At 41.6% G+C, this 70695-nt stretch overlaps 1 protein-coding gene across 1 annotated transcript; it reads left to right on the forward strand.

Annotated features, from left to right (window-relative positions):
* Positions 1-32187: 32187 nt before the first annotated feature.
* Positions 32188-48690, forward strand: c1ql1l2 (complement component 1, q subcomponent-like 1-like 2). Its single transcript, XM_030736619.1, has 2 exons — positions 32188-33285; positions 46846-48690. Exons 1-2 carry the CDS (start codon positions 32668-32670, stop codon positions 47023-47025), a joined length of 798 nt encoding a protein of 265 aa, XP_030592479.1. The 5' UTR covers positions 32188-32667; the 3' UTR covers positions 47026-48690.
* Positions 48691-70695: the final 22005 nt, after the last annotated feature.

The raw sequence follows: 70695 nt of genomic DNA on the forward strand, positions 1-70695 counted from the left end.
GGCTAGGACAGGATGATAGACTTACAAAAAAAAAAAGATGGACTTCATTTTGTAAAATTGGGCATAAACATCTTTAGAGCAGGGGCTTTACATCTGTTATTCACTGTAATTTTGGTGAGAAAAAGAAAATAAAAAAGGGTCACAACAAAATGTGCTAATGGGAAAACTGAACTGATGCTTTTGTCCTTTAGAATCACTGAAAGGTGAGCAAAGCAAAACTCCACCCACCTAAAGTGGCCATGCCCTTACACATGCATAACATCAAGCCTGAAAGGAATTTAAGTAGGTGAATGATATAAAATGTTTCCCCAGTTGTTCTTTTAAGACATATCAAATACTGAGTAAAAGAGTTGGGCATTTTAACTTTAGCATCTACTCTGTTAATTTAGCCCCTGAGGGCAACTGCCAACTGCAGCTGCCAGATATCCAGGTTAAGACTTCCTGCTCTGCCCACTGGCTAAATTTAAAGTGGTTAATCCTCACCATCAATGGACAAAAGTATCACCAGTATAAACACTTGAATTCCAAAATTAAGAGGTGTGGCCCAATGTTTTTGTCCATATAGTGTATTTTATACAAAGGATTAGGTCAAATTAAAAGCCATATATTATGCATTAAACTCAGTACTGGTAATGCATTAGTGCTAAATAATACCATGCAGGGACTGAGAAAGGAGGGTAGCACAGTAGTGTGGTGGTTAGCACTGTTGCCTTACAGCAAGAAGGTCCTAGGTTTGAAACCGCCGAGGCCTTTCTGTGTCAAGTTTGCATGTTCACCCTGTGTCTGTGTGGGTTTACTTCATTTTCCTCCCACAGTCCAAAGACATGCACTTAGTGGGGTTAGGTTAATTGGTGATAAGTAATTCGTGTTAGCCCTGCGACAGGCTGGCGACCTGTACAGGGTGTACACTGCCTCTTACTCCATGACTGCTGGGATAGGCTCCAGCCCCTCACGACTCTGAATGTCATGTCCTGGGCCGTTGGCCCAGCGTTTTGTGTTAGTTTATTTCCTGAGTGTGTCCTCCCAGTAGGTTGATGTCTTGTGTTTCCTAGTGTTGTGATATGTCTGCGTCTCTGTCCTGAGTCTGTGCCTGTTCCCCGTGTTTAGTCAGTATGTTCCTTGGTTTGTCACTTCCTGTTTATTTTGACAGTCTGGTTTTCCTGTGCTTTGTGTTCAGCTTTGCTTCCCCTGTGTAATTAGTTTCATTTGCCTCACCTGTTGTTCCCTGCTGTTTCCTTTTGCCCTGATTACCCAGTGTGTATTTAAGCCCTCAGTTTCCATGTGTTCCTTGTCGCGTCGTTGATGTTTTGTGCCCGCATGTTCCTGTGTTCCCTGTGCCTCCCTTCCAAGGTTTTTTGTATTTGTTTCCCCGTTGAAATAAATCCCCTTTTAAGTTATGTTTGCTTCTGGAGTCCTTCATGTTGGTCCTTCCTCGTCCGTTTCCTCCCCGGCCATGACAGAACGACGCGACCATACTAAAGACCTGGCTAGCTCCGGCTACTTCAACGGCACTCGTCTGGCGCTGGGGGGCCCAGCGTTTCAGAACAGTGCCCGTCAGCGTCCTTCATCTGCGGCTCCGCTCACTGGCTTCCCCCTTCCACTGCAGTCGCGGCGGCCACGGAGGAGGGGGAGTTCCCGGCAGCATCGGCGGGGGGCCCCCCCAGACCCGAGCGGTATAACGCCGCGGATATTGTCACCGCGTCATGCGCAAACTACCGTCTCTGTGAGTAAGACTGACTCCAGTATCACAACCGTTTGGGATAAGGGGCTTTCTCACACCACCAGCTGCCAGCCAGATCTCTCTTGGCTACCCGCCGATGTAGAGATAATCGATTCTCCCCTGATGGTGGACATTTTGGAGGCAGAAACTCATGCATCTCGGCCCAACAGAACAAAACAACCCACTAACAAGGACAAATGTTCACAGGACCCCGCTGCTTTTCCCCTCCCTGAGGTGGCAAAGCAGACCATCATTCGGTGGGTGGACTCGTTGGTCTTTGAGCTGCTGTCTGACCCATGCGAGATTGAGCAAAAAGCTATCACAGCCAAACTGCAAGGGCTAGTGTGTGACCATCCTTGGCTGCTGGACTCTCTGCATGGGCTCGTGAAAGACTTTGTAATCACCACCCTTCACCTACAGCCAGCACCACAGACCACTGCTGCAGCCTCTCAGCCACTTCTGTCAGTTCCCTTAGCTTCTTCCCAGTGTTCCCAGTCAGCTGTAGCTCCAGCTCCCCCTCAGTCGCAGTCTTCCCAGTCAGCTGTAGCTCCAGCTCCCCCTCAGTCGCAGTCTTCCCAGTCAGCTGTAGCTCCAGCTCCCCCTCAGTCGCAGTCCCAGACCCCTCAGTTAGCTCCAGCTCCCTCTGCTCACCCTGCTCCAGCTCCCTTAGCTCCAGCTTCCCGTGCACCCGTACCTGTTCCGCGGGTGGGGGCAGCCACGGACGGGCTGACCTCTGCACCCGCTCCTGTTCCGCGGGTGGGGGCAGCCACGGACGGGCTGACCTCTGCACCCGCTCCTGTTCCGCGGGTGGGGGCAGCCAGGTCCAAGCCTTCACAGCAGTTTTCAGTGTCGTCTACAGTGCCTCTTCAGCCTGTCTTTCAGTCAGCTGTAGCTCCAGCCACCTCCCAGTCTCAGTCAGTTCTTGTAGTTCCGGCCTCCGCTCAGTCTCAGTCAGCCTCTGTAGCTCTCCCCGCTTCAACTTCCCCAGCCTTAGCTCTCCCTCGCCCTCGGTCTGCTCCCACGCAGCCAGCAGCTCTCCCTCGCCCTCGGTCTGCTCCCACGCAGCCAGCAGCTCTCCCTCGCCCTCGGTCTGCTCCCACGCAGCCAGCAGCTCTCCCTCGCCCTCGGTCTGCTCCCACGCAGCCAGCAGCTCTCCCTCGCCCTCGGTCTGCTCCCACGCAGCCAGCAGCTCTCCCTCGCCCTCGGTCTGCTCTAGCTCCAGTCGCTCTCCCTCGCCCTCGGTCTGCTCTAGCTCCAGTCGCTCTCCCTCGCCCTCGGTCAGCTCTAGCTCCAGTCGCTCTTCCTTGGTCCCCAGTGTCAGCAGTTTCAGTGCCCTCTCAGTCAGTTCCCTCAGCTCCTGCCCTCTCTAGCTCGCAGCCTGCTCCCACGCAGTCTGCCCTCTCTAGCTCGCAGTCTGCTCTTTCTGTCTCCCGGCCTGCTTCCACGCAGCCGGTCGTCTCCCGGCCTGCTTCCACGCAGCCGGTCGTCTCCCGGCCTGCTTCCACGCAGCCGGTCGTCTCCCGGCCTGCTTCCACGCACTCAGCTTCCCCGATTCCAGTTCCTTCCCAGTCAGGTTCCCTGTCAGTCTCAGCAGCTTCTTTGTCTCAGCCCCGGTCTCTCCCGTCGACTGCTGTTGAGTCTCTGGTCTCTGAGTCAGAGTCCCAGTTAGCTCCCATGTCGCCATCATCCTCACCATCAGACTCACCCGCACTATGCCTTGCAAAACAGCCCCAGCCTGCGCATCCAGTGTTCGAGCATCCGGAGAGTCCTGCTCAGTCCGAGCCGCCAGAGTCCTCAGAGTGTCCCGCTCAGTCCGAGCCGCCAGGGGGTCCCGCTCAGTCCGAGCCGCCAGAGTCCTCAGTGTTCCGCTCAGTCCGAGCCGCCAGGGGGTCCTGCTCAGTCCGAGCCGCCAGAGTCCTCAGAGTGTTCCGCTCAGTCCGAGCCGCCAGGGGGTCCTGCTCAGTCCGAGCCGCCAGAGTCCTCAGAGAGTTCCGCTCAGTCCGAGCCGCCAGGGGGTCCCGCTCGGTTCGGACCTTCCGAGTTTCCTGTGTCCTTGACCGCCCTGGGCTCAGGGGAGTCCGGGCATGTTGCGGCTCTGGTGAGTCGTCGTCACCGCCGCCACCGCCGCCACCGCCGCCACCGGGAGCGCGGTCGGCCTCCAGTGTCTTCTCCTCGTCTCCGCCGCCGCCGCTGGGAGCGCGGTCGGCCTCCAGTGTCTTCTCCTCGTCTCCGCCGCCGCCGCTGGGAGCGCGGTCGGCCTCCAGTGTCTTCTCCTCGTCTCCGCCGCCGCCGCTGGGAGCGCGGTCGGCCTCCAGTGTCTTCTCCTCGTCTCCGCCGCCGCCGCTGGGAGCGCGGTCGGCCTCCAGTGACTCCTCCTCGTCGCCGCCGCCGCATGCCCCGCGGCCGGCCTCCAGTGACTCCTCCTCGCCGCCGCCGCTGGGAGCGCGGTCGGCCTCCAGTGGCCCCTCGCCGCCGCCGCCGCTGGGAGCGCGGTCGGCCCACAGTCCTGTCTCCTCGTCGCCGCCGCTGGGAGCGCGGTCGGCCTCCCTCGTTGGGACTCTTCTTTGTGGCCCTTGGCCTCTGCAGCCTCCTGAACTGTGTTTTTTGTTTTGGGCCTTCCCATACGCTCCCCTGACCTATGGACTGTTTTCTCCCCTTGCCGGCTGCTGTTTTTGTTTTGTCATAGCTCCTGAACTGTTCCTTGTTTTGACCCCCTGTTTTGGACATTGGAGCTCTCCGGCCTTGTGCCGTCGCTTTTTATTTCGTCCGGTTGTTTTTTGTTTTCTCATCCCCATGTTTTGCTCTGGTTTTTGGACTGTTATTCAGCTTGTGCCATTGCTTTTCTTTGTTCTGTTCCTTTTGCTTATTGTTTTTTGCCCTCGTGCTCTACCCTTGCTCCAGTGCTTCCTTGTGTTTTTGGGTTTGTTCCTGACTTTGTTTGCTCCCTGTCTGTTTTTGTTTCGGGCCCTCCTTCCTGGTCCCCCGCCTCCCGCCCTGGTCTGGTTTTGTTTCTTGTTTTGGCCGTCGGGAGCCGGCCTTTGAGGGGGGGGTACTGTCATGTCCTGGGCCGTTGGCCCCGCGTTTTGTGTTAGTTTATTTCCTGAGTGTGTCCTCCCAGTAGGTTGATGTCTTGTGTTTCCTAGTGTTGTGATATGTCTGCGTCTCTGTCCTGAGTCTGTGCCTGTTCCCCGTGTTTAGTCAGTATGTTCCTTGGTTTGTCACTTCCTGTTTATTTTGACAGTCTGGTTTTCCTGTGCTTTGTGTTCAGCTTTGCTTCCCCTGTGTAATTAGTTTCATTTGCCTCACCTGTTGTTCCCTGCTGTTTCCTTTTGCCCTGATTACCCAGTGTGTATTTAAGCCCTCAGTTTCCATGTGTTCCTTGTCGCGTCGTTGATGTTTTGTGCCCGCATGTTCCTGTGTTCCCTGTGCCTGCCCTTCGTCTCCCTGTGCCTCCCTTCCAAGGTTTTTTGTATTTGTTTCCCCGTTGAAATAAATCCCCTTTTAAGTTATGTTTGCTTCTGGAGTCCTTCATGTTGGTCCTTCCTCGTCCGTTTCCTCCCCGGCCATGACACTGAAAAGGATAAGGGGAAGAAGATGGATGGACGGAGAAAGGTTTGTGGCTAAAAAGATGGCAGTTGCTATCAGTATATTTTCCTGCCTAGTTTTTCAGTTATTTTAAACACTCTTTCTTTTTCTTTTGCACAACGTTTAATACTCATCCTCTCTGCTATTTTTTTTAGCTCAAAGTTGAGAAAAAAAAATTTCTTTTTTTTTCTCCTATAAATGTGTCAGCTACTGTTCAAATCTGGCTCAAGTTTAAAGTGTCTATTAAGGCTTTCATGGTCACCACAGCTTGTTGAGACCTCTTTAGAGCTGAACTGTTACATTGTTTGACAAGAAGGATTTCTGCCTGAGATGTTTATTTCTTCAGAATGAAACCCTAAATATAATGTTCAAAAACCACCTTAAGCAAGGGAAAAAACTACTTCTAAAAGTGAAAAATAATTATAATTATTAGTAATATAAATTTGTTTCACAAGCGTAAAATCCTTTTCTAACTCATTATATTTATTATTAGGCCATGATGCACAAACTAAAGAGCTTCCTTGGACTTTGTTCTGCAGAAATACTATGCAAAATATGGCATATTCCTGAAATTATTCTTTAATGACTATGATGAAGACAGACCTATTGGATGAAGGAGGAAGTGACTGCTTTATTAAATTAGGATTTTGCTGAGTTGAGAGTCAGTAACTTCACTCTCAAGGAAAGAAAGGTCCGTTATCTAAAAAATCATTTAATTTTTTTTATTGTATGTTGTCTTTTCTGCCAAATTAAACAAGCAAAAACAAAATACAAGTGAATTGAGATGGAGAGTCTGTAACCATAGCTACATAAAACCATTAAGGAGTCCTTAATGGTTTTGTGTAGCTATGGTTACACAAACAGTTTTCACAGGACTCTATGCAGTCTGACTGTGCATTGCTCGGAGAAATTGCAAAAATCCCAAGAACCACATCTCAGACCCTTCTTGCCTCCATGTGGAAGGGTTACCAGGAGAAGGCCTCTTCTCTCTAAATATAACATGGCAGCACAGTTTGCCAAGTTGTATCTGAACATACCACAATACTTATGGCAGAATGTCTTTTGGACACATGAGACCAAATTGGAGATGTTTGGACATAATGCACAGCACCATGTCTGGCAAAAACCAAACACACCATACCAGCACAAACACCTCACACCAACTGTCAAGCATGGTTGCAGAGGGATGATGGGCTTATTTTGCAGCCAACAGGACCTGGGCACCTTCAAGTCACCGAGTCAACCATGAAGTCCTGTATACCAAAGTATTCTAGAATCAAATGTGAGGACATCTGTCTGAAAGTTAAAATTTGGCTGAAATTGGGTCATGCTGCAGGACAATGATCCCAAGTATCTACAACAGAATGGCTAAAAAAGAACACAATCAAGGTAAAACTCCAGGCCTGAACCTGACTGAAATGCTGCCGCGGGACCTTAAGAAAGTTGTGCATAAATGGAGTCCCACAACCCTCAATGAACTGAAGCAAATTTGTAAAGAGGAGTGGGACACATACTGAATCATAAGGTGTACTTAGTTTTTAACTGGACTGACTCTATTGTATCTCAGAAGAGAATAAACTATGGGCACAAACTGTATATTAGAACAGATTTAGCTTCTGTGACATCACCCTACTGATTAATGAAGTCCCATCCTGAAGTCTTGAACTAAGCAATTTCACCGTGGGATGTGGGAGTGAGGCTCAGATCTGACTGAGAAACTGAGGAATATTCCACATTCATACAGTAGCAGCTTCGCAAGTTGTTGATGTTGTTCCACAATCACAAACCTCAAAATGTAAAAAAAAATTATATAAATATATATATAATTTTTTTAATTTAATAAATATGTATATCATTTGTAGTATATTGTAAGCGGGTGTGAATTTTTTCCCTTTTAAACCTCCATGGACCACTGTGGGAAAAAGTGCACATTATTGTTTGCGACACTGGGGATTACAAGTAAGTCTTGTCTGTGGCAGAGCTTGCTGCTACAAAGTCACGCCAGCTCCAGATTTAAAAGTCTTCATGCGGGGATGCTGAATTAAACATTGCTTGCATGCCATCCTCAGTCTGTATCACTTCAAACATTCCAAGAGTGTGTAATTAGTCACATGATGCTAAAGATGGCATTACTGCATAGACAAAATTTCCCACAAAGAGGAAGGACAATAACAACAACTTAAATCCCACAGAATGTTCCTACAATTTTCTCATTTATTTTTATGTTGCTGTTTGACAATCAAGTCACCTGTCACTTACTGTAAAGCATTTGTAGGGAGATGAGTATCCAATGGAAATACTGCAAAAAGTTATACTGTTTCAACCAGGATGCATGACAGTGTGCATTCATGGGAAGCCTCTGAAGAAGAGAGATCAAGATCTGTAGTTCTGGTGCCACAGAGTCAGAAGAGTCAAGTAGCCCCCTGTAGACAAGCCATATGGCCCAGGAAGACTTTCATGGGTGTATATGTGTGGCAGCAAGCACCATGCCAGTCCCTCTGCTGATTTCTCATTATCGAGGAATAAATAGAACAAGACAACAAAACACTGGCCCTGTTGTGTCATACCCATTCTGACTTCGGTGTGAGACAGATGGTGCAAACTAAATGGCAAGATTTGAATAGTTGGGAAACTGGGCAGCAGCACTAAGCACAACAAACAACAAACTGTGATGAAGAGAGCATTCTATTCTGCCCCTTTTCTCCTTGTTTTGTGAATAGCACCATCATTTTTTTTTTCTTTGTCACCTGCTCCATGCTTCATAACCCAGTGTCACTTTTAACAACAATCACAATGACTGCACTCGCACTGGTTCTTGCATTATTGCCTCTACAAGCAGAGTGTGTTTGTGGCAGTGGCGTGGGAGGCTGTAGGGAGCAAGGAACAGCAGGTACCAGGTCTCCTCCAAGGTAGCTGACGGGTGGGCAGGCAAGGCAGACAAGCGCAGGATGCAAAAAAACTGAGGCAGAAAGGCTACCTGTAAATATAGCACAGCAGCTCAGAAGCTTCGGTTTCTATTAAATAGCCATGTATTTCCCAGCTTCTGGCTTTATTGCTCCGTTGCTTCGGGAGTGAGAGCCCAGGAGGCTCTTCAACATTATTAGCAGCTTGCAGTACATAATCCCACAGCAGATTCTCGTCTATCTTCAGACCAGACTGAGATATATAGAGGGAGATGAGGAGCAAGAGCAAGAGGGGAGGGGTATTGGGAAACTAGGAAAGGAAGGAGGGGGTGGTGGTTGCCAATCTTTGTCTAAGCCATTGATGCAGAGAGACTGACAGAGATGCAGACATACATTGTAAATCCTCCATGTTTCTCATCACGGTGTCAATCTAATTCAATGACAGACACCAGATGGTGGTCGGACTCCAGTGGTCCCATGTGCCTCACTAAGTCATGAGGCCAGACACTGTGCCAGTGCCCTCCTCTGCCATTCCTTCAGAAGAGGATGAAGCCACCTCATTCGCCTTCCCCGATGTCTCGGCCTGGTTCCACTTCTGTGATGCTGGCAACTCTCAGGTGCTGTTTGCCACCAGAGAAACTAAAGGGGCTGAAAATATCCAAAGCAAAACATCAGACCCTGTTCTTTAAAAGAATTGGGAAAAAAATAAAATAAAAAATACCGGGCTTAACTCTCCGGGATTCTCAACCTTCATGTTCAGAATCAGAAAAAAAAGAAACACAAGGGCTTTAATTAATCATTTTCGAGTGTTGTGAACCGTACACTGGCTCATCCTGAATCACACAATTTCAGAAAAAGACACTGCCTACATCTGAAAGACAAAACATTCGCACCAATCATCACTCATTGTGTCGCCTGTACATATTTACATCTTTCATTTGATTACTAAAAAATATAGCATACTTGCTAATTATTGAGTAAATGATAATTATATGAATAAGGTGCTGTCTGAAACCACAAAAAGACACCTCAAAAATGTAATATAGTCAACAAAAACACAGTAAACAAACTGTCTTATCAGCATTAGTGAATAGCAATTAAAGCTAAAGAATCTAAAGAAAACCAGTTTATTTTTTTTCACATTTTTATTTATATAGGGATCAGACAGATCAAAAATGAATACGCTTTGTGCAGTTTGTCACTTCAGTTCTTGTGACCATTTAGAGCTGACAAAGTAGGGCTTTCTATTGCTGAATTAATGCCCCTAAAAACTGTCTGATTGCCTTTTCCAGTAGCTGCAGCATGAGCTGTTTTATGTGGATATAAAAAAAAGGACAACAATAAGAGAAGATAAAAGTGCCCAGAGTGGAATTCAGTTACAGCTGTCACATGAGTATGTGATATGTCCTCTAAACAAGACATCAGGAGGCTGGCAAACCGCAGTTAGGCACTGTGCACACCAGCATATCACACACTGTGCTGTTGACATCCTGTGTCAAAAGGTGAAGATAAAATCTTAATATCCTTCAGTGAAATGTCTCATTAACATCGTTAAAGGCACAATCCTATTAGATGATCACTAGATTAGAAGGGAGAGAAAGGAACAAGCATAACATCACAACAGCCCTTGTACCACATGTATTTGTGATGTGTCAGAGGCAGAGAAAATTGCTGCTGTGGCACCAAAGGAAAAAAAAAAAACAACAACTCATCATTCTCTGAGGAGCTCAGAGGACTTTCTGTGTGCTCTGTGATTACAGGCCATTGATGGCACAAATAAACTGTGTCAAACCATCAAAACACCCCACTAATCTGACTATTTGACTATTTGTTCTCCCATTTTAGCTTGTCACATAGAAACTTCCAACATGAGATTGGATTACTCCTTATCTTTTGAAAATGAAATGAGTCTGAATTTAAAATTGCAGCCAGACATTTGCACTGAAGTACTGCACGAGCAAAGAAGTGGTGCTATTTAGCCACCACTTTTGTTCTAAATGGTTATGTGTAATTTTAGTCCTTGCTTTGTGATATAATCTGTGTGACAACAATGGGGGAAAGTAGACAACCTGTTAACTGGCAGCACCAAAATCACCTGAAAAAAACTACATAATGGAAAACCCATTTCGTAGCCTATTAACTGGCCACGTCCTGTCCGCCGGACTTAGAAGTGTCTTATATATAGCAGGCTAGACCCTCCCATTTTGATTGACACCTATTCGGCCAATCATGTCAAGAAATGGGTTTCACAGAGCCAATAATAACCAGAGGGCATCACGTAGCTTTGTCAGGCGATTTGGTGCGGCCAGTTACATGATTGGCCGAATGAGGTGTCAATCAAAATGGGAGGGTCTAGCCTGCCATATAAAATGAACTACAAATGTCTCGCGGAAGGGACGTGGCCAGTTAAGAGGTTAAAAGAAATATGCACTGGCTTTCATCCAGGTGTGCTATATCACCCACTTATTCACCCACTCCTAGCAGATTATTTCAAATTCTGCGTGACACTTGTTTTCAGAATCTGCTGATGTTTTGTGTAATCTTCTGTGCTACTAAAAGCCACACAACCCCAAAATTTTGACTGAGACCAGAACAGAGTTCTCTAGTGAGTTCAAATTTAAATTCAATTCTCTAATTTGTTTTTTTCTTAAAAAATCCCCAGATGTTGCATTGCAGTGGTTTTTGTCACGAGGTCAGGTAAGGATTCTTCGTGTGGACCATGTTTGTGCATCAATGCTGCAGTTTGGAATAGGGCTCCAACACTTGGGGGCCCTGATGATTTTGGATATGCATGTATACATGCATATACACGACTTTACAAGTAGAACGTCTCCCTAATTATTTACGCCATAATTACTGTTTACTTTTTTTTTTTTCAAAATATATATATTTTTGAACAACTCTATATCATGAAAGTTGCATGCGAGATAAATGACACCAGTGGTCTTCCCCAAGAAAAGAGCATTAAAGCTGCTGTGAATGCATGCCATTGCTTCACATGAAATTTGCCTCCCAACTCCCCTGAGGTAAAACCCCAGGCTGCCCTCTGGCTGCGCTGCAATTCTGTCTGGCACGATCACTATCCCCACTCACCACTTAGCATCTCACCAGCAGCATCTCAGCAGAATTTCCTCTTGTCTCTGCTCTTCTCCACTTACTTCTTTTTCCTCTCCCCACCATAACGATATTCTCTGTACTCACTTTACCAGCTCACCGATCGCTCTCTGCAGCCTGCCTGCTACGGTGTGACATTTGCCTTTTAGACAGGGGGGAGAGGGACACTCATCCAAACTCTGACCTTTTCCCCTGCCCCATCTCTGCTGTCACTAACAGGTTTTCTGCCAATTTAAATGACAATGCGTTTCAGACGCTAGAAATAAAATGGCATATCTTGTGTTTAAGTTAGGTTAATTATTTAATTATCTTTATTTATCTTAACATTATACCTTACTACCTTACTTAATTCAGGTAACTGCTGCAGCTGCAGCTGCACTAAAGGTTAATGAATGCTCACTGAATGCCACATGCCACATTCAGTTGTTGGCCTAGTGACGATCTACTGTACATTTTCTGTCCAGAGTTATTAGAATTACCCTCTTGAGACAGTATAAATGTCTCGTTATATCCAGCCTCTATGTGAAGGACACGTACTTAAACTTTAAGCCCTCAGTGTTATTTTTATGCTATATCATGAAGATAACTTTACTACCAGAGCAGTTAAGCAACAGTTAAAATCAGGCTGACTGCTGTGACACAACAGGTATCTACTAATTTATGTCATAGAAGGGCTCAAAAGTAAATGTTTGTTAAGGTAAGGCTTACCTGACACGTCAAAGCAAGAGCCATCAACAATCACCTTGTCAAAGCTGTGATCTCCTTTTCTTTCCTTCTAGAAGCAGCAGTGGCAGCAGCAGCAGGGTGCTAGTGACACATATGGCCAATTATAGGTGGAAGTGGAGAAGATGATGTGAGCTGAAAGCTTGTTCACACGTGGCGGGTGTCCATACGGCCAGTGGGCTGCATGGTAGAGGACCGTGGGAGAGGAAAAACTCATCAATAGCTCTCCTCTCCTCTCCTCTCCTCTCCTCTCCTCTCCTCTCCTCTCCTCTCCTCTCCTCTCCTCTCCTCTCCTCTCCTCTCCTCTCCTCTCCTCTCCATTTGCAGATCTGTGGCAAATCAAAGACTACTTTTTACCTGATCAATACTGCCCCTTAACTTCCCTTTATTACTCCGCAGCTAGAATAAGGGTTAGAGAAATGCAATATTCAGTTCATAAATCATGCAGTAAAAAATGTCAGGGGGGTAATTGTGGTTTTCTAACACCTTTTAAAGGAAGGCAGATTTTATTAGTGGGTTAACACTGCCGCACGACCCTCATTCCTTATCATTATGGGCTCATAGAGGCATCAACAAATCTTAAACGTTACAATAGCTCTTAGCAGACCCTGGCCTCATTTCTCAAATACATCTGCTGAACATGCAGATACACAAGCAAAGTGAGTGGCACTAAACATGATTTACACCTACACGAAAACCCTGTCTATTTGTAATACATGACAGGACTTTCATGGTCAAACTTGTGGTCTGGGCTTTTTTTTTTTTTTTTAAATTCATTAATTTGTTTTGGCATTACTTTCCTGAAAAATAAAATGTTTCCTTTGTTTGTAGGAATACAAAGCACAAATGAATGGAATGATTGCCTCATTAAGGTGCAACACAGTATTGTTTTCTATAAGGCTTTCTCTCCTCTGTCCCCAATGAATTTCAACCGGCCAATAATTTCCCACCATATACACGAGTTACAGTGTTTTTGTCACATCTTTTAGTGATTAAATGGATCGATTTCTGTTCTCTGTGGGTGATTAATCCCACGGGGTTGGAGAGATTACAGAGAAGGAGTAAAGGAGAAGCCTTCTTAATGGATTCACGCAGAGAGCCTTCCATTCGTAGAGCTAATGATATTGGATTACAGGACCAAGGCTTCAGAGAGCAGAGGGAATACTTACAAGAGTTCAAACGTTAGAAAAAACAAAAGAGATTTTACAATAAGAAAAATCAAGGGGGAAAGAGTCACATGTAAAGAATGACCTTAAACCATGTGCTGCCTGACTGACCTTCACTGCTGGGACAGAAAAACTCATCACCTGCATGGGTGGTAGGGATTTACGTATCGGCTCTTATTTCATGTGATCTCGCAGTCTTGCAGTGAAGTCTCACATATGATTGATCATAGTCATTACTAATCAGTGGGATGGATAAGCAGCGCAAGGGCTCTTTGCAATGAGCCACCACTACAGTCATTAGGGTGTCCCACATAGCCCAGCTGTTTTAAGCTAAATGGTGCTAGTGTGTACCAGGTCATACTCAGGCAGTAAGGGCCCTTAACTGTAGATGAAAGTGGGTGGAGCTTAAGGACAGAGACTCATATCTCTCTTCCACAGCTTGACACAGCTTGAGCTATACTCTTGCAGTCCAGAATACTGGAAATTTTGGCCTAGCAGTGTCATCCCCCACAGCTCTAAAGCTCTGTCAGATTCCACCTGTAAACAGTGCCTGTCTAAGCAGCAGTCCAGGAAAGAGGGTTAAAGCAGGAAGCAGTAGGTGAATGGACTAAAGGGGAAGGTGGGGATAAGAAAGTGTATTTTTTAAGTTTTAAAGACCATTTATTAGCCACAAGGGTAATCAGAGGTCCCAATCACAGCTGGAGGTCACCCATGTTACTGGGATGGAATAAGAGTCAAAGCAGGCTGCAGCTGGTTACTCCAGGTCACTGCACAAGCAATCGTCCAATTTCATCTGGAGTGTATAGACTAAATGCCTACAGAGTGTAACAAATTAGAACACACTCTTTAATTGTCCTCTGGCCTCTCAATGGATATCCAAGTCTGATGAAATGGCTTATGTGTGTGTGTCTGTCAGTGGTATTTAGCCAATTTTCATAAAAATTTTCCACTTGCTTTTGACCACATTACATCACTGAACAAAAGCTATTTAGACACCTGGGTAGGTGCCAATCCAAACTGAAGAATAAATGGAAGAGAGTTGTTGTTGTCTTTTTTTTTTTTGATAGCAATAAATCACAACTCCAATCCATTAAATATCTAGACATATCATAAAACAAATACATTACTGATACTGATACTGGTGCATGTTTTGAATTAGTCATACCACTGAACACTCAAATGAGTAGTGACAGGTCATGAAGGAACAACAAAGAAGCAAGCGTGACCCCAAGGTACTGTGTCTCATCCAAGAGCAAAGGGCAGTAGCCGTCAGGAAATTGTGAACCAACTAAAAAAAAAAAACAAGCAAGTGACCAGGTGCCCCAAGCAAGAAGTTACATACTGTCCCCAAACCCATCCTGTCTGCTCCAGTCTGGCCAGGATATCCCCAGTGAGGGACATCACTGTCTCCAGACACACATACAGCATACAATTGTCTACTAAACTGAAGTAATGCCAACGTGTGAATTTTTATTTTCTAATGGCTTGGTTGTGTGTGTTACTTAAATCCCCAAATTATTCCCCTTTTTTAAAATTAAAAAAAAAAAAAAAAAAAAGACTATAACTTGCACATGATATCGCTCTGGGGACATCAGCCATTACTAATAAAAAATAAACACAAACAGAATCTGCTGGAAATTGACATGGATTGACTGTAGGAGACAAGCATCGGGGTATTATTGTAGTTGAATCATTTGCACATGTGTCTGTATAACTGTGTGTCGATATCAGTTAGCAGCGAGTTGAAACTCTGTCAGCCGATCTTGCAAATTTACACAATGTGATGAAAATCACTGCCAGGAAAGACACTTCCCCAAACACTGAGGATGCCACCACCGATCATTAAACACAACAAATATGTGCGAGTTCTGTTCTGACCCCACCACCCCCACAAACAACAGGCAAATATGAAACTACAAAATCTCTCTAATCTTTTTCAGAAAACAGTGAAACCAGTTACTCGTAATAAGAAGCCGTTTGATAAAATAGGTTTTTAGGGTTTGAAAAAGTACTTTATGATTATTGTTTTGCTCACGTTGGTGTCGTGACTCTGTTAACTTTGGCTCGAATATAGTCTCACAATCTAATGTAATTCTGCTGGACCTTATGATTAAACAGGTTTTCTTTCCGTGAAAAAGAATTTCCAATATTATGACTGCAAATGCACACAAACACACACCAAAGGGACCATTTAGATAATCAGAAAAAAAACTGTTCAAATTCTCTGAACTACCATCACTTAGAACATAAAAAGCACGTTTATAGAAGCTTTTATGACTCACATGACTCACAAATCTGGGTGAGCTGTGCTTGTGTGCTAACCCAGGGTGATTTTTTTGGAATCCAGTCCAAGGTTAGTTTTATGTCACACACTTCTGACGTCAGGCAGTTATGGGGGCTAATTATGGACCAGCACAGGGGGATTTCTGCCTCCAGTGATAGCTGCTCACGTGGTGGGGTTAGTCGTGCTGCTGACTCTTTCAAAAACTGTCTGTCAGAGTGACGCACTCATATACAGTATATATTTATATACACACTTCACACACACACGCACAAAATGAATGTAGCCTATATTTTTTGCAGCGCAGAAAGTCTCCAGGTAGAGAGGCAAGTTTTCCCTCAGTGCAGAAGCCATTAGTCAGAATGGAGGTGATTTATGGGTTGTCTCCTTGCAGAATTTAAATTAACTGCCGTGCTGTACAGAGGTAGGATCGAGGTTACTACTGCTTTTTGGGTTGCTCCCCTTTGCACTCCACCTCTCAATCTCTCCCTTTCTCTCTGTCTTTTCTCTCACACTCCATCTTGCTTCCCTCTTTCTCATGAGAGAAATTTGTTATGCTTTTTTTGGATTAAGGTGTGTAGTCAGGTGGTCAGCTCAGTCATGGACTATGAAAGATTTCACAGGAAAAGATGCTCAGTCTGATGAAAACTGAAAAAGTTTTTTTTTTTTTTTTTCCTTCCAGTAAGCAGATTCATAAAAAGGAAATCTACAAGGTCAAGGTCAGCACTTACTGCTGAGAAGGTGCTGGATCTGAGTACTCCTTTAATCTATCCAGAGTAATAGTTATTAAAAACACAATATATGTAAATACCCTCTATATGTGTTTCCCACACTAATTTATGAATAATTAATAACACATTTGGATGAAATGTGGAGCTACAGCATTACTAATCATGGATGTCTAATTATTTTAAGATGTATTGGTCTCACATCCTCATTAATGATTTTCTTATTAATGATATTTTGTAGTACCCGCTCCTCCCTCATGGCTATAAAATATATAACTGAGCTGGCTGACATAAAAGCTTAAGGGAGAGAATCCTCATCAGAGCTCATCAAAAACTTCCTCCATGATACACATGATTCATTTAGACTTCATGTACATAAATACATACTTACTGCATAACACTTAATGCTGTGTGGCTAGTCTGTGCCACAAGACAGAGGCTTCAGGGTAGCTCAAGTACATTTGAGGTCAGGGGTCACAAGTGAGGACAGAGGAGAGAAGGTATATACTGGGGAAGAGGATAAGGAGTGAGGATGACTCTATATGACATCCCACTGAAATAAAATCATTCAGTTTTATATAAATGCTATTCATATGAAGTCACAAATGTTACTTTTAGCTTATGTTCTACATAAATAAATAAGTAGATGGAGTTTTCATATGCTTTCCTGTACAGTATTAGTCCTTTTTTGCTGATGAAGAGATGCTTTACCAGCAGCTTTATTGCTTCTACCATCAAAGCACACACATACTGCACCTACACACACCCACATCTCCCGATTTTCTCCTGCAGGCTCAATGGGTATGCAGTGAAATATGGGGTGATTTCATTATGCATCTGTTTTCCATATAGAGCCTTGACCTTTAGTGTACTTGTGCAAAATTGTTGGAGCTGAGCTAAAAGAGGGATGCAGTTATTAGGTTATAATTCTGTTGCTTTAATAATGATGTTACTACAAGGTAATACATTTATCATTTTGCTTAATTTACAGTTGTTTCAGATTCGCACTGTTTTCCTTTAACTTAATTAGGGACAGAGGCACGACAGAATATAAAAATTGCGAGCATGAAAATACAGCACTACGTGGAAACGTTCGAAAACTGGCTTCCATAGAGCTGTATATTTATGAAGTTACCATAAATACTGGAGGAAGTGAGGAATAGCTTCCAATGCCAAACACAAAACCCATCTGCCAGTTCCTCAAACCTCTCTAATTAAGATGTTGTGCCTTCTGCTTAATCTAGGGTTTTATGTGCAAAACTGCATGATTTTTCATCAGAGCAGCAACTTCCTGGGGACTTTTGATCAAGAAGTTGTTCAGCAGATAGCCCCGTGTTAAACTGTGTATACTGTTTTTGTAGTAAATAAACAAATCAGGCACAGTGTACCAGAAGCTTCACATTACACTGCTTGATGCGGTGGAGACTCATTCAAAAGTGTAGAAACGTGACCTTGTGGTCTCTGGTTTCAGAAAGGCTACAAACAAAGGATTTAGCAAACCACTGGGTGACAGCTTGACGGCAACATCCATCTTTTATATACAGTCTGTGTTTGCAGTCATGGCAGAGTGAGGGGTACTGCTAAACTTCCTCTGGAGAGCTGTGTGCAGTCACTGAGGCTAAGATGCTTAATGGCCAGTAAATTCATCTGTGTTGTAGAGGTTTCTGCTTCTTAGATGACCTATACTATCTCTGCACAGTAAATACTAAAGATGTGAAATAGGGCCTTTGATGGCTAGAAAGACAAATGTAAAGTAACTGTGACACATCCTTTACCTGCTGAGTAAAGTAATGTAATTACCTTTTCAGTAGGTAATGTATAATGAGTACATGATTACAGTTAATTAGTGAGATTTAGAGGTGAAGGGGGATAGATATTGTTACCTTTGGACAGCATGAGATAAGCTTTTTCCACTTGTTTGCGGTAATAAAGCTTTGTAGATATTCCACAGACACTAAACGTGCTATTATCATCTCACCTAATTATTAAAAACAAAAGTGCAAAAATCTGTTTTTCTCAAAATGTCTCAGTATTCCTTTAACCTTTTAACAATTTTATTATTGCAATCATAGTTTCAGAAACAACAGTTTTGGTAGCGCATTAAGCAACTGTAAGCTATCGTTGTTTCAGTGTTCCTTTCTTGCATACACCTGATAAATCACAAGATTAAAAACTGCATAAAACACAGGAAATTTGCTCCTTTAACACTTCTAACACTCTTGTTAACTCACCCGTGGGGAAAATGTCTTTTTCACACGAAGCGTCATACTCTTCCCTCACAACAGAATATTCCTCTGTGAGTTTCTGCCCAAGCCTCGTCATGCTGGGAGCAAAACAAGACCACAGAGAGCCTTTGCTGGACTCTAGCTGAGGTTTCGACATACTCTTGTCTTCAATACCTGGATGAAGGAAACCACCCTGGGACATCCCCTGGGTTGGGCAAGAAGAAGGAAAACAAACAGAGAGAGGGAGAGAAAGTAGCACAAAACAATCATCATTTGTACATCATATCAATATCACTCAAACAACACAGTACTCTCTTTCTACTGCCTACATCCTCCAACCAAAGGAAGAACGCAGCTGGCAAATGATGCAGCTCAGGTTACAGTGCACACCATTAATAATTACATGCTGTCATGCTGTCAGTAGTATTAACCCAGATGGATGCTTCTTTGCTTCCGAGTAATGCAGGGGGTACTTCACTAAAAGGAAAAAGTTTGTACATTACTGCTGCTCATAAGGTCTGTTTGAGTAATTAGATCATGATCTCTGTTGATCATTATTTATTTATTTATGTTTTTATATTTGAGCTTGGAAAGTGACTATCATAGTAGTTATTACCATTAATTTAACAACTAATTGCTGCTACTCTAGTATATAGTAGTAATGTAAAGTATACCATAAGAGTAACTTTTTCCAAGAATATAGAATTCTGACCTCTCTTCAAGCAGGATTCAAATCAGATGCAAGTGGAGGAGGAATGCAGAGAGGAGAGTCATACGAGGTGTTTAGCGAGGGGATGAGTTTTCAGTTCATGCTGTGAGTGACACTGCAGTCCTGGATGAGGTGGAAAGGTCACCTCATCATTTGGGAGCCTTGGGGGAGAGGAGTCAAGATTGAGTGAAACCACTAACTTGCTGCATACAAGTCAGGCTGAGAGAATGCATATACAAATCTCTCTCACATACACAAATACTGAATGACCAAATTCATTATATTTTCATGTAATATCTAGCCTGTCAACAGTCTCAGTGCAGAAAAAGCTTATAGTTAGGGCTGGATCAGGGGACCCTAAACCATCCCTTACTGTAGTTATGCTGCAATAGGCTTAGGCTGCTTGGGAGCTTCCAATGATACGCTGAATGTTTCTTCTTCATTCATCTCTTTTCACTCTCTGTGTGTTTAATCATTATTAATCATTATGAAATAATTAATTATACATTACAATTATTAAACTCTGGCTCTCTCTTCAGTTCACTTTAATTCAGTTCAATTCAATTCAATATTATTTATATAGTGCCAAATCACAACCAAGCTCAGGGAGGGGCAATCACCTGCTGTGACCGGATGGGGGTGAGGGGAGGGAGACAGGACAAAAGAGATGCTGTGGAAGCAAGCCATAGATTAATAATAATTAATGATTACATGCAGAGTGGTGTATAAACAGAGTGAAAAGAGGTGAGTGAAGAATAGTCAGCGCATCACGGGAACCCCCAGCAGCCTAGGCCTATTGCAGGGTAACTAAGGGATGGTTCAATGTCACCTGATCCAGCCCTAACTATAAGCTTGATCAAAAAGGAACATTTTAAGCCTAATCTCTCAAATCCAAACTGGGAGCTGGTTCCACAGAAGAGGCGCCTGAAAGCTGAAGGCTCTGCCTCCCATTCTACTCTTAAGTATCCTAGGAACCACAAGTAAGCCAGCAGTCTGAGAGCGAAGTGCTCTATTAGGGTGAAACAGTACTAGGAGGTCTTTAAGATAAGGTGGCGTAACAGTTCATAAGTGTGACTAAGGCCGCAAGTAAATTTAAGTTCTGTGTAATTTCTGGTTAATTTTCCGAGTAATTTAGTCAAAGAACCAACAGTGTTGATCCTACATTATAAGTACACTGCAAGCACCCTAGGGAACTTATGGCCTTAGTCCCGGAAATTACGCAGAACGTAAATTTACTTACAGGGTACATCCCTGTAAAATACCTACAAGTTAGGTTAAGCTGTTACATAATATGAGCCGCAGCCCAAAAAGTATAGCGTACCTAACAATATGGGATAGAGGAAATATTGTTGATTTTTTTGCTAAATTACCCAGAAATTATGCAGAACTTAAATTTACTTACAGGGTTAATCCCTGTAAGTAAATTTAAGTAAGTAAATACAATAACTTCAATTTTATCTGAATTTAGAAGCAGGAAATTAGAGGTCATCTAAGCCTTTATGACTTTGAGACATTCCTGCAGTTTAACTAACTGATGTGTGTCATCTGGCTTCACGGATAGATAAAGATGGGTATCATCTGCATAACAGTGAAAATGTATGCAATGCTTTCTAATAATATTGCCTAAGGGAAGCATGTATAGTGTAAAACGAACTGGTCCCAGCACAGAACCCTGTGGAACTCCATAATTAACCTTTGTCAAGAAGACTCTCCATTTACATGAGCAAACTGGAGTCTATTCACTGCAGCACAGTACCCTTAATATCTATAGCATGCACTAAATAAATCTCTGTAATAAAATATTATGATCAACAGTATCAAATGCTGTCTGATGTCTAGCAGGACAAGCATAGATATAAACACACTGTCAGAGGCCATAAGAAGATTATTTGTAACCTTCACTAATGCTGTTTCTCTACTGTGATGAATTCTGAAACCTGACTGTAACTCTTCAAATAAACCGTTCCCCTGCAGTTGATCAGTTAGCTGTTTCACAACTAACTTTCAAGAATTTTTGAGAGAAAAGGAAGGTTGGAGATTGGCCTATAATTAGCTATGGCAGCTGGGTCAAGTGGCTTTTTAAGTAATGGTTTAATTACTGAAAGAATCTGAAGAGTCTAAATAAATCTCAGCAGTACTGAAAGTAGCTGTATCCAAACATACATCTGTGAGGTTGTTATGAATAATTTTATCTCTAATGGCTGAAATTTAATTTTTGAAGAAAATAATGAAGTCATTACTGGTTGATGTCAAAGGAATACTCGGCTCAACAGAGCTCTTACTCTTTGTCAGCCTGGCTACAGTGCTGAAAAGAAACCCGGGCTTGTTCTTATATTCTTCAATCAGTGATGAATAGTAAGATGTCCTAGCTTTATGGAGGGCTTTTTTTTAAATAGAGTAACAAACTCTTTTTCCAGGCTAAATGACGATCTTCTATATTAGAGAGATGCCATTTCTTCTCCAGCTCTTCCATAGTTTCTATGTTCTATTGTCCCCCCCTCTCCCATGGTTGATGACTTAGCCTGATTTTACTGGAGGTTTCTTCCTGTTAAAAGGGAGTTTTTTCTTCCCACTGTCATAGGGGGTCATGTGATTGTTGGGGTTTATTTCTAATATTGTATGTCTTTATCTTACAATAAAAAGCACCTTGAAATGACTATTGTTGTGAACTGACACTATATAAATAAAACTGAATTGAAAAAAAATTGAATAAATATCTTACTTCCATTTCCACAGACTGGGAATAAAAGTGTTAAACAACAGTTTCCCTGTAGCTTTGCTGCTCAGTCAAGGAGAAAAAGGCAATGTGTAAACAGACTAAAGATCAAGCCATGGTAATGGATAACAAAATTCAGCCTGAATGTCTAAATTGTCTGTACAATATCCTACTCTTGGGTGATAATGTGTGTCTGTGTAATCAGCTAGTAAATATTTCATAATCTTGCATTCAGAGTATGCAACAATAATGAGCCCATTGCATTGAAAAGTGCATAAAAAAAAGGCTGATTTGACTACACGTGTGACATAACATGCAAAGTGGTTACAACATGTCATAATCACTTTGGTGTCACAATTTATCGTGCAAACGAGAGCCCCCAACATGAAGGAACACCATACTGACTCACCAATTAGTGGATGAGCTCTAGTCTGCAAAGTCAGTTATTATTTCTTATAAAAATGCAATGCTGTCACATGGTTTAGTAAACAGGGTAGACATCAGGCTTGATAGGACTATAGCTGCTGTAGTGAGGAGGAACACATGACCTGAGGGTATTTTGTGTGTGTTGCTCTTTTCCTCTGCAGTCATGTCCTTCACTGTTTCTGCATTCACCTGGATATTCTGTGCATTCTAGTATGTGTCAGCAAGAAATCACAGAAGCAGAGAAGGCTTAAAGCAAATACATATTAATTTTGTCAGCAGATATATAAAATAACTCCTCCCTGACTGAAAGATTGCCCTCTTTCTCCCTTCTCTCTCTGTCATAAACAAAACTGTACTCACACACACACACACACACACATGCACACTTATTCCAGACACTTTACAGAAGCTATGTTCCCACCCCAAAATCAGCCTTTTTCCTTTCCCATTTTCCTTTAAATGCACAAATGCACCATTTCCCCCTCACTTACCGTCTTCAATTTTGACTTCCTCTGCCTTGCCTATGTTTTGAAGCTCACACCCCCTCCCCATCTCCAAACCACCTCAGTGGGTGCCAAGCAGTCACAGCAGTGGCTTGATCCTGGCACTTATGAAAGGAGCTCTTTGATAAGCCTCGGCCAGGAGCAACACAAGGGAAGCAATCAGAGACACAAACTCAACTAGAGATGAGACATCTACTGTGTTTGCTTGTGTGTTTGTGATGTTGTTTTGTTTCTTTGACCTGTTAAACTTCACTTTTAAAAAAATCCATGAAAGTCTTTTTTTTTTTTTATTCTTCCATGTTTTGTGTTTTTCCCTTGTGCACTTCTGAAACTCTTGGAAACACATTTGTTCTTCCTCCCCATCCCTTTGTAACCAGGGAGAACAACAAAGTGATTAAAAGCTTTTGAGGTGTGTTTGGATGTGGCTGATGTCTGGACACAGTGCTACTGAGGTTGTGGTTTCCTGTTCTTGCCATGTCCTCGCATCTGCTCACGTTTCACATTTCAAAAAGCTTTTGCTTTCATCACAGTTCGATCATCAAGTACTGTACAGCAAATGTTTGCGCTTCCTTTTAACAAGACTTAACTGTCCCCCAAAAAAACATGGAGTACATTTGAAGGAAAACCCCAATGTTTTAGATCCTCGATCTTTCAGAGTTTTGTGTACCACAACATAGCAGGTTTAAACAAAAATGCTTTGGTATTTTTCTGCATTTTTTTTTATTGGATTAATTATTGTTTCTAGTACTGGCATATTTGTTATACTTAAAGATGTCTTCACCATTCCTTGATATATTTTGCAGTCTGGCATTTACACCAATAAGACATCCATCCATTTTCTTCCATTTATCCAATTTTGGATTGTACAGGGGGCTGGAGCTCATCCCAGCTGTCATGGGGCAAAGGGTGGGGTACACCATGGGCAGGTTGCCAGGGCTAACACAGAAAGACAGAAAACCAGTCATGCTACCATTCACATTCCTACCGCCAATTTAGAATCACCAATTATCCTAACAATAACAGTAACAGTAGATTGCAGTATATTTCAAAGTGGATCAAATCCAATTCATTAGACAACCCATGGCTGGATCTAGAACAGGCGTTTTGTGGAAAAATAAAAATCTCAGATTTACCTTTCATTAGTTCCAGTATTAAACATCATAACTGCTATAAAGTCCTTAGTATAAATACCTCTCTGACAGCCTGGTGGGAATTTTTAAAAATAACTAAGTCTTCACTCATCCCCTGTAAACTAACACCCATTTGGAACAATCCAGATATTTGTCAGAAAAAGAAAATGCTGAATTTTCCGTTATGGCGTGATAAGGGTATAAATAACTTAGAACATATTATGCAAGATGGAAATTTTATCACGTTCCAAGAACTTATATCAAAATATAGAATTGGCAACGGTAGATTTCTGGAATATCAACAAGTTAAGTCCGTCCTACAGGGAAGATTTAACCTTAATCAATTGAATCTAGAAATGCCTACTTGGGTAACAGAATTTCTTAACCTCTGTACCCCAAAATTGTTATCAAAATTATATAAATTATTAATAAAAACTGATGATTCAGTTTCCACGCCGGGTGGGGTGGGTTGGCCTGTCGGGATGTCCGGTCTACGCTTTTGGGGCCCTGGGGTGCCTGCATTGCAGGGGGGTGGGGTGGGGGATGGGGCCGCGGTGGGGTGGTTGGGGGGGACTGGGCACTGCATTTCCATGCCCAGGCCAGTATGTCCTGTCGCCTGTTTGTGTCTATTGTTGAGTGAATGGGCATCTAGGGGGAGCGGGCCGCCCTCTGCAGTGGGGGCGAGGGCGCCAACCTCGGGTGCTGCAGTGCTCCGGGATGCTGTCACCGCGGCCCCGGGCTCACCTCCCCCTGCCCTGTGCTGGGGTGTGGGAGGTCGGGGTGCCTATTGGGTCGGGGTGCCTATTGAGCCAGCGGACAGCTGGCTCTCTTCTTCCAGGATTTATCCTGGTCATATGCCCCCCCCCCCCCCCCCCCCCTCCCCATACACAAACACACACACACACACAGAATACACATCACTCACAGATGTAGGATGGAGAGGCCACGTGGAGAGCTGCACCACCACTTGCATCTCCGTTTTAATTGCACTTTAGTCATTATAACTCACAACACATACACACTTACAACCTGATACACATAGGACCTTTGGGGCAGGCATGTTACTCAGAGGTTGATGAGGTGGGCCGCTGAGGTGGCCCCACTCGGATCCTCGTCACTGTCTGTCCCCAAATTTTATTTGCACTTTAGACATGGAGGGTTTTGGGGGGGCAGTGTGGGCAAGCACTGACGACCAACAGTTGGCGCTTGTGGCATAACTGTCCCCTCAATTTTAACTGCACCCTATACACCTCATTCACTCACAAACATTAACACATAGACCTACAAGTTGGGGATGAGGAGGGGTGGATGGGTCATCTTACACCCTGATTTCTTGCGTCTCGCCCGGGGTGGGGGTCGGGTGGTTCCTTGGGGACCGGGCTGGTAGCGTCCTGGGGTCGCTGTTGGCCCTGGGGTGGTTTCCACTTGCCCCGCCTTCAGAGGGTGGGTAGCTATGGATGAATGTGTGTCTTTGTGTATTTGTCACCGTCTCCGTGAGTATGGGTGGGTGAGTGAATGTGTATGTATGGCATATCTGTGTGTGGGTAAGTATGTATGGGCATGTATGAGTATCTGTGTATAAATGTGTACACGGGTGTCTGGGTGTGTTTGTATGTATGGCTGGACCTGGGTCTGGGCCTTGTGCCTTGCCTCCTGGCCGCTCCTTGCTGGTTGCCTCCTCCCCCCTACCCCCCTGGGATGGGGGTGCCTCGGGGTTCCTGGGTGGGGCTGGATGTTCTGGCGTGGGTGCTGGCCTGCCCCTCTTGGGGGTGCGGTGCGGGGCTGCGTTGGCTTCTTCGGCGTGGGGGGGGGGCTCTGTGGAGGGTCGGGCGGTCCTTGGGTGCCGTGGGCCCGGGGGCCCTGCCGCCGGCCAGTGCAGGGGGCTGGCCGCTGGGGGGGGGGCTGGCTTCTCATCGCCTTGGGTTCCCTGGAGCCCTCGCTCCTCGACGGGGGGGGCTCCGTCTGAGACCACCCTCTCCCGTCTGCTGGGGTAGGTGTGCGGTTGTCTTTGGACTGAGTGGCCGGGGGTCTTCCTGGCTCTTGGTGGGCTGCTGGTGGCCTGGGTTTCCGGGGGCTTTCCATACCTGCCTCTAGCTTCTGATGGGTGGAGCTGCAGCGTTTTGCCCTCATTGGTAAGTACGTTCCATGACACAGACACAAACATGACACAGACACAAACGCCCACTCAATCACAACTCAACAAAATTGTTGGTGTGCGTAACATGCTTTGTTAGTTTTGTTTTTCACACACAAATTTATTTTTGCAAGTATTGATAGTATTTTTTTTATATGTTAAAGTGATGAAGTATCTGATTAATAGACTTGTGCTCTTTCCCCTTTTTTTTTTTGCTCCCTTTCTCTCTCCCTTTTTCTTCTCTTTATTTTCCTCTTCTTCAGCCTGTCAGCTCTGGCTGTTACATAGTATGTGGAAAAAGAACTCAGATAAATAAAATAAAGGGTTAAAACATCAACAAGAAGAGCCTATTGAGAACCTATAGAGCTCATCTTGAAATAGCAAATATGTTTGGCACAACAACGCATTCAGATCACAGTTCTGCTTGCAAGATCTACCAGACATGACAGGCTAAAAAAAAAAAAAAAAAAAAAAAAAAAGATGTCTTCACCATTCCTTGATATATTTTGCAGTCTGGCATTTACACCAATAAGACATCCATCCATTTTCTTCCATTTATCCAATTTTGGATTGTACAGGGGGCTGGAGCTCATCCCAGCTGTCATGGGGCAAAGGGTGGGGCACACCATGGGCAGGTTGCCAGGGCTAACACAGAAAGACAGAAAACCAGTCATGCTACCATTCACATTCCTACCGCCAATTTAGAATCACCAATTATCCTAACAAATAAGTCCTTGGATTGTGGGAAAAACCAGAAATACTCAGAGAGAACAAGCAAACTCCATACAGGGGAGTCCCAGCCAACTGGTGGATTCAAACTCCTCTGATGTTGTGACGTGACGGTGCTAACCATTCCCTCCAATAAGACATTCAGGTCAACTGCTGAGTTTGAGCAAGGAATTACTCGGATTATATTGTGAACAAGTAAAAATGAAGACAAAAAAAAAATCTAGTTATTGGAAAACTTAAATATGACTAACGTTACTATTTTGGTTCATTTTCATTAAATTTTCGTGTCTAAGCTCTACAAACTGACTTTGCCTACCAAGTTGAAAATGGCACCAATGAAAGTCAGTGACATAAGCAGATGATTTTTTCATATTTTCATCAAGAGTTCATCTAAAAACAGAGCTAAAAACTAAACTGGTAACTGCTTTGTAACATACCACAAGTGCACCACATCAACTTAAAAACCTACAATACTCATCACATTCCTGTATGCCTCAGAGTAGCTTACTGTATAATAAGAGCATTCAAGGTTCATAGGAACAAGTACTAAATATCTAGCACAATGAGAAGGTATCCCTTTAAACACCATTATATTGCATTTTTTTGTTTTTATTTAAAGTAGCTTTAATATTAGTCTACATTGTCAGATATACCAACATATTTCTGTATCATTTATTTCTTGCTTCAAACTTAAAGCTCCTTCAGTGACAGACTGCTGCATCCTAAATGCACAAAGGAGCGTTACCGCAGATCCTTCCTCCCAGCAGCTGTAAGACTTTATAACCATCACTGCTCCCAACAAAAACCACAATAGCCTACACAATGTAGGATAATATATAATATACTGTAAATAGTCCGGCCTGTTAAGGTTCAACACACAGGCACATCATGTACATTGTATATAGTGTTATTATTAGTAGTATTAAGGTTAATCTTGTTTGTTGATTTTATATATATTCTTTTCTTAATAGTGTAAATTATTATATCTTTATTTATATTTATAATAACTGCGGCTGCTGTTACACCCAAATTTCCCCTCTGTGGGACAATAAAGGCTGTTTCTTCTTCTTCTTCTTCTTAATTTGAAGTATTTTTATATTAAGTGGGTCTTTCTGTCTACCATTTTGTCTTTAGTACCTAAAAGCATGCTCTCTTGGGTTGAAATAAGGTGATTGGCCACTGAAGAAACCTTGAGAAACTCTTGGGTTTCCAGTACGCTTTGGGTTGGTATCCACTTGAACAGTGAAGTGGTATCCAACCAGTTTTGCAGTATATGGCTGAAACTGAGCAGAGAGTATAGCTATATACACTTCAGAATTCAACATACTATTTCTATTAAGAGTCACATCATCAATAAACTCAAGTGACCTAAGTCCACTGGCAGTCATACATGCTTATGTACTAACTTTTCCTCCACCATATTTGATTTTGATCATGAGCTGTTTGCCTCCTCCATGCTTTAATCTTCCCATCATTCTGGCACAAGTTAATTTTACATCCTTGAGAGTGTTTTAGACTCGGTTAGATGCTGTGAAGGGGTTTTTCTTAACCAAGAAAAGGATTCTGTTAACATTCACTTCCGTTGTGTTCTATGGTCTTTTGTGTTGCTGAGCTGGCCAGTGCATTCCTGTTTTAAAATGATTATCATTAAAAAAAATGAGAGAACAGTCTGTGCTTCAATCACATCTTGAGAGTTTGATTTAAAATCTACTGTGGTGGTGTACAGTGGCAAAATTACAAAAATTGTGTCTTCGTCTAAATACTTATGGAACTAACTGTACGTCACACCCGCCTTTGAACCATTCAGTATAAACACTATCAGGCTAAGGCTGTCATGATATGAGAATTTCACTTCACAATTACATGGTAAAAAGAATTCATTAAAACAATATTGCATCATCTACAAAAACTGAAAAAAAAACCCAAAACAAAACAAAAAAACCCCCACACATTTATAAAACTATCAATTCAATTCATCTGTTCTTTTATTTAAATTAATTTTAATTTTTTTTTCAAATCGGTGAATCTGCTGGCTGAGGCCTTTTGGTGTGTTATTTGCATGTTCTCCCTTTGTCTGTGTGGCTTTCTCCCAGAGTCTAAAGATTGTTAGGTTAATTGGTGAATAATCTAAGTGTTAACTGCCTGTTTGGACACACTTTTGACTGGACACACTTTTGACTGGTACTATGTATATATATATATATATATATATATATATTCCTGATTTATTTATATTATTATTCCTGATTTATTGCTAAGTGTAGATATTATTCCATCCATCCATTTTCTTCCACTTATCCAATTCAGGGATGCAGGAGGGCTGAAGCCGATCACAGCTGCCATAGGGCGAGACGCAGGTTGGCAGCCTGTCACAGGGCTAACACAGAGAGACAGACAACCATTCACATTCACGCCTATGGGCAATTTAGACTCACCAACTAATCTAACCCCGCTAACTGTATGTCTTTGGATGTGGGAGGAAGCTGGAGTACCCAGAGAGAACCCACACAGACACTGGGAGAACATGCAAACGCCACACAGAAAGGCTTCGGCCAGATAGTGGAATTGAACTCAGGACCTTCTTGCAGTGGTAACCTTCGTGCTACCAAATGTGTTATACTGTGTACATTTCTTTTTTACACAAAAAGAAACATGCCAGCCAGCTGTGGCTGTTATTGGGTAGAGTCTAAATGTAATGTTTTTGATCTTTCAGGGCCGAGTAAAACACATTTATCCTGCAGCAGCCACCGTAGCTAGGATTATGCACTAGAAGTCCATCGACTGCAATCTGCAATCTACTGACATCTAGTGGTGAGATTTTACACACTGTCACTTTAAGTAGTTTTGATGTGCTCCAGTTAGTATGATTGCTTTCTTTGACCACTGACTGCCAAGACTTTGGAGAACAAATTAGAAAAAAACAAAAACAACAACAACAAAATTACATATTGTGATACCATAGGATTAGGGTCATCACCGGTGATGACCTCGACATCAAATGGTTAAAAAACTATAAAATTAAAAAAAAGAAAAAAAATGTAGTTGATTTGTTTCTCTACCTTACAGCCGTTCCGGTCTCGAGGCACGATGCCAGCAACATCAAATTAAATTTCACCACAAATGACACTCACAGATTCCCTCTAAACAATCATGCAAAACAAACCAGCTTCACTGATAGAAATCTCAGCTCTTACAGCAGGTAATGCCCTCACCCATGTTGTACCTCTTGCTCCCATCTCCACTGGTTGGTTCTCTGTCTTTCTCATCTGTCTTCCATCACTATAGCATTCTGTTTGTCCTCTCTAGTGTGCATTGATCTCTGTGGTACAGAGCTTTAGAGATTTGGGGCAGAGTGATCTGACTGCCACTTACAGGCAGCAGGTGTGAAGAACAAACAGTGACCCCTTAAGCAAACCCCAAAACCAATTTAGGGTCTGTGTACTTCCTCATATAGGCAAACTGCATGTCTGTTATGAGGAATAGAACAAAACAGCCAAATATGCAATGCAGGTGCACCTGGTGTGCCAGTTATTTGAGTATGTCTCGCACTCTCTGCTCAGTGATAAATTAGACAACCAACTGGTGATGCCATAAGTTTGCGCCTGAAGTTTAATGATGATGAAGAGTCAGAAATACAGCAGAATAACTGGTGATATGTCAAGTGTAGTGGTGACAAATAGTCAGGCATGCTGCTCATTGATCCATCTCAATCCGTCACAAGAGCTCAGTCCAGCTCAGGAACAAACCCTCCTATCAAAGCCAAAAATAGGCAACTCTGAGAAAGCCAAGAGTCTGTAAATATTTTCCAACCAATGACCACACAGGCTGATTTCAGTAATTAAGACAAGTTTAAACAGATTAGTGGAATCTATCTGTGAAAAAACAAAAAAAAAAACTGGTGTGCTAAAAGCCTGAACTTAACAAAATATGTCTGCATGTGACATGCCAGAAAAACGTAATCTAAAAAAAAGCAACACTGGATTACCGCACCTTCAAAGCATTTAATGAGGCGCTGTAACAGTGAAACCTACAATAGTGAACATATTTTCAAATTAATTTCTAAACTACTTTGAGCATATATTACTAGATACAGACTTTTTAGTCATGATAGTAATAGACTGATTATAGGGATGATTTTGAACTGCATTATGTGATTCAATACATAAAAGCTACATGTATCAATACAAAGAAATAAGCCCACCTCTGCCACTTTTATTCTTGCCTCCGTAAAGATGAAAAGAATACTATTTTTCATAAGGTTTATATTTACATGAACAAATTCTCTCCATCCATCACGTATTAGTTCTTTTCTGCGTTCTGAACTGAATTAGACCAAAAATGCAGAACAAAATCCCTGCGACCAAAACACACATTTCATGATGACTGTGTTTGCCATCTACAGACTTTGTCATTTGCTTTCTTACTTTACCATTCATCACTCCAGTGGATGAAAATGTCAAACAAATGACATCACTGCTGCATATGGATTTTTTTTTTCCTCCCAACCAGGACCCTTAATTTGATAAAAACCGTGAAATCAATACCTAAAAAAAGATACCAATAAGAAGTGGTGTCAGCACATTCAGGTGGAGAAACACTCTCATTGACACAGGGGGAAGGGGAATAGGAGAAAAAATAACAGCAGAGGAGCGTTGATGTCGGCTGCCCCAAAGAGTGGGGTAGACGTGTGATGTTCCACCAAAATCATTAAGAAAAAAAAAAAACACCCAAACCTTTTAGAATAGGTTACATATGTGGCTGTATGGTCAGTCTATTGGCTCGTGAGTCTGTTCTTGGCATTAACTTTTGTAATTAGCACCTTTTTTTTTCCTGGGAAGCTGCTAGCATTTTCTGGCATGGAAGGCTTAAATGTTGTCTTGTATCTGTACATATATGCATGAATCTTTAGAACCCACCTCCAGGAAATGGAAAAAAAAAAAAAAGAAAAAGAAAAAAAAGATTGGCTTTCCACAGCTCCATCTTTATTTTTAGAGGCTGGATGCTGATGAGAGAGAGGAGAAAGCAAGGGAGTGAGAAACAACATCCCAAGTGGGGAAAGGAGGGAAAGGAAGGAGAGGAGGAATGAGAAGGTTGAAAGAGGGAGAGCAAGGTGGTCAGGGGGTTGTTGCGGTTCCTCTGTGGTTTCGGAGAGTAGCTGAAAGAAATGCAATGTGATGAGAGTCCTTCTACTGAGTGAGCCAGTGAGAGAGAGAAGGGGACGTAGCCACACCAACCCATCACTCGATGGGGGAGCAGAGGGGAAGGGGGAAGGCTCCGCTGCTACTGCCATATAAAAAGCCAAGCCTGAGAATCCGGCTCCACTAACTCACTACACGTACACACACACGCACACACAGATCCAGTGACTGCTCTGTTTCTCTCACACTCACCCACTCTCATCATCCTCTCTCTCTCTCTCTCCCTCTCTCTCTCCCTCTCTCTCTCTCACACACACTCTCTCTCTCTCTCCCTGTCTCGCTCCCTCTGTCTCTCACTCCATTCCTTTGGGCTCTGCATCCTTCTTGCTTCTTCTCACAAGTCAGATTGTGTTTGTAAGTACGTGCTGAATGCCTCCGTGTGTATGCTTGGGTTTCCTTAAGTCTTTTTGTATGTGTGAGTGACTGCTTGCTTACTTTAGAGTGACTTAGTGGAGCAGTGAGGTGTATCAAGTGTATGTGGGTCTTTGTCTCACCCTCACACACTCGCCGCTCCTCTTGCAACTCTTCTTGGGATCCGTGGATCCCTTTCCTCGGTGACAGGCTCCCCACACCAAGCAGTCACCATTTCCGCCCCCGGGAGACCCACGCTGGCAGCGCAGCCTCTTCCCCGACTCAGCATCGGGAGGAAGACCCTGGTGGCGGCTGCCGTAGGGGTTATGCTGGTCCTGGTGCTGGTGGTGCTCATCCCTGTGCTCGTCAGTTCCGTGGGTACAGATGCCAGCCACTATGAGATGCTGGGCACCTGCCGTATGGTGTGTGACCCCTACATGAACAAGGGCACTCCAGCCAGCAGCACTAGCTCCACCGGTCTTCAGGCTGAGGCAGAGGCGTTGAGTGACCACAGCAACGTGCTTCCACCCTCCACCTTACTGCAGGGCCCACAGGGAAAGCCTGGCAGGCCAGGCAAACCCGGACCACCTGGACCACCAGGAGAACCAGGGCCACCCGGGCCACCAGGACCAGCTGGACCTCCTGGTGACAGAGGAGATCAAGGAAGGACTGGGATTTTGGGTCTGGGAGGTAATGGAGCTATCAGCACAGCCACCTACAGCACAGTACCTCGGGTGGCCTTCTATGCAGGGCTTAAAAATCCCCATGAAGGCTACGAGATCCTCAAGTTTGACGATGTGGTCACCAACTTAGGCAACAATTATGATGGCATTTCGGGCAAGTTCATCTGCAGCATTCCGGGTACATACTTCTTCATCTACCATGTGCTGATGAGAGGAGGGGATGGCACCAGCATGTGGGCAGACCTCTGCAAGAATGGCCAGGTTAGTGCTTTAAACTTTTTCGGAGTTTTCTTTCTCACTGTAAGACTATTTGACTCCTCTGATGCTCACTCCCCTGTCCTCTCCCGCTTCGCCTGTGGCTCTCTTGCTTAAAGATCCATACACTGAGTAAAGTTGATTTCTCACACACCCTGCAAATAAAAAGTGACATTGTAAGACAAGTTGGGCATCTGTCGTCCGCCTCCAAAGCCCAGAGCGCGCAGCTGTGGCATACACCGCGCCTAGAGATAAAGATGTGTTGACCGTTTGCAAGCGCATCTCCTCTTTGCATGATGCGTCCTGACACTGCCGCTTCCTGCGATTAAAGGACGGTCATGGTTTGGGCTGAGTGTGGGGTGCGACCGATCTTTTTGGGTATACACTGTAAAATTCGACAAAAATCTATCGGGCGTATCGATTTATTATTTTTTTTTTCTGAATTGAGAACAATGTAATCGCAGTTTGTGCCAGCGAGTTGGGTATCTAAATTGTTTCAGAGTGGAAACGCTTGAGTGTTTATTATAATAAAATTGCAGGAGTGGAAAGTCTTTTTAAGCTGCAAGACTAAATTTTCTAAAGACGCTGTAATTTACTTTCATTTTATCGGTGTCCGAGGACGAATTATACTTCATTTAAATTTTAGTAGGGGGCTTATTATTATTACAAATACTGTTATTATTATTATTACAACAAGTTTATGCTTACATTTGCTGTAAGTGTAAGGAGGAGATGGGGAAATGTGAAATTTCACTGACAGTACAACATATTAACCATGTAATACATGTGAAAGCTAATCGGACACCGCAGACGAATCCATCTGCCTTTATAGTCGTATTAAATGCATTAGGACGTCTACATGATCTATTCTCGTTTTCTTTGATGCATCATTTTAATGGGGCGCTAACATTATTGCGCGCCCCGGAGGGTCTTCTCAGGTTGGTAATGCGTGCCAGCTCAGGCTTCCCACCCGCCGTCAGATCTCTTATCTTCAAAACGGCTCTGAAAAACGTTTTGCCTGTAAGCAGATCCGATGCCATTCTACAGTTATTGCAGATATTGTTTGCTTTGCTTAACCAGCTTGCAGCTGAGTCCGTATCATCCACTTTAGTTTGCCGCAAGTGTAATCACTGACAGGAAAGAGTAATATTTATGGTAAAGTGAAAATCTGAATTCATAAAACAGATCTTTCTGTTGGTTTCACACCTGAACCTTCAAACTGTTCACGTAACAAAAATCTCTAACACAGGATAAGAAATGATGGCAAAAAAATAACCTGGGGGGCGGGGGGGGGGGGGGGTCACATTACACTTCACACATTAAAATGCTTTACTAATGTAGACTGAAACTGGATGCGTTACAAGCTCTGCTGCACTTAATTTCTTGCCACCATGCACTGGTCAAAATGCTTTACCCAAACTGAGATACACAGTCACCTCAAGTCACATGAAATTTATTCTTTATGGACTACACTTTTACAGTGATTCACAGTCCACAGCAATGAACTTAAACTGATCCTACACCTGCCATTTGATAGCAGACCCTCTGACCTGCTTCACATTTTTTTAAATAATATGACATATAACGTATTTCTTTATTGTCAAGTGGAATAGACATGTTTAAATATATATATATATATATATATATATATATATATATATATATATATATATATATATATATGGGAATGTGGGCTAAGTGCTGTAGTCATGATATGTAAAATTTAGAGATGAAATACGATTTGGCATCAGGTGAACTTGCAGTGTCACTGAGGTAGCTAGAGGTTAAATCCTTTACCCTCACCAAGGTTCAAACCCAGGGAGAAAAGGAGTTACAGCATTTGCTTTCTATATACAGTATAATGTCTCACTCAACAGTAATGTTTCTGGGTGGGCGTAAAAGCATTGATATATAATAGGGGAAGAAGAACATATGTTCCTATAAAACGCCTTCTGTTCCCACTTCATTGTGCTCCCAAGAGGAGGGTGTGGAGGTACTTAAGTTAGACGCACACAGTGTGCATCACCAGAGACCCGCGTAATGTTTATAAAGTGGTAACTGCTTCTCTCTTTCTGTCTTCCTTTGTCCTATGCACAACTTATGCATAAATGTTTAGCCCTCTCATTGTGTTTATTAGGTTGCTTGGCTGATGGAGGAGGCCCCAGAGATTTAGTTTGTGTAAATGACTGTGAATAGTTATAAATGTTGGACAACTTATGCTACATCTCTGATGAAGTGCTCAGAGTCAAACTGAAACTCCTACAGTCACACTGGTGCTTTACTCAGCTCATTAAGGCTGCAAAAAGCTACACTGTGAGTTGGGATAGGGGAGGCCAGGGAATTGCAGACAATACTAGTATTTTATCATCTTTTGGCGTTATTGAAGTGGTGGGTTTTCAGGCCTTGCAGAACTGTTTTACTCTAGCATGTGCATCTCCTACTCCTGGGGTTCTTGCAAGCTGTTTCAAACATCAGCATCCAGAGGTTACTTCATTTCTTCTCCGCTTCTTCCACTTTGTCTTTTAACTTGACAAAGGGCAAGAGAAGAATCCAAACACTGTCTCCAGAACTTTGACACTTTTCCAGCTAGAGGGAAAAGTTTCAGTTTTTGGTAAACAAACAAAATAAAATCTATTTTCAGCACAGCAGACTTTATTCACTTTCCAGCTTCCTCCCCTCACACCTTTTTGGCTTCTTTGCTGCGTGTACTTTTTATATTTGTGCCAAATATTCCAACCAATCCTAAACTCTTTCCAATAAATCAATGCTTTGCTATAACCTGTCTTGGACACATCTTTAGAGACATGGCAGTAACTATACGAAGATAAATTTAATGGACACAGTAAAAGGAGAAGAAAGAAGGAGGACAGAAAAGACATAGTTATTGTGCTATTGTGCCATCGAGTCTATTTAATTGTAATTAAAAAGCTTGAACCAGATCCAGGATGTGTTTGCGCTTTTCCTCTCCGTTCCCTTCTTAATATTGTTATTAATCCGCAAAACCGTTTCAGAGTTAATTAAAAGCAATGACTTCAGCGTCAGTCTCTCAAGAGGACCATAGTGAATAATCACTCTGTCTCCTCCTTTAATAAGCTTCAACGTCCTTCGTGCACATGGCTCTTCCCGAGCAATTACCGCTCCAGTCTCCTCCTCACATACACACACATTCACACATGCTCACCCACACACGCGCATTGTTGCCCCCCCTTCCTAACCCACAGCCTCAACCCACCCCAACTGTGCACTGCCCTCCATCTCTCCTCTGCATCTGGTCTACAGAAGCTCACTTTTCTAAAGGAGCAGAAAGTTTTCATCTTAAAAAGGAAAAACTTCTTTTAAAAGAAGGAATTAAAGAGAATCTGTTTGGCGGTATCAGAGGATCAATTTACTGAAATACAATGCCATCAATATTCTTCATTTCTCTCAAATGATGCATTGCGCCATAACAGAATGAGTCAAAGTGAAGCATCCTTTTCTCAAGTTCTGCTTTTGCAGCTCAACTCACCCATAGAAAAAAATTATTTTTTTCAACCAAAAACCTAGCTCAGTCACATGTCATTTCTCAGTCAAACCATTTGCCTCAGCCCATCTATTCTCATAAAGACACCTCCAGGTGGGAATTCAGCTCTGATACACATGAGCACAAGACTGTTTATCTTGTTGCTGTGTATCCAGGTGAAACCCACGCATTGTGTTTAGCATCTGGTGTCAATCCCAACATTAAACATGGAAGCTGAGCCATCTGGATAGGGGCTGCTCTGTTTGATTCGATTATTGACATATGTTCAAGAAAAAAGATGCAACCAACAAAAATGAGTTTTAATTACATCAAAGAAGTTTTTTTTAAAAAAAGAAGTCAGATTTTCAGGGTTTCTTTTCATTCTTAAAATGAAAAAAAAAAAAAAAGCGATCACTGCATTCTCACGGTTTATCTGCACACAAATACAGCAATACTTGGACTTGATTGATTTTAACATTCTGGTAATGTTCAGACCTGCTATTCTTCATCGTGGTCTGACTTCAGCACTGAGAGGCCTCTGTGCTTTTGCCTGGTGTAACAGAGAGACTCTGTCTGAAATAGACAGGCAGGGTTTTAGTGAGCTACCCTCAGTCCCTCAGCCTCTTTGCCTGCGGTATTGATCCCCTTATGTGTGTGTGTGTGGAAGCGTGTGTGCCCATGTATGTGCGTTTCTTTCTTCTTCTGACAGACCTGTTTCTATGTGATGTATATCATGGCACTTCTTCTATAATCAGCCTGAGAGGTAGTGGAGGCGGACCTTTGGCCTTGATCTGCTGTGTAATTGGACATTGGATTTGACACTCTGCCGAGTGGAACATTAGAGCTGGCCTAATTAGGTGCGAGGGCTATTAAATGAAGATTGGCCCACGTTGTTAGGAAATACCACACAGATTGGAAATGTCAAGATGACATCGAGCTGTCATCTGAAAGCACTGAGAGAAAATCTATCATTTATTGGTGAAGTTTCAAAAGTTGTTCGAAAGCTGCCCACCACTTGTCAGTAATAATTCAATTACTTTTAAAACATTTTACACTGAGCTTCTCAAATAGAGAGCTATTACAGCTCAGCAGTGCACAGACCATCTCAGATTAAGTAACTCATGAAATACTGATGATGTCTAATATCTCGAGTACTGAGAGACCTAAAACATGCGATCCAAAATAAGCTATGGATTGTCTCCTGTGACTGGCTGACTCAAGGATGCTATGCTGTTGACTCACAAGGCTTCTTCATTATAATGAGGGCCATATGGGAGATAGACAAGTGCCCCTAGCCCTCTTATGCAAACATCTCTCTCTCCTCATGCCCCTGACATTTAGACATCCCCTGATTTCAGTCTTCAGTGATACCCACAATTATTCTCTCCCTCTTCACAGGAAAGTAGCAAGTCAGTGGCTTCAAATGACTCACAGTCTGCTGCATAACACAACACGTTTAACACTTCATGCCCTCCTTAAAATGAATATGGGTAAAATATCAACAACTGCCCAGTAAGAGAGGAATAGTCTACTATATCAAAAATGCACGTCATAACAAACCTGACATTCGTCCTCTCATCCAACACTTATAGAGAAACCCACTTTACTGTATTTTTTTTTTTTTTTTTGTAGCGCTCCTTTCTCAGTAAGAAAGAAGGAAAATCTCAGTGCCTCAAGGTTTACTATGAAACAAACTGGAAAACAGGTTCAGTGTGAGCAAAGGTTGAACATTTTGCAGTGAAAGTATCTTTTCAAACAATGCTACAAGCAGTGATTGTGGTTTCGGTGGTGGTGCTTGAGGCAGACTGTGCTGTGTATCTCAGTAATTAACTGGCTGTGATGAAAACAGACACAACAAAGAAAAGAGTGGCTGGATTGCAGGTCAAAGTTCATTCCTCTTCTTTTTTTCTTTTTTCCCCCCACCACTGTTTCCTCTGACAGGCCTCTTTCAGCAGCTCTTTCAGGAAAAGCTGTCTGAGTTTCATCCTCTTTGTCACCACTGATGAACTGCAATACTAATAATCAGGCCCTCAGAAAGGTTTTGCAGTATCAGGTACTGTTGCTACATGCTTTAATCTAATGAACTAACCAAGCTCACCTTAAGCATCACTATAGGCAATTTCACAAACAGCGAGAGTTTTGCGCCGTAAAGCGTGTCAAAGCAGGCTGAGCAGGTACAAAGACAACAGCTGGTGAAATTAATTCAGGAGACCTTTTTCACTCTCTTCTGACAGATGGCAAATCTCCCGTTACCATTTCATTTCTCTTATCGTGTTTTCACTTACTGTAAGTCTCCAACATATGAACCTGTAGCACATGCCGCTTTCTGACCATACAAATTCTCTTGCGACCCATCATACTTTTCTGTTTTCATTCTTTTAGTGAAATTGTATCCCCAGTGCACGTGGCTGCATAAAAATGCATTTAGATGCAGCATGTCCCTCTGTGTCACTCTGTCATTGTGCGTGCATGCGTTTGCGTGTTGCAGGAAAAAATGCTGGATCAGGCTCAGTAGCGGTGGCACGCTATCTAAGCTGCCATTAAGCATGCGGTTCACGGCTGGAATGTTCAAACACAATTAGACGGCAGTACACTTTGATTTAAAGGGGACCAATAGACTCGTTGATCCAAAATGGAGGCTCAACATCAAGTCAACAAATCCCTGTCAGAGAAGCCACAAGACATGTCCTTGTCACAGTGACAAAGCCTCTTGTAAGATCACTGTCCCACTGAGATGTTTCAGGCCTGCCCTGTGGCAGACAACAGATAAAGAATAAAACTGTCAATGGTTTTATAAACAGAATTTTAATAGAGTTTATAATTAAACTCCGCAGCCAACCATGCGACGCAAGCTGCAGAAGCTGAATGAAAATAATGTAAAACGCCTTTTAAACAAAAGGTTGATTGCAAAGAAAATCCGAAGTGTCTGAGGCGTGACAGAGTGACAGTTTTTGTGACGTTTCATAAATTCATCTTTCAGATTAGTGCCATCATTAGTGATAGCTGTAACATTCACAGTTAAACAGCGCGCAGATCCTAGGAGAAACCTCACTGTTGCAGGCATTCATTATTAAGTCGAAGTACAGCCTTGAATTTTCTGTCTTAAATATTATTCAATAAAGGCCATCATGTTGATGATATGACAGATTCAAACATGCACGAGCAGCCATGAGGAAGACAACATTGCCTGACACCTCATTTACCATTGCTGGAGCCGCCGCTTACGGCATCACGCTTTGTTTGTCTTGTCAAAGTTCCTCTACATATTCTGTGTCAAGGTCACGCACTGCCAGTTGGCTGTTTGTCCTGCTTGTCTCTGGCTATACATCTGCCATACCCAGAGTTTAGACCTCTGGCTTATATCACAAGCAAGTTTTGTGCAGAGGAGTAAAATGGTAAAAAAAAAAAAAAAAAAAAGGGAAAAGGGGAAAAGAAAAACAGCTCCAATAGGAGCTCCCTGATCATTATTTCAAAAATAGTGAGACGTTTTATTCATGCATGCTTATCACCGAAAGCAAGCGAAGGAGGTCTAGACTGCGGCAGTTAGTCTCAGAAGGGGATAAAAACCATTAGAGCAAAGAAACAAAACAAAACAAAAATATCACTGTGGATGAACTAGAAGGATTTTGGGGAAGTTTGCTTTCACCAGGGCTTTGCTCATTCCGTCTCCGCCACAAGAAAACGTTATATTTGTATTGTTCATCTCCTCCCCCACCAAAAAAAAAACCCCATAAATAATTTACTTGAAGATGTCCTAAATTTAGCTGTTTAAAGAGCAAGAAAAGAGAATAACTTAAAGATATTAAACATCTGTGACATTGCCAGAGGTTCCCCGGGTCTGCGCGACTGCCTGCAAAGCAAATATTTTGATAAAGTTTCATTAAAAATCTCAGCTGACAAATCCTCCAGAGCCATCATCACCTGCTTCCCCTACAATCCAAGGCGGCAACCCTCTAATAAGATGGTGTTGACTTTGCACACTCATTGCATATCATTTCATATTACTATGCAGTGGACGCTGGCATCTTAGAATCAGAACAGGAGGTTTTGTTTGCTCACTGATATGAGCTGCGCTAGATTTAATCAGGAGGATAAACAATAAAAAAAAAGAAAAAAAGTACATTCCATATATTACTTCTGCATCTTAAAATCTCTCCTCAGAATTTCATTATCCAAAATTAGCCTTTACAGCATTTGCACCTTTCATACCAGTGTGACAACTGTATTCACTGTCCAGGATGTGCTGTTTAAGAACTTCACATCTTTTCTTTCACTCACATCTATCTCACCTGTTGTCATGAAGCAGAAATCACACCTTTGTTAAGCTGTTTGGTAGTTGTAGTTTAATGTTAGCTCTTTCAGGCTTGCAAAGAGCAGGCGTCTCTTTGGGAATCATTTTGAGAATTCAGCGTCAGATGGGCTGCAGGAGGACTCCACAAGAAATCCAGAGCAGAACATATGGCCTTTACCTAAATTCATAAAACACAGCTGCAAGTAATTAAAGTACAAGATTTGATTACGTTGAATCTATATCATAATCTTAAAAAAGAATGTTATAGACCGGCCTAGTCACTCCTCTCACTGCTGCAGCAATTAAAATGTTATTTCTGAGAGATATTAGCAGATTGCAGTGTAAACAACATACACACCAGGTTTTAAATATGGTGGCCTAAATATGATCTCTTAACACTGAAATGTTTTTTTTTTTTGTTTTGTTTTTTACAGTTGCGGTTCAGAAGCATCTCTGTGTTTGATTTAATGGCCCACTGTAGTCTTTTCAGTACATCTCGCTGTTTGTCGTTGCATTGCTGCAGAAGCACTTACTGCTTCCCTTATGGAGGATTCTAGTTTCTATCAGAGGCTTCTATATCTTGGACCATTTAAAGCTTAAAAACACAGAATGTTAAATACATAATTTTATAAATACAAGTAATTGTCAGTATGCTCTAACAGTGATTCAAACTACCAAATACTGAGTTCATGAAAGCTTTACATTTGCTATTTTAATAAGACTTTGCACGCCTCTGCACATCCTCTGCACACTTTTATGTTTCCAACAGCAGGTTTTCAAAAATCAACAGAAGATGAGCTGAGAGTTTAGCACTGACAACATTAACTGTTACAGAGGAAAAGATGATAGAATGAGACCCTTCATATTACAAAAAATCATTAATCAATGAAAAGGGCAAAAATTTATTTAGATATTTTAACTATATCTTTAAATTACCTATTATATTACACAAATAATGTATCATTTATTATTATTTATATTTAAATGTAAAGAAAGCCTGTTTTAGGTTTAGGTTTGGCAACAGCGGTACCTTCTGTGCAGGAGAGCTCTGTCAGGAGCTGGCCTGCCCTCACATTTGTCAATATGCCTGTTGTGTGTGTTCCCTTAAACAGGGCAACTAATTATTGGGCATTCTCAGATGCCTGTTGAGCTGCTTGTCGACACCCACTCAAAAATCCCAGATTTAAAGATCTGTGGACACTGAGTTAAAGATAGGGCCAGAGTGGACTTTGGAGACCCCATAATGAGCCACAAGAAACACTGCAAATGCACACAAACTATTGATTTTGATTCAACCCTACTGACCAGAGTAAGTGCTTAATAGGCTTATTTAACCACAAGGTACTTTTAAGGATGTACAGTGCTTTCTTTTTTTTTTTTTTTTCATCTCTAGAGAATTAATGATCTCCCTGTTCTATTCAGCTCCATTTGAGTTACATACGATGCGGTTCTCCTAGTTAGTCGCTGTTTAATAGAACTGAGGCAGTGCAGATACTAAGTAGAGAGGCACAGTTTTTGTGCCACTCACTGGCCTTGACGTGGCTACAACTGATATTTTTTTGCAAAAGCATTATGACTGATGACAGTGTAAAAACAATGACGAGCTTAATTAACAGTGAGAATGCAGAGAATTCTTAGCTCCCGCAACTTTACAGTGATTTATAGCAAGTTTCAGTTCACTGTTAGCTTTCTGGCCTCAAATCTACTGTTTTGGTTCACCCTCACTGCCTTCTTACTGCCTTTTCAGGTAAGACGCATCTGTCTTCTGCAAAGCAACAGAAAAAACTAAAATATAAAATAAACACTGTCGACTACATGGTCATGCACAATTAGCTGGTGAACATAGTGGAGCGTTTGCCAGATACAAAGACAGCCATTTCCCACGGAAGTTGGTAGAGACCAAACGGAGTGCTGAAAGGGAGTCGGAATCAGTTAATCAGAAAATAAGGAGTCAGCATGAACGATAATGATGCTCCACAGCTGCAGATGTAAATGCTGAATTTTGTATAGAAGTTCGGTCATCCTGATTTTGTTTTTTCTCAAGTTGTTTCATGGCAGAGTGGTAAAACTGCAATGAAAATGAAAGCTGGAGTGTGTGATCCTCACATTTAGATGACAGACTTTTGCATTAAAACACTTGAGAAATGAGTGGAGACAATCCTGATTAAGCCTGGCTGTGCTCCACACATCTCTACATCATAGTTGTAGATTTAGGTCTACAGCAGCTATCAGGTCTATGGTGGAAAGGTCTTGAGCCATCACATCACAGTCTTTCATGCTCCACATTAAAAGAAAGCAGTCAAAGACAAGCACAGATTACCAGCAGTGTGGCTTTTCTCTGTTCGTGGCATATATCATGTGTCAAGATTGTGTTGCTAGTGTTTGTGTAATTACTCTCTCTACCTTTAGGGAGAAAACAAGAAGTTCTGCACGAGTGTAAGAGGAGAATAGTTGGCTTCAGTTCCTCTGCAGTTAATTACTATTACTAGTTTATGGCCCCTAGAGAGGATTGAATACACATTCACTTCTTGCTTGCTTCTCTGCTCCTTGCCTTAAGTTTGGTTTTCAGCATTTAGTATAACTGAAAAGTTGGTTTGAGGTTAAGTTACAGACTTGCCCCGTAAAGATCATCCTACCTCTTCTTCTTCTCTTGGCTACTCCCTTTAGGAGTCACCATGGCCGATTATCCCACCATTAAGTTGTAAAATCCACATGGTGGTCTGTGCCTTTATGTCAGGATTGCCAACCTATTATTCTTACCCTAAATTAAGGGGATGAAGAAGGGCAATGAGTCTGTTCACTCCACGTTAAAGTGAACACTTCCTTAGAGCTTTAAGCTCATATTCATTGTTTAAAGGGAAAGCAGCCGAATGAAGATCCTAAGTTGGTCAACAACAGTATTTATGAAAGTCTTATTCTCTATTCTCAGTTCAGTCTGGCAGTAGTGGCATGCATTATTATGTGTTGTTTTGCTTCTAGCACATTCAATTTTAAATTAAAAGAGTTCTCGTCCAATTTCTTATTACACTCCTACAGTGTCATTCTCATGATGGACTTTTTTTTATCAGTGCATCAGTAGCAGAGATATTGTTTTTTGCATTCAGCAGAGTCTGCATCCTTGACAAAATCCAGCACAGTTCAACTAAAGGCAGTGATGTGTTTCACTAGTAGCAGCTAATATAGCCTTGAGCTGTAAGCTTTAAGCAGAACTGAGGAGTGGGCTCAAAAAAGTTTGTTATTCTAACATCTTTCTAACGCCACACCTCAAAATTGTTTTTCAGTTTCAAACTTCTTTATCGTTACAACCCAATCACAATTGCTGCACAACTGACACCAGCTGAAGAAACAGCTTATATGATTATACAGCCTTTTTAAACATATTTATAAATTATTCTCAAAAATTAAAATTGTAAAATTGGCTTTAATTTCACTCTCTTTACCTTTCAGTTGGAAACATTAGATAAAACATTAGGCAGTGTTCCTTCCCACTTAAATAACCATTGTTAGAATACCTCTCTGCCACACACAGCAGCACACACATGCAATAAACCACAGCTACTGTTTCAAGACTCATGTGGGACTGCACCTACACTTAAAAAGACAGCGTGCTTGCAGTGGATGTCTTAATTATCCAGGGCAGGTTGGACCAAATGTCCTGCAGTCAGAGTGCCAAATCATACAGGCACACAGAGACACAAACACACATCTAAACACACATGCAGCCAGACAGAGGCAAACCTAAAAACACAACAACAACAACAAAAATCTTTCTTTTTTCTTTTTGATCCATTCCAGTGATTCTCATCTGTCCTCATAGTTATCAGATATTTCTTCTTATACTCGGTAAACCCAGTTTCAATTCAGTTCAGTTCAGTTCAGTTTTATTTATACAACACAACAGTTACCTGAAATGGCTTTATATTGTAATAATACAATAATAAATAATACAGAAACATCTCTTGTGTTTTGCTTCTTATAATTTTCTGTGCCCCCTCAGACTAAGCCCTGTTGTTGAGTTTCTGAGATTTATAAACACTATGCAAGGTTTTCTGCATATAAATATATGTCTTATATGATAATTTCCAAACCTGTTGCTTTTTAAATTATTATTATAAAACAACTTATATCTTAGGTTCTCTTTTTGTTGCTCCTTCATTGTTGTTTCTTGTCATAATTAATGCAGCTTTGCTCGTTAATTAGCAGAATAACACAAAAAGTAAGGAAATTTGTGTTTGGCCAATTATTTATTTGTTGTAACAACACTTCTTGGCAATAAATCAGTGCTTCTTGACAAAAAAAAAAAAAAAAACTTTTAGAAAGCATGTTTATTTCCCATTAAATGGTGCCACATGTGTCAGGAAAACGCATTTGTGGGTTGAGCAGCAGAGTTGAGTATGTGGGTTGTGCCCATGAACAAACTTTCTAAATCTTCTCTTTTAATGCCAAACAGCTAATGCTGCCATTAACTCTTGTTTTGAGCTTCTGGTACCCTGGGTGCTGACATCGAGATATCGAGATGAGATTTTGCTACCAGCGGCAATCCCATATCTCCACAGTCTGGGACCAAACTCTATCCTCAAAGACGACAACGCTCGCCCCCCCGCAGATTGGGATTTATCAGAGTCTACCTCCAGAATTTGGAGAGGATGGAGTACACTGCCTGCAGTCCTGACCTCAATCTGTGTTTTATTTTTCATTTTTTTAATCTGGCTAGCGACTGCAGATGGAAATTATCTTTTCCTTTTATGTGATTAATGTTTTTTGTACATGGTCCCTGAAAGGAATAAACTTTAAAAAAAACAAACAAACAAAAAAAACACTGAACACTCATTTGTGCCAGAGTGACCAACAGAACTACACTGGCTTACTTGCAACAAATGCTGGGTGAAGAATAGGATGCCACCTCACGGCAGTGTGTGACCAGCATGAGGAGGAGGTGCCTGGTTGTGGGTGTGTATGGTTCTTCCACATGCTACAAATGAATAAATTGTTAAATTAGCAATACGTCTTGTTTCTTCTGACTTCAATCATCCAATTCAGTGAATGACAACAAACTAAAGTCAATAGCAGAATAAGCTGTTTGGCATCGGCAGAGAAAATTTGGCAAGTTTTTCATGGGCGCAACCCACATACTCAACTCTGCTGCTCAACCCACAAATGTATTTTGCTGCTTAACCCACAAATGTATTTTCCTGACAAATATGGTGCCATTTAGGGGGGGCATAAACAGGCTTTCCAACAGTATAAGAATTATTGCCAAGGAGCATCGTTACAACAAAGAAATAATTCACCAAACACAAATTTCCTTCCTTAATACAAATTCTGTGAACTTTAGACCCTGAAGACAGGAAGCGGACGCTTGTTTTGTCTGAAATGAGAATCTAAAAGTATGACTTTAAAAATAATGTAATTTTAATACTGTAAGTTAGGTCATTTCTGAATACAATGATCACTGAAAATATGTTAATCAAAACTATATTTGCTATGTGCATTTTCTTATAAGCTTTAGCCATAAAAATGTGATAAAAACAAAACACATTCTCTGCTCAAAATAGCAAATGTAATGTCTGTGCAGCCTTGGAGCTATATGAGCACTTACGAGCTAAGTGCTTTTAGTTTAGATTTACAGTAATAAAGACTTGTAAAAGTGAATATAGTATCTGTCTACCTGTGTGAGCATGAGAGACTGACACCTAAATAGATTAAGCTAATGTACCTTTAGCAGCTATAAAGGCTACTCATTCTCTTACACGTTCATTTTCTTCTGGTCTTGCAGGTTCGTGCCAGCGCCATTGCCCAAGATGCTGACCAGAACTATGACTACGCCTCCAACAGCGTCATCCTCCATCTGGATGCAGGAGATGAGGTCTACATCAAACTGGATGGAGGCAAAGCCCATGGTGGCAACAACAACAAGTACAGCACCTTCTCTGGCTTCATCCTCTACGCAGACTGAGAACAGACAGACACAGAGACAGTCAGACAGGAAGAGACTCAGACAAAATGTATTATGACGTGGGGGGAGGGGGTGTATGTGTTAAAAGCCCGGAATGCTTTCTAGTTTTCCTAATTCTCTCCATCATCACGGACACCTCTGCTTCGTATCCATCAGTCAAGACATCCAGGTTCTGTAGCCGAGTCTGGATGCAAAGCTCCTGAGGACTGAGAGGGGCTGGGTGGGGTGTGTGTGGGAGGAGTGGGATGTTAGGTGGAGGTGGGCTGATTTTTCTCTGCACTCCTTGCCACAATGCCACTGGTCAGAAGCTCCTCACTCTCAGTGTCTCTCCTCTTTAGCCCTGCTCCATTGCACAGAAATATCAACAAATACGAAAACCCTGCAAAGTGGATGATCTCACCTCTTCTCTCCGCAGTGGCAGCAGTCAGCTGTGCTGTCAGTGGGCTGAAGTGACTGAAACTTGTAGTGTTGTTCTGTGAAATTTTCCTTAGATTGTGTTTTCATTTTGTAGACATGCATAATATTCAACACAAGCAAGATTAAAAAAAAAAAAGAGAATATATTTGTCCCTTGTGAAGATATCCTGTTTGAGAGATGTTATTTGTGATGCAGCTCAGAGCTCTAACAGCTGGAAAAGAAATCTTTAAATCAAGAATTTCACTATTTCATAGCAGTGGGTGTTTTTCTTCATTTCTAGGTAAAACAAGGTAACTATTATTCATGTGGAGAATAACAATACTTTCTGCACTTCCAATGTATCTGAAGAAGAAAACATCTAATATAGACAATACCCTTTCCACAAACCACCTCACAATGTTTCTTACACTGTCACAAATGTCCTGCTGCTCTTCAGATTAAAGTAGGGTACAAATAATCTTTTCAATGTTCTAGCGTCATGTAGATGTTCCACTCAGCACAGCCAGTTATGTGATACAGTAAATTTTCAAATTCAGAGGTAAATCAATTGAAGAACGCCAATCCTTTCCTCTTCTCTGTTATTCCGACCTCCTGAGATTTTCTTGAGTGGTAAAAACAAACCAAAAAAAAAAAAAAAAAGACAAACAAAGTAACAAAAAAACTGAAACAAAAATGAAGCAGCGAGTGAGGAAGAGAAAGTTACAAACACAGAGAAAGAATCAGAAGTGAGTGAGGTGGGGAGGTAGAGGAGGCGTTCAAGCACAGTAAAAGTGAGTGGGCAATTTTTCTGTTTCAGTGTCTTCACTGGATGTCATCCATTCATTAGCTGCACATTCAGTGACACACAGGCATTATGGTAATATTTACTCAACATGGCTGCCTGACAGCTTGCTTGAGAATGAAACTGATTGGGTGAGTGACTTGGCCTATTATGACTGCACGTTTGAGTGTATGCGTGTTTGCGTTTGTGCGCGTATGTGTGTGTTCTGTGCATACCAGTGAGTGTCTGCATTTTAGCATGTGCCGTGCCATAATTACATTGTTATTTTTCAGAGTTATCCTGTGCTACAGCCAATGACATATATTTTATGCAGCAGCCAATGAGATTGTGCTCTGTAGGGTGGAGCCTCTATAGATATGATGAGAAGAACAAACAGCTTGTAATTGAAATCTATGACTTGTTTGTCTATCTTATCTTTTTGAAATTGTTGAATACATTTCAATAATAAATGGGATTTTTTTGAGTGACTTGTCTCACGAGAATTTTTGAATCCCAAATACACTAATTAGGGGAATTTATCTGTAAAAGATCTTATTCACTCTGTGAGGCTAACTACAGCGACAGCCAATGACATGACTGGAAATGTACATTTCTTGTTGTGTTTAAAGAGAATTCTAATAATGGACACTCAGTGCAAACAATAAAAAAAAAAAAGATCCTATCAGCAAATCCCTTATCTCTCTTTTCTCTCGAGAAAGTAAAGTATATCCAGGATGATGAGTATCCAGAGAGAGATGTCTGTGTTTATGCTCCCCCCGCCCCATCCCATCCTGAAGTGATCCTTTGGTGCTTCTCTCCATCTGGAAAGGTGCTCTTGGAGATAAAGACTCTCCAACTTTAGCAACATCCTCCAGTGGAGTAAAATGCATTTTTTGAATGCTGATGAGTCCTTAGGGAAATGCAGGCTATTCCTCAATCTGCAATCACAGTGTCTTTTCACAGATTCTCATCAACAGAGGCATGATATACCTAGTGAGGAAGTGCGGATGGAGAAGAAAAGAGAGTGGGAGGAAAGATTGAGGGAGATAGAAAAGGAGCGGAATATGGTTTGACATAGACAGATGGAAACATGAGAGAAAGGGTAGGCCACAGAGAGAAGTAATGGGGAATGGATAGATAGGGAAGGTGAGGGTAAAGAGAAATATAAGGAAGACAGACATAAAAGGGGGTGGTACTGATTTGGGGTGAAGAGAGAGGAGGGGTGGATTGTTTTCAGGGTAGAGTGATTCCCTGTCGGGGCTGTGTGAGGTGTCAGGAGAGATTAGCCAGCGTGAAGCTGGAGGAGAGAGCTTGAGATAGCTTAGATTGGACAAGTGTCAAGGACTGGACATTCCTCAGACCTGGCAGGAATGGGATGTGACACTGGCTGCTATGCTCGCCTGCACTACTTTGCTCTTAAGGGGGTGTTCATCCCTCTCTGCATCATTTTATGAAATTCCCTCGAGCATATAGCCAGCTAATCCCAAGCACACCCATGGTAATGAGTGTGTTTGAGCATACCAACATCTGTAATTGTTTCCAGTGTTATTCTGAGGACATCACCATCAGTGAAAGAAAAAAATAATAAAAAGAGGGAAATGTAAGTGAAATTTTCTACATTTCTTAAAATGTAAACGTAAAATGCATTTTGCAGGAAAAATGCTTATTATAATTCGGGAGAGTAGGTATTATATGGCGAGCATGAGCTTAACAACAACCAAAGATACAGTACGGGTGAGTGTGTCCAAACTTTTGACTGGTACTGTAGGTAATTCTGGAGTGTGTGCGAGGAGGAGATATTTTTGGAACTAAAGCTGTTTTGCCGTGAAACAAACTCTTCATTTGTCATTAATTTTTAATGCCATAAAACCCTGTATTCTGATAAATCAGTGTCACTACACATGCAATGAAGAGTATCCTGTGATAACCTGATGCAGTCAGAGTAAGACAATCAGAATTGATGATCATGATAATAATGGTCTTTGACCAGATATGTTTATACTAAAAGGCTGCATAAAAGATGAAGCACAAAGTAATCTGAAAAGAATGTGAGGTATTTTACTAGTAAATGAAACATACCAGGCGTGCACCGACATTATTACGCCACTAAAATTGGGTTCTTCACTTGTTTCTCTTGTTCTAAGGTTCTGAAATCTATGAAAACTTAATATGACACACTGTTGTGTTTTCTTTTTGTTGTTGTTGTTCTGTGGATTGCACTAAAGTTTCTTATTACCTCAGTAGTGTTTCTGATGTTTCACGCTGTGAATGCACCTGGAACATGTTGAATGTTTACCTATTTAGCATTTATTAACTGCAGGAATGTCTGCACTGGTAATGTCACCTGTTATCATCGTGAGACCAAACTGAGCCCAGATGTGTCACATGCTGCTAAAGGGCCACTGCTGCGTAAGCACCCACCCTTGCAAACAAAAGGCCATCTATTTCCTGTATAACACATATACATTTACTGACTTCCAGTTTATTTGAGGGCTGGAGCCTTGCATGTTGATTTTATGCATTATACATAAGATTGGCAGGTGAAAACTAAGGGGAGGAGACTGTCATTAAAAATGATATTGATGGAATCCCACAATGCATTGTGTCATATTCAATAAATTGCAAACTGCTGCTGTGAATTTACTGCCTAACAGAGCATTACCTATGTAAAACCAATACACAAAGTGGTATTTATTTATTTATGATCACATGGAAGGGCTCATTGTCTATATGCACCTGTAAAGAGATATTGTCGATATTGATACATACTCAAAATTGACAATATCTCTATATGGGCACATATAGACAATGTGCCCTTCCCTGTGATCAATTGATAGGTATGTATGGATGTTTGGATGGAGTATTTTAAATGTACATGGCTTTTCTTGAATCATTAATTTCTGTTGAAAAGAAACAGAATCTGAATCAATAAGCTACACTATTTGTGCAAGAAAAACGGCTGCTAAATCATGATCTGTAATTTTTTCAATATAATGTTGAGTGATGTAAGCGTCACAGTTTTTTTTAAAAATGTTTTTAGCAACTTTTACATTTTACGAGTGTTTTGGCAGTTAGTTCAAGCTTGCAAAAGCTTACTTATCCTTTTCATCCAGTGATACGTTCTACAAATCTGACTTTCGTGCACTCTAGCACCATCATTTTTTGTCTGTGTTCAGGTTGACCTTTTCCCTCGCTTTCTTTTTTCACCTATTTTCTTTTCTCCTTACTGTGCCCTGCTTTTAACCTTGTATGACAAACACAAAGGTTAGGAAAGCAGACAGCTGTTAGTCGACGGGATTCCTCTTGCCACCCCAGAGCCTCTAGTATATACACACACACATGCATAAGTGTACATGGAAAAACCTCTGCATGAAAGCACAGTCACACATTAACACTGCCACCCTTGCTCTATTTGCTCCAACCACAGTACATGATTCCCTTTGTCAGTTTGGGTTGCGGCCGAGGAAGAAGCCTTTCTCAGTTGTCCCTGTATGGTCTGAAGCTGCCAGGCCAGGTGTACTCTGCAGTCACTCCCTGTGCTGTGGGAGCTGGCCGAACTGAACTGCCCAGGCGCTTATCTGCATGCCCACCCTCGGTCATCGTGACATTGTAACCCCAGCTCACCACTCTACTGCCTTATATACACTTTTTTAGCACTGCAACAATACACTGATCCATAGAACTTCAGACAACTCTCGCCCTCATTCGTTTCACTGGATTAAACTCACCACATCTGCTGTCTTTTATTTCTGTTCCTTGTAAATTTTTGATCATGCCCTGTGTCAGATATCATAATCAGCTGTGTAAAATGTAGATTAATTTTGAAGACCAAAGAGCAGGACAGAAGTCAAACACAAAGCAAGCATTTAACGCTGATTAAGTACAAAGAATTACAAAGTCTATATCCAATAGTGCATGAAGAGTAAAACCAGGGAATCCAAATATGCAGAAATCACATGGAACACAAGGGACTAGGAACACACAGCTAAGTGGACAACAGGACAAAGGATAAAAGAATATCAATTCTCTCAAAATGTAAATGAGCCCACCCACTACTTTAATCACACTCTGTAGCTTGTTTTGACATGTGGTATAGAAACTGAACATTTAAAAGTATTCCCTGAAAATCCTCTTTTGTCTGATTATTTCTTGATAATATTTAAATTTATAATAATGAATTACACAGCAGTTGGGAATAAATTTCATTACAGTAGAGGTGTTTCTGAAAGTGCTGTAACTAAGTTTAAGTATATAATTGCTCCGCTGTTATTTTCAATGCCATGTGTAAACACAATGCAGAACAACTACCTAAACTCTACTCCCACAGGGGTCAATTATCTCAATAATAGTTTTACATCCTCATTGTGTACAACTCTGGAGACTGTTGCTCCTCTGAAAAAGAAAGGCTCATATCAGAAGTGCTTGACTCTCTCATATAACTCACAAATTGACACTGTAGCACTGTAGCCAGGCTGACAAAGAGTCAGAGCTCTGTTGAGTTGAGTATTCCTGTAACCTTAACTGGCAATGACTTCATGAATTTCTTCACAAATAAAATTTGAAGCATTAGAGAAAAAAAAATTCATAACCATCGAACAGATGTATCATTATGTACAGCTACTTTCAATACTACTGACATTTATTAAGACACCTTCTCTCTGATCTTTCTGAGTTAACTTCAATAGTTATTTCCTCACGCCATGTAAAGTTAGTTCATGCAATTATTATTTCTTGGCTGGATTATTGTAATTACTACCAGGTTGACCTAAAAGCTCCCTGAAAAGCCTTCAGCCGATCCAAAATGCTGCAGTTAGCGTACTGACAGGGACTAGAAAGAGAGAGCACATTTCTCCCATATTGGCTTCTCTTCACTGGCTCCCTGTTAAATCCAGAATTGAATTTAAAATATTTCTTCTCACATGCAAGGTCTTGAATAAATCAGGTCCCATCTTATCTTAAATACCTCATAGTACCTTATCACCTCAATACAGAGCACTCCTCTGTCAGACTGCAGGATTACTTGTGGATCCTAAGGGATTTAAAAGTAGAATGGGAGGCTTCAGCTTTGCAGCTTTCAGGCACCTCTTCAGTGGAACCACTTCCCAATTTGGATTTGAGAGACAGACACTCTCTCTATTTTAAGATTAGACTTAAGGCTTTACTTTTGACCTTTTAGTTAGGGTTGGATCAGGTGACTCTGAACCCTCCCTTAAGTGATGCTTCCCATGATGTGTTTCTTCTTCACTCGTATAAACTTCACTCGCGTTGTGTTTATACACCACTCTGCATTTAATAATTCGTTATTAATAATCTCTGGCTCGCTTCCACAGCATGTGTTTTGTCCTGTCTCCCTCCTCTCACCCCCAAATGGTTGCAGCAGATGCCTGGTTCTACCAGAGGTTTCTTCCTCTTAAAAGGGAGTTTTTCCTTCCCACTGTCAGTCAGTGCTTGCTCATAGGGGTTTGCCTAATTGTTGGGGTTTTCTTTGTATATTGTAGGGTCTTTATTTTACAATATAAAGCGCCTTGAGGGGAGTGTTACTGTGATTTGGCACTATATAAACTAAATTTAATTGAATTGATTGGCAGTTAGGGTGCAGTTGCCTAGCCTGTAGAGGTCTGTGCATTCCTCCATGGATATGCCTCCCCAAATCATCACTGACCCCCCCCACCAAAACATCATGCTGAACGATGTTACAATCATCATGATGTCCTCCATGGCTTCTCCAGACCATTTCACGTCTGTCACATGTACTCAGAGAGAACCTGTTCTCATCTGTGGTGGACCTGCCAATTCTGGTATTCTATGGCAAATGCCAATCAGGCAGTGAGCACAGACTTCACCCTCATGCAGGCTGTTTCTCTCCTCCTTCCCCTCTGTGGGACAATAAAGGCTGTTTCTTCTTCTTCTTCTTCTTCTTCTTCTTCTTCTTCTTTCTGATTGTTTGGTCAAAGACATTCATACAGTGCAGGGTTCTAGTTAGTGCCCAATCACCCAGTGTTGCACCTTGCTGAGGTACCGTCGAACCGGGCTGATAATTTCCACTGCTAGCTACTAGAACGGATCGCTATAGTCGCAAGTAGCTAGCAGCGCGGCGATTAGTACTAGCAAGTGGTCGTTTGGTACTGAGGGGAACCCTACAACCTTCTACAGCCCTGTCCAGCTCTCCTAGAGTAACTATCTGTCTCCAGGAATCTCCTCCATGTTCTTGAGACTGTGCTGGGAGAAACAGCAAACCTTCTACGTATTGATGTGCCATCCTGGAGGAGCTGGACTACCTGCACAACCTCTGTAGGGTCCAGGTAACGCCTCGTGCTACCAGTAGTGACACTGACCCCAGCCAAATGTAAAACTAGTGAAAAAATAGTCAGAAAAGAGGAGGAGGGAAAAAAAATGTCAGTGACCTCCACCTGTAAAACCTGTTTGGGTAAGAGGTAACAAGGGAATATACACACAAGAGGGAAGTGAAAACAGGAGGGGAACCAATGACAGCTGAAGACAACCAAGACAACAAATAAGGTAAATTAAAGTTGACAAAATAAACAAGACCAACTACCAATTAAAACAAGAGAACAACTGAACAGAGAACCGAGATTAATTTGATGCAAGGAACAGAGGAAGACTAAAATTCAAAAGACAAAGCGAGATGAAACAAATGGAGGAACAGAGGGAACACAGAGGAAACTAACTAAACCATTAAATAAGTAAGAGGATCATGATACCTTTCAATAAAAATCAAATCAGGAATCTAAGATGTAAGAACAGAAAATCTAAGGAGAAACTCAACCAAGAATATATTCAGTATGAGTTAAAAAAGGACAAAAACATTCTGCAACACTAAAGACAAACTAGGGGGGGATTGAAATTAAAGATGAGATTCAGACTCAAAAACTAAGAACTAAAAGGTTCAAGGTTACAACTATAAAAGTGAAAAACTAAGCACTTAAGGAAACCAGGGATAAAATACTGAAAGATGGCCAAAATTGAAAACACATACAGAGGACACAAAATAGCAGGAAAAGTATAAACAACCCTATTTCAATTATTTCAACAAAACACAAATATGAATCATACACAAAACAAAAAGGAACCGTGAACTTGCTAGAATCGCAAAAGCCTCGGGTTCGAGACCCAAGGACCGTGACATTAGAAGCAGGCAGGAATGGCAGGATGCAATGCGGTAAATGTTTCTCAGTTTCTCTTTCTCCTCCTCCCTCACTGTAAAACTACTGTGGTATTCTCACATGTTGTAGTGCTGCATCTCCAGAGAACTCACTGTAAAGAGAGATAAAAAAGCACAAACAAACATCCAACATGCCTTTTTTCCCCTTCAGCAGGCTGAGTGCATTAGTGACCTTTTAAAGTGCTGCCTCCCTAGTGCGTTGCACACACCCCAAAGAAGAACAAACTACTAATAGGGCTAAAGAGCTGACACACTTTAAACAAAGATCAAACAATTTCTTGGCTATGAGGCAGCACTTGCTACATTAATGGTATTCAATTATGTAGCCAAGACAAACAAACATCTTTGTACACAAACAGCAGCCAAATGAGTAAAAGTTTCTGCTGGGTGAGGACTACAAACATGTAAAAGTACTGTGCTACTTCTTAGTGCTGCCTTGACTTAATGTTCAACCATTAAGATGATGCTGTGGTTCTATTTCATTAGGTAAAACAATAACCGTGAGTTTGTGCCAACCTGCTTCACATTTCATTTCTTATGGGAATTAAAAGACTAGGATTCTGAAGAAGCAATAGCTACAGAGGAGGAAAGACACCGGGATACTGTAAATATAACCATATAATCTACTGGTTGGTTCAAGGAAAAGAAGGGCTGGAGAGCACATTCAAAATGGGCTTCTCGCAGAAATGCAAGTATTTGTTTTCTTCATCTACAAAATGACCTTATTGGGTAGTATCGTGGGAGGCAGTAAGCTCACACCATATGACTCTAATTGCAGCGAATCTCTATCTGTGTGTGTTTGTCCGTGTATGTATGCTTGTGTGCACGGAGTACAGTCGTGTTTGCGTGAGCGGACATCAGACGGAGCTACAGAGCCTACGGCAGGAAACCGCGGCGAGGTGGATAAGCTCAGAATTGCATAGGGCATATGTCAAAGAGGAGATATTACCCTCCACATTACTCCCACTCAAACAGGATAGGCCATTACATGTTATATTTCAAACAGTGGCATGCAGATAAGGTAAATATTGACAAGTGAGAGAAGTATTAGCTGGAAAATCAATATTGTGAATAATAGAAGAAACCTTAACATGTCTGAAGGAGGCAGTGAAACTGGAAAATAAGTCATTTTGCCAAACCGTTAATAAAATATAAAAGCCGCCAGATTCTTGGATAACTTTGAGCAGTCTGCTTGTAGTGAGTAATAACTTCCCAATTTAGCTCAGTTTGCTCTCTCCTGCTGCTTCATGCAGTCTGATGGATGTGTGGCACGCTAGTCATGCTGCCTTGTGTCACCTGTGCTGCACTTGCTCCGGGCAGAGAGACAGGGGAAGAGCCATGGGAGGTCTGGAGGAGGCCAGAGTGGGGGTGAAATAGACATCTGTGATTAACACATACAGACACGTGTCAGTGTGGAGGATTCGCGGGGAAGCGCGCTGGGAAACACTCACACACAACCTGCTCCTGACGGCAAAACTTTGCCTAAATAAAGACAGAGATGAAAGGATGAGAAATTCTTAGGAGGCCACAACGAGCCCACCATTAGACTCACACAGGAATGTCAGCGCTTTCATTACATGAGAGGAAAATAATTAATACACTGATTGAAAAATACATTTCAGGCTTAAGTGGAAGGCCGGCTACACAAGTGCATTTGCACCAACATTAGCACATGCTGTATCCACATATAAAGCCACATGTGTGCACTTCACAGCTCCCTTTGGCATGTGCTATAACAATGAATTGCTTTTAGTGTTATTTAGAAACATGAAAGGACCTCTGGAGATGTGCCAGTTTTGGGAGGATTGGAGGATTGGAGCAACAATTTAATCATCCTTTTCCAGTGCCATATGTTCAGATAGCACCCTCTTTCCCCTAACAATAATCGTTACCATCACAGTTACTGTACACTGAGACACTGGCATATTAGAGCATTAGTTTTGACTGTCATTCCTATGAATAATATTAACATTATTCTCACAGACATATTCCTGGACAGTAAAGACAAGAACAACAACAAATGTTCAGAATGACATCTGGTAAACTGAATACATTAAACTGCTGATTGACTGGGAATTAGATTAGGTTTCAAATAAACAGAGGAGGTAATGAGCCCCTGCAAGGTGAAGGAGACCGCAGGGGAGGGCAGAGGGGCAACAGAGGCTTGAGCGAGAACAAAGCCAAACCAACACCAACACCCCAAACTATTAAATGGCTTCCAACTGCTGATCCTGATGTAAACTTGAATCGTTAAGAGGACGCTTTGAGTAGTCGTTATCTCTGAGGAGTTGCACAAGCAGAAATACACACCACGCACACACACACACACACACACACTTGAGGGATTGGTTCCACTGAGAGATTCAGTGAGCCATCTGCCAAATTAGGCCATGAGCCACAAGCCCACGACTTCGCTGTTCTATTCAATTTTCAATTATTGGGCTAGAGGCCTAAGCACAAGGTCTGCATACTCATATTTGAACACTTAGACACACTAATAGACAAATAGTTTTCCACACATGCACACAATATGGGATGAGATGAATCATTGAAATAAGGCTGTGTTATTCATAATGTTTTTGTAATGGATAACTTACATGGCACCACAACTTGTTTGGATTTATTGTTATTATTATTATTTTTTATTTTATCGTGGCTTCAGTGAAACAACAGGTCCTAAGTGAAACAAAGATGTGATGGCATTAATTTGCATACATGCATACACATGAGCATACATGCATATAGTGTTCTGTATTCTGCAAACAGACACATAAAGACACCAACAGAGGCTCCCGAGGCATCGGAGCTGCTGTACCCAGTGCCAGCTCCACCCCTTCCAAAATGTCAGAGGTGTTTATAGCAGGGAGGGTGTGAGGTGATAAACGCATCCGACTGAAAATGTCAGAGTGTCACCTGTTGCCATGACAGCCGGCAAAGTTTGGCAAGAAGTAGAGTGCTTCAGCCAAAGGCCAGATTATTTGCTACAGCTAATTGAGCCTGTGGTTTGTAAGGATGACTGTATACAAGTGTGATAAAAAAAAAAAAAAATGCTGGAAAATCAGAATCTCTCTGTATAAATAAATAAAAACAAACAAAGAAAATAAACCTCCTACATATCCTAATTACACTTTACCAGTGACAATAATCATTGAGATCGAAAAGTCAGAAATGCCAAAGTTGTTACAAAAAGGAAATAGAGTATTTTTAAGAAACAGTGCTGGCTAACATCTGAAGGGAGTAACCAGGCAGAAGGAGGTTAAAGTCATTTAAGAAAACAAGTTGTGTTTATAAGTTATTATATAAAACCTTAAAGTGCTGTTTGGTAAAACCAGGTCACCTCTGGGAAAACTGCAGCAAAATCAAAACTTGTTTTGCCAATTGCAAATTCATTTGGTAAAATAGAATAGAACTTTATTGTCATTATACATACAACAAAATTAACCATTATACATACAACGGAATTCTGTTCAGAACAACCATCCAAGAGGAGGACAGACAAGACTAACACAGGGGAGATGGGTGTCTGCAGCCGCTGCCCCTTTAGGGCGCCACCAGCACAATCAATCCCAGGAAAAAAAAATAATACAGTGACGCATGTGATTCGCTGGGTAACCAGCGAATCACATGCGTAACATTATTTTATGTTTGAATGTTGATGTTGGTGTTGTGAATCCACACTGTACAGTATATCCCTTATATCCTTAAACTTCAATTAATTTCACTATAATGCAATCTAATACAATCTAACTAACACTGAGTATAAACAAAAGCATAATACTACATACTGAGATAAATGATTAGAAATCAACTTCATTTTCATAAAATGATTATTTTAAGAAACCATTGTCTCCAACATGGGCCTATAACAAAGCAATATAACATTCATAAACTCTGGCGCCTACGCCTCTTTGCCAGAAACATGGTGCTCTGTGGTACCATGACAGGTTGGTGTAATTTCCATGGAAAGAAAACTGTGAATTTGTGGGCTACATCTGCCAATAATTGATGAATTCATTGTGGTGAAATTCTACAAACTCCAGTGGTTCCAATTTTGGACCTAGCAATTTTGTGGTGCTGTACTGGTCCCAGCTATTTAGCACTGGCACCCGTCTTTTTTTTGGGTGGAAGTAGGTGGAACTGGTTCTTGACTGGGCACCAGCGCTGGCACTGTGTCTGTTAAAATAGGGTTACAGAGGCATTTATTTTCTGCCAACATGCAAAGGTCTGCAAACCACAAATTTTCACTCCATTTGGCGACATCGCTCAGTTGTAGTCATTTTTTTGTTGTTACATACATGCTTCATGTAACTTGTCGTGAACACACCAGGTTGTGCTAAAAACATGACACTATTTCATATATGGTTGGAAAAGCAGGTGCAGCAGGAGTGAAAACTTGTTTCTATTTGGGTATCAGATAAAAATATGTCTGCTGTAAATGAAAAAAAAAATGCACTTCATGATATTTTCCAAGGTGTCTATGTATGCAACCAATAGCCTTTCTTTTGTTCACTTGATAAATAGTATTACTTTGAAGTGACAATTGCCAGCCATTGTTTTTCTGGCACACTCTGGCTGTGCAAAGCAGCTGCTTACTGGAGGTGGCTATGAGACTCACTGTTGACTAATTATTATGGAAATGTGATAAATTACTATACTTGACTAAAACCTAATGGATGCCAGTGGTTAGAAATGTTATGCTAAGTTTGCTGCTGCTTAAAATGATATTACTCGCAAAATTAAAAACCATTTAAGTGAGAAGAGAAGAGAAGTTGTTATTGCTTGATATACACAATATGGCCTTGTGAAGATAAGTGAGAAAAATAAATAAATTTGGCTGAAGGCTAAAAGAAGTGGCATCTAAGTTACTGAAGATACTAAAATAGTTTGCTTTGCCATATGTCTAACAAAACTCATTACATACAGTCAGTGTTTCAAAGCACTGACTGTATGTAATCATTTCAAAAAGGTCATTGACCAAATTGCAGAGCCTAACAGCCATTACAGTAATGACAAGTCCACAAACATTCAGTATATAATACAGTGCCGTGAAAAGTATTTGCATCGTTCATGTTATCTTACTTTTTTACATATTTGTCACAGTTACATGTTTCAGATTGTCAAACAAAGTTTAATATTAGACAAAGAGAAACTGAGTAACTACAAACTGCAGTTTATAAAATGCTGATCTAATTTATTAAGGGAGAAAAGCTATCCACACCTACCCGACCCTATATGAAAAAAGTATTGCCCCACCCTTGGCAGCAAGAACTGCAAAGAAAGCGTTCTTTTGTGATCAGCTGGACGAGGTGTTGATGTGTACTTTGAGTAATTTTGGTAGGCCGGCCGCTCCTGGGAAGGTTCACCTCTGTCCCAGGTTTTCTCTATTTGTGGATAATGGCTGTCACTTCACTTTGTCAGTCAGGTTTCATTTAAGTGATTTTTTGATTCAAGAGGCCTGGCAGTAATCAGGCCTGGTTGTGGCTACTGAAATTGACCTCAGCTTTCCCAAAAATGGAGTTAATCACAGCTAATTCATGACTTAATGACCTAATTGCTGGTGAACAGTGCAAGCAACCTGCTTCTACCAGTTACCTCACGGCTAAGGTCACATGTTGTTTAGGTTGAAATTTAATCAGTGCTGGGTTGTGAATGCAACCAATTAAGGAGCAAGGAATAACAATACTCAATATGAATGATTTGCTCATTGTGGCTTTAATAAAAACTGAGCCCTGTGATCTATGAGATACTTTTACACATCGCCACCATATGGTGTCTTGAGAAATGCTTCATAAATATTTGTGTCTGTGTGTGTTTGAGCAGATTTAGCTCAGTGAGAGTGTGCATGTTATGGTCTATACTATACTGATATACAGGTAAAAGACCAATTTACCACTGCACACTGAAAAGAAAGAAATATAGAAATGGAATATGTGACTGTTAATTCTAGTGTTATTGACAAAGACAATACATATTGGTATTGGTACAGCAATCAACTGAATGTACATAGGACTTGTTCTTAATGATTATTACTGTTATTATTATAATATCACAGGGAAAGCAGCCATGGTCTGTGGTCCTAAGGCTGTAGAGAAAATGAATTTACATTAATTGGCATCTTTTACAGTAGCATGTTTCACACTCCTCTAATCTGGAATAAAAGTCTTTGCCTCCTGCTGCATTTAGAAAATCCTTGAATGAACATATGTCAAATCATAATTTTCTTTCCTTTAATATTTAAAAGCGTTGCAAAAAAGTAGATATAGACCAGTTTTAGACAAGAATTAGAAGTTGTAATCAAAAGTTGCCTTACCGTTAGTTAGCCTCACTGATTATGTAAGAGGCCTCGTCCATAATGTGGATTGCTTTCTTTTTTTATTACTAATTAGAATGGATGCATCTTCTGCATTAACGAGAAGTACAGAATTGGACTACTTACCACGTGTGACTAAGGTAAAGTGCATAGTTAAAACTTGTTTCGGGTAGTGCATTGTGAATTTGTGACAGCAGTTTCATTTCAGCTGTATACTGCACTAAATTAAAGAGTGTACCAGCACATCAGCTCTTGAACCCTTGAATAAATGCATTTTTTCAGGTCCAGATTAACTCAAATTAATATACCTGTGATATTACATTGATTAGGCTACAATTTATAGAAAATTTAAAAATGACTTTTTGTCTTGATCTCTGCACATTTTTTAAATTTATTTTATTCCTGCTGTAGTGACTAGAAGTCATTCTGCAAAAAGCATGTCTTTCATCCCTCTTATCCCTCTAGTTGTTTACCCATTATTTGATATGAATTGACTCAGCCCAAATGGAATCAATTATGTGGATTTGCTTGCTTTGTTTACTTTATTCATGGAGAACAGACATGTGCTCTAAGCTCCACCACTTAGTGTAAAGACTGAGCCGGTTTAAATCCAGAGGTTAAGAAATTTCTCACACACTGAAATAAGCAAACAGATGACTGATATTGTGATGCCTCACAGTAACTCTGCCGAGGTGCGCGTCTTACACACTCTGACAACACACTGGCTTGTGCAACACAGTCAAAACAATCACCTTCTGATCCACAAAAGGTCAAGTGTTGACTTTGACAAAGGCCAAATCGCTTTTCCCTTTCTTTCAGTTCCTCTCTTTTCTGCCTTCCTCTTTTCGTCTTGTTTTCCACCGTTACCTCGATTGGGCTGTTGCTTCAAAATGACCAAACTGCAACTATGCAAAGTCCTTCTAGCCCGGATTCTTTTTATCGTTCATTAATCTATAATTTACTCAATAAGTCATATATAGTGACATATATAAAAACTATGGTATTGAGCACCTTACTGAGGTAGCTGCACAGGATTGTGTTTGGTCTTCTCCAGCACACAGAATCTGGTGGCAAGACAAGCTGAAAACACGTGTTGGCATCAAAGCCTCCAGGGGATAAATGTCCAGCGTACCTGAAGCTCTCAGTCTGCCTGGCTTTTACCAGTCTATGCTTCTGTCCAGGCCACTGGATTCTTCCAGGATAAAATCTCTTCTCTCTGTGTCTCTCTCTTGGGCTGTTTCTCTATGGCGCCACAGGGGAACAGTAAGACCAAGAGTAAGCCTCGGAGAGCAAATTATGTACATTTAAATGAACCGTTTCCTTGAGTCTGCTCAGCTCAGTGCTGAGAAAGAGTTCAGATGGAACAGAGCTGGAAGAGGAGGTTGAGAGGATATGTGTCTAAGTGTGTGTGTGTGTGTGTGTGTGTGTGTGTGTGTGTGTGTGTGTGTGTGTGTGTGAGACAGAGAAAGACTGTGTCAGTGAAACACACGGTGCAGTCCAGAGTAGGAATGTAAAACTTGAGTGGACCCCAGGCCCTCGCTTAGCCTTAATAGCGTTCCTGTCCACCTCCTCCTGCTGCATTAGAGTTACATTTCCACTCTGGGGAGATGTTCTCTCTTTTATATATTTATTTATTCTATTTTCTATCCCTGCCCAAATGTACCGTCTTCATTCACGCAGTCACTTCACAGAGGTGGTGTTGCAAGGCTCAGTTTAAAAAAAAAAACAAAAAAAAACCACCTAAACACTCCTACAGGGATCAAGCAGAGACAGAGAGACAATAAAGTTTCCACAACCATCAGTTCCACTCATGCACACGCACACACACTCCCACACACATACACACCTGTAGCTTTGCTTCACATTCAGACAATGCATCATGGAGCCCCCTTTGTTTGTCAGGCTGTTCCATTATTTACCTCCTTCCCCCCACTCCATCCACCTGGGCCTTCGACTGCCATTTATCATCCCTGAGAAACCTTGTGTCCGCTAGAACTTGAAAACCTGATGAATAAGTAAACTAGTTCCTCCACACTGCAACACTTCCTGTCCTCTTCACAGGAACAAAGACAAAGAGCTGGAATGCAGCGTTGCAGTCACAGTCCTGAGTGGACTCAACACAAACCGGATCGTACAGGCTTTTGCTTCGCTTGAAAAAAAAAAAAAAAAATCCCTGACTTCACAAAGCCTTTCTTTGATTTTCAAAGCCATCTAACAGTTTTCAGAATTTTTCTACAAGTTATTAAAGTCATTAAGCTGCATGATAAGAAGAACTCAGAAATGGTGTTAAAGTGGTCCCTTATGAGATTACACTGCCTCTTGCCTTATCCTTTGCTCTTATACTAGCACGGTAGCTAACATGTGCAGACCAATCATTCTTGTTCTTGAGGCTTTCTCCAGCACACTGCCATATAGTCCACTGTTTGTTTGGCCTGCCAGCCAGCTCCGTCGAAGCATTCTTGTCTACCCCACAAGCTGGAGTCAGCCAAAAAGTGATCTGCTGTTAGTGATTCAATTACTATATCCGGCTGGCCTCCACTCCCTGGGGCTGTCAGTGGGGGGTACCAAGGAAGATGGGAGTGCTGCATGGAGCAGAATCACCGTCATTTTGCACCACAACAGTACAGAATTAAAGATTAAGCCAATTAGAAAAACAAGAGGAAGTTGTCATGTCATTACCAGCTGTTTTCACTGGGTTTCTTTTCCCCGCTCGACATGAATGTGCGTGTAAATCCCCGTGAATGTCTGTGTGCGTTTGAAGTAACTGATATTGTAAAAGCATTCCCATGTGGACTGTAAGCTCCCAACAACTTTTAGGTGCACTAATACCGACAAGGCTTTAAGCCGCAGGCATACCCTGGATGAAATATTTGCTGTGTCTGCCAGGAGACAAATCTATTCTCTGCTTTCTGTAAAATACTGCCTATGCGGCAATATCTTATTTGTAGGCTGAGACCAGAGTCTCACAGGGACCAATTTCCATCCCTGTGCTTTGTGTGTTAATTACAAGGGTCAGAAAGACTGATGGCTTAACAGAGAAGGTTATAAAGTAAGGTTATCGGTGTCCAGTTCTCCCTCATCCTTCTAATTCCCCTATTTTTTCCTTCTTTTTTTTAAATCTCTATTTGAGGCTTTTCTTCTTCTCCAAGGGGTGTTCATGGATGAAAGACCATCTCACCTGACTAGAAATATCAAATCCACGAGCTGCCATAAATGATAATGGATGACAGCGGAAAATTTCCATATCCTCTGGATCCCAGTGTTTGCGCTCCAAGTAGCACCAGTAGATGGAGGTCATGTGAAAGCTCCTTCTTCTCTGTCCCTTCAGGGAACTGTCTCTCACTCTTTCTTTCTCTATATGTTGACATGAGTTAAACCCCCTCAAGTGCTGCTCCTCCTGGGACGAGAGAAACAGTGGGATAAACTGTGTAGGAATGCATAAAATGTCATCTTCACTCAGATGGCTGCTCGGTTAACATCCCATGTGTTAATTGGAAAAACGATATCACATTACAGCTCCACTAAATTTATACATTCTTCTTAACCTTGTCATGTCTGTATAAGAGGAGGCAAAAAAGGAGAGTCAAAGAGATACAACTCGGATTTTTTTTTAGGCATCTTCACACTCCTGACTTCACAGATGTTAATGCCTCTGCTGTCCAAACACATTTCACAGTTGTCTTTATTTTTTTCCCAACTTTGAGAAATCAACTGTGTGCCAGCAAACATGCTGCAGTGTTACATACAGTCTCTCTCTCTCTAATTATCTTGTGAGAATTTAAAAGCTGAGATATGCAGATTGCTTCTACAAGGATCTAAATAACAGATAACATTATGTATTTTCACTCAGCCATGCAATATAAATGTGACTCAATATTCATCATCTCAAAGAGCACATATTAAACCATTAATGCGATGCACGCCCTCGCCTGCCTTCTGAATAACCTAATTAGTCTTCAAATGAGATGTTGGCTGGTCTCTTATATTGTCTCATTTCACAGAAATCGGGAGGAAATCCACCGAGACAAGACAGATAGCACAGCTGTCTTAGGAGGTGCTTAACTAGACCTCAGTACCATGACAATCTGAGGGTGATCATCCATTGTCTCTCGTGCACACACGCACAAACAACACACAGTGTAGATAATGTTGTACACTACATTCTTACGTAAGCAAACACATATTTGGAGCATGCACAGATGCATACATATGCAACGCTTGCTCCAGGTACTTAAATACTCAAAGTGGGTAAGTGGGGGCGGGGTTCCCAGACCCCTAGGAAGATCAAGCACCCTCAGGTGATAATTAGTGTGCAGTTCACTGATCTTGCTGGGGCTCGAACAGGAGAGGAAAGAGCCATGGAAGTTTTAGCCTGACATGTTCCACCTGAAATCAAAAAAGTTCCTGAAAGTGTAGATACTGTAAACATGAGGAATTTTTAAAGTGAAACATTATATCATGTAATAATGACAAACCGAACATGATCAGAACTGTAATAATTTTATAAAAGGTTTATAAAAATTATATAAAAGGTGAAAAAGAGCACCCCTCTAAAAATTTTATTATTATTGTTTAATTTTCAGTTGCAATGAGGAAAAAAAAACAACTCAATGGGAATCACTTATTATTAAAATTAATTGTTTGCCTTCTCATCAAGTGGATGCTTATTGGTAGCACATCTGTAATGTAAAAATGTGATGTGGTATTCATTGAAATCTGGTTTAGGTTCATGAAAACCCTCAACAAGTTTCTATTTCAGTATAATTCCACATGTTAAGAGTCAGTGAATAAATATGCAGTTCACTTCTGATTCCTTTCGATATTATCTTCAGTTATTCAACTACTTAATATGTCAATCTGTGTTTGTTTTTTCATCAGTGAGCCACTGACTTTAACGCTACACAGCTGTGGGATAATCAAGTACGAGTAACAGTAACACTTCCGACCGCCAGAAGCATTTGCTGCAACTGAGCATGTGTGTTCCCAACCCAGAGACCCCCAGGGTCGCCTCCATCCACCTTTCCTCTCCACCACAACGCTTCAGCTGTTGTGACAGCCCTGCTACCATGGGAGCATCTATTTCAGCGCAGGCCTTGATCTCGAGTGACTTCACATTGGACCCTCAGTCTCTAATCAGATGTGCCGCACATAAACCCCCAGATGGCTCAGCTGCAGGATCTTGAGTTGGTGCGATCCTGGGCAGCAGTGGGCCTCTAATGGGCAAAGTTCTGGGTCATAGCTTGAAATGAACCACACAGGCCCTTTGACCAACCAACCTGACAAGATGCAGTCCACCTGATGTGAACGTTCTGACATACAGAGACTGAAACTCACTGAATGACTTATGGAAATGACCGATTCAATGCCAAATTACCTTCTTCAACATGTTCTCTTTTCCAGTGATTCACCATAATCTTCAACACACACACACACACACACACACACACACACACACACACACACACACACACACACACACACACACACACACACACACACACACACACACACACACAAATGATCAAACTCTAGTGTTATTGCAGATGTCCCACCCTCTGCAGGCAGATAATTACAGTGTTAGTGATGGGGAGAGGTGGAGGGTGGGGTATGGGACAGGCTGTGGGAGAGAAGGGGTAGGGGAGAGAGCCGAGCAGCACAATGATTCATCACCAACGTGCTCAACACACATCCCTCCTCGGCAACATGCCTGCTCCAACCCCCTACCAGCAGTTTGGCGGCGTGCCCAGGAGTGACAAGGTGACACTGGCTCTTTTTTCATGTGCTGCAGCTCCACGCCACTCCAATCAAACTGCGAGCAGCACCTCTGCTTCACAACAACACACCGGCCGCTGACTGGCAGGAAGAGAGGTAAACCGGAGCTGCGATCGGACATAAATCATTCAGTGGCTGACAACTGCTGCCAAACGTTGATTGCTTTCTGGTTATCTTCAAACCCCTTGTTTCATTGTCTCCGTTAGTGACAACATATGTTGAGAGCAAAACAGAAATGTCTAAATATAAGTCACTGTGTTTGTGAGCTGACAGGCTTTAGCGACACTATCCAGCAAAAACATTACCCACCGTGTCTCAAATTTGATACATGATCAGGGGTAGAGCATGCTACCGAAATTAAATTGATTACCAGTGCTCTCTTAGGCTTGAAAAAAATAAAAAAATAAAAAAATGTGTTTTTCTATTTAACAACAACAACCAAAGTAGAGCTTCACTGAAAAGAGAGTTGGCCCGTTTTCCTGTAATTTAGGCTGAAAAACGCAGGGGACAGAAGGGTATTCATTAACACGCTACAATATGTGGATGTGTTAGTTTTTGGGAGCTACACTCTATGATTCAAAAATGTAGGGAATTTATTGTTGACAAAATTACAATTTTAACCAGTGTCTTTTTTTTTTTTAATTAATCTGAACTAATAGCGGGTTTAGCAGGTCTGATCAAGGTATTTTACTGTCTTCAGGGTGACACTATGGATCCACAAGGAGGGTAAAACAACGACAACAACAACAATAACGCTCTAATGAATTTTGCAGACAAGGATTTCTAATATGACATTCACCGTGACTCCCTAATGATTCTCTGTAATGTGTCTCTGAAATGCAGCTACTGATGACAGCACTGTCACTTTACCATGAATTGTTTCAAGGCTGACCTAGTATTGAACTTAGCTTCTCCATTTGGCCTCTTGACAGCTGTATCTCTTAACCATGCGCATCACAATAATGGTCAAACAACTGAGACCGCATCACATAATAAGAATGACTGTTCATGCTTGGAGACACTATACATTTTCATAGCCAGACGTGGGAGAATTATGCACTTGAATTAGCAGCACTGCTGTTCAATCATACAAGCTCCATATACTGCAGTGCTAACACAGCACTAAAATATCAGCCCAATTGTAACAAAGGCAAGACTTATACTGTAAAGGTCTTAAAAACTAAATCAGAGCTGGACATAAAAATGTGCACAGCAGATGATGATATAGGGTTCACAGTTCACTTTATATTTGGACCTTAAACTGAAGTGATGCAAACTGTTCAATTTGATCTGTGCCATTGTTAATAAATATGTATCAGCCTCTGTTAATATGGCAACAATTATATAAAAAACGAATGTATTGATATTAAAAAATACAAAAAAAGAAATCAATACTAATGTCATTCTTCTTGAGAAGAATGATAGCTGTTTCACTGAGTGCCCTTAAATGACATATGCATGAGCAGAAGTGCCAAAGCCCTCTAGTGGCTGTAAAATTTTGAAGCCAAGTTAATATCCCGTACAGTCCAAAGACACGCATGTTAGGTTAATTTCTGATTCTAAACTGGCCATAGATGTAAATGGATGTCTATCTCTCTGTGTTAGCCCCGTGACAGACTGGCAGCCTGTGTGGAGTGTACCCCGTCACTTACCCCATGACAGCTGGGAAAGCCACCTGTAATCCTGAACTGGATAAGTGGAAGAAAATGAATGTATAGGTGGCATTTTGTGCCTTAACTACAGTTGCCACATTTGAAATCAACTGATTTCAACACTGACTTGTAACAGCTTTGAAAGACACAGAGAAATTATGTTTGAAAAAGCATCTATGTGTTCTTCAAGAGGGCATGAACAAATGAAACTGTTGTTTGCTCGGGGCAAACTTGTGTTGGAGAGACGCGGTGCAGACAGGTTGCTCATTTTCGAAAAAGAACTGTAGGTGAACTTCACTAGGGGGAAAAAAAAAAGGTGGGTGACAGCATGGATAAGCTTTCACCACATCATTAAGCTGTCTTTGTAGTAATTCTCAACAACACCTGTTCGGGCTGGCTGCAGTGCCCGCGTTTTATGTTCTGAGGATGTAAGCTCATTGTACAACCAGATAATTTGTGCCCACCTTTGCCTGCAATCATTTTCTCTCTCCAGTGGATGTGAGGATACATATTTTGTGAAAGTTATCATTTATTTGATAGGTCTGTTTCAACTGATGCATTTTGCTTGTTATTGATAGAATAGCTGTTATGCTTGTGTCGAAACACTTTTGTTATATTTTGAGTTTTTCCTTTTTAAAATTAAAATGGTTAATAAACAGTAACAAATGCGAAGCTCTGTAAAAGAAATCTCATGCAATGAAAGGGACATAATATCATAATTTGAATTGGAGAAATTAACACAATGTGTCATATTCCCTCCTGTGTATTTAAAGTATAAATATTGGTATACAGCATCATTCTGCTCACATAATTAAATCCCTGTAGTGCCCTTCAGTACAGCTCCTCTATTTCATTACAGACCATATGGGCTTTTTATTTGGGGTACAGCCTTGTAGAAACAAAATTCTTAAATAAATAGCAAAAATACCCCCCCCCCCCCCCCCCCCCCCCAAAAAAAACACCCCTATTTATCACAGTTGAGAACTACTAATTGACATAGAAGAGAAATTACGTTTCCACGCGACACTGAGATCCTCCCTTAAATACTCAAGGACAGAGCATGTCTGTGTGTGAGCCTTTGTGCGAATTTATGTGTGTGCGTGTGTGTGTGCACTCCTTCAGCACTCAAACAATACTAACTACTTCATTTCTACCCAGGGATGTACAGTAACAAAGGGTCAGAGCCTTCTGAAGCTGTCGGACAGTGCAGCTTCTCCACAATAAACGGACACTGCAGCAGTGCAGGACAGATTGATTTCTACATATTGAAAACAAACACTTTTACCTTGTGGGAGGCATTGTTTTCCCTTAGGCTGATGTTGATTAAAAAGTGTAGAAAAGAGAGGATCAATTTGCATCTGACAACCCGGAGGTAAGCAGAAAATGATAATGAAGGATTTAACTGAATCCCTGTGCACAAGATAGAAAATAGATAAGGAGTCTGGGAAACAACGCTGTAAAGAATGGAATTTCTCAAATCGAAGTGCAGAGGAAACATTATCATAATTAATATACATCTATATGCAGTTTAATTGTCCAGGATGCAAAGCAAACCTTTCTTGGTATAGGCAATATA

Source organism: Archocentrus centrarchus, chromosome 8 (genome assembly GCF_007364275.1).
Source record: "Archocentrus centrarchus isolate MPI-CPG fArcCen1 chromosome 8, fArcCen1, whole genome shotgun sequence".
In the NCBI taxonomy this organism is placed as follows: Eukaryota; Metazoa; Chordata; class Actinopteri; order Cichliformes; family Cichlidae; genus Archocentrus; species Archocentrus centrarchus.

Excerpts from the sequence above, each read along its gene's own strand:
- c1ql1l2 (XM_030736619.1), top strand. The coding sequence starts at position 32,668 with ATGCTGGTCCTGGTGCTGGTGGTGCTCATCCCTGTGCTCGTCAGTTCC. Across the intron at positions 33,286-46,845 it reads ACCTCTGCAAGAATGGCCAG|GTTCGTGCCAGCGCCATTGC; the intron begins GTTAGTGCTTTA and ends CTGGTCTTGCAG.